Raw genomic sequence first — 72,089 nt, forward strand, 5'->3', positions numbered from 1 at the left:
ATTTATAACAAAGAAAAATGCATTATAAGTATCTTATTAAAGTTTAGGGGGAAATAGATCCTGAAAGAGATAAAATAATAAATTAATTGTAGAGTATTAATTATTACTGATTTAAGGTATGCAAAAATAGCATTGATAAGATGTTTTATTGTTACATTTCACTAAATGTAAAAAATAGATATGAGATTCCTCTTAACTTTACTTGCAGCCTTCATTTCTCTATAATGTCTTATTTTCCTCAAATGGGAATTCTACAATAAGGGGCGGGTGGATGCCGTGATGTCCACCCAGATCCACCCTTGTGAGGCCAAACACTCATTCTCCCAGCTGCTAGGCATATTGGCAGCTGAAGTCTCCCACATGAGTCCTTTCCCAGGTGAAAGCTGCCCTTGGTCAAAGGGAGATGCCTTATCCAAGATCATGTCCCTCCCCAGGACAGCCAGACTCCAGTGCTATTTGATGTCAGTTTACAAAGACCCAGCCCCCAGCTCTGAAGGGCTCCACATGGGGCACAGCTGAAGCCTTTGTTGTGACTGCATCACAGTCAACTTCTCCCTCTGCCACATCCTGGTTCCTTTACTCCTCCGCAGGGGATGACCCTGACAGCACTTCCCCGGCTGCATCTCAGAGTTTGTTTCCCTGGACCAAACCTGCTACAGAGGGCTTCAGAAAAATGTATTTTGTTATTGGAGAGAGACCCCCAAGTCTCCAGAGAGGAAAGAAAGAAGAATTTGGGGAGTGGTGGGTACCCAGCATACTGCAGGGGTCACTGATTATGACTGAAAACTTTGTGAAGAAATTGGAGGTGTGCTGAGAGGAGAGTGGCAGAGGATGGAATGCAGGGTGGTTTGACATGAGTGTGGAAGATCCCAGAATCAAGAAAGGCCCACAAAACATTACAAGTCTACAGGAGAAACACAAACTGAGAGAGAGAAAGTCTACAGAGTCACCTCCACCAGGCATGGCCATAGCGGTGTGATGAAATGCCAACCCAACATAGGTTACCACTACACTAACACCTTTTTTAACAAAAGTTTTCTCTTTAGAAGTTTGTCCTCAATTCAGTAGAAATCAAAGAGAAGATGAAATTTATCTGGTTCAAGTTCTCTTTACAGGCTTTTCTCTCCTGGGCCAAAGCAATTCCATAAGAATACTTAGCCCCCTTCAGCTTTCTCTTTTGGTCAAAGAGGTCAAAGCTGTTTGTTTTGACCTCTATAGCTTGTCAAACTACTTTTTTTATTCTAAACTTTTACATTATAGCAAAGGGTTATAAGGAGTTTATAAACTCTGCAAACTCTGGTTTACAGCTTAAAGGGCATAAATGTACTGTGCCACCAATTCTGTGCTATTTAAAAGGGCAGATCTTATACTTTACTGTAAAAAATACTCACCAGGTGTGCTGTTAACATGAGTGTTTGAGGGTTTCCTGGCTGGGCCTTCACAATTTTTGGTTTATTGAGCATTTTATTATTTCTAGCTAATAGTGGGGTTGTGTTTCTGGTTGTGCTTAGAGGGAGGGGTGAGTTTGAAAAAACCAGGTTACCTCCCCCAGAAGCTGATGATCAGGTCTCACCTGGCAGTTCTACAGCTCCGTCCATGAATGGTTTGACTGAAGGCTTTTGTTGCCCCTGTGCAGGAGGTGGAACGTGCATTCTTCCTTCTCCTCACCCCATCATAAGGACTTTCAAGTTATTAAGAAATCATCAATGTGTGCATTATTCAATAGCTGTGACAGATCATTCTCCCATCAATTAACACCACTAGAGTGAATATTGGAAACAACTGGGAGTAGGAAAGGGCAAAAAAGGAGTCTGCTTGGAACCACTGTTGTCTGCGTCTGAGAGGTGGAAGATCAGAGCCACAACACAGGCCACCTCCCCTTCCTCCCTCCATTGTCAATGGCAGAGCAGCCAGGGGTCTACCTCAGTCCAGAAGCCCGGAGACGGGTTCAGTTGGCTGGTGCTCCATCTTGGGCACTTGTGGCCTGGACCTGGTCTCTACCTGTTCCTTGTACCAGCCTTGTACCAGCCATACTCGAGGAAGAGAGTAGAAGATATAGGCGGTTATCTAGGAGCAAGTCCTCACCCGCTGAAATAAGGGAGAGCATGTATATTACATTGCTAGAGCTACTGTAATAAAGTACCACAAACTGGGTGGCTTAGAACAACAGAAATTTATTATCTCACAGTTCTGGAGGCCAGAAGTCTGAAATTAAGAAATTGGCAGGGCCATGATCTCTCCGAAGTTGCTAAGGAAGGATGTGTTCCAGGCTTGTCTCTTTGTAGATGGCTTATATAGCTTTGGCTTGTACATGGCTGTCTCTTCACATTGTCTTCCCTGTGTCTGTGTCCAAATTCACCCTTTTAATAAGAACACCAGTCATATTAGATTAGGAACCACACTAATGATCTCCTTTTAACTTGATTACCCCTGAAAACACTCTATTTCTAAGTAAGGTCACATTCTGAGGTATTGAGGTTTAGGACTTCAACATATCTTTTTTGGAGGTGGGGGGCACAATTCAACCCGTTCCAGCAAGGAAATGTTCTGGTTCCGATAATTGGGTTGTTGGCTTTCCATGGAGAAAATCCTTTCAATATTGAGATAAATCCAAGAAAATCGCCAAAGATTGCCTAGCAGAGTGATTAGTTAAGAGTCAAGATTACAGCCCTTGGAATCAGACGAAATTGCCTGCAAATCTCAGCTTTGCCAGTTCCTGGTGAGGTCGCCTCTCTCAGCCTTGGCTTTCCCACCTGCAAACTGGGGTGAATTATAGTTTACGTTTTCATAGGACTGTAGATGAAGTGAGAAAATATAGGTAAAGCATTGGGTATTAAGGTCTGGACACATGTTCTAGGTTCAATAAGCATGTTTGCTATTTTCAAATGTCAAGGTTTCTCTTTCACTGTGGAAAGAAAGAACTTCTAGGAGCATAGTCTACAGGTATTAGTTAAAGCACTGTCTAAAGCCCAAAAGAGCTATCAAGGCTTATGGGCCAGCTCCCTACAGAGGCACTGCAAACAACGCCAAGCAAATTGGGTAGATTTGGATCTTACCTTCCAGTCGATCTAGAAACCTATTGTTTTCAAGTTCTTCCAGGTTTCTATTTTCCAAAGAGAGACAAGTCTTTTTCTCTTCCTTTAAAATAACGTCACTCTCTGAGACAACAGATCCCATGGGTCATGGAAGCAAATTACAAAGGCTAATGCAATGGATTTGAGAAATTGTTAATGTAATCAGATTTTGAACAAGTTTTGGAAATGGTTGCCATTTCAAAGCACCGACAGTATTTTTCTAAACCACTCATTGCTTTCAACAAGCCCATTATGAAACCAACTAAAAGTGAGAAAAGCAAATTCAGCAGCAACCTATCTTGTCTGGATAAAGAGACCTTCCTCACCAGAAAGCTGTTTTCAGAGAAATATTCAATAGTGAACAATCCTATTTGAATTTTTCCACTCATAGAAGAAATCTTAGAAAGAGGGACCTGTGGAAGAAATTGCAGTGGGAGAGGGATGGAGAGGGAGGGAGAAACAGAAAGCCTTCATTGCTTTCTACCTGGATAAACAGAAAGGATTTCTGGACCTTTCATTGTAGGAAATGAAAACTATGAGATCTCATACCTCTGACTTTTAATATAATATTTGGACCTCATACTAAAATATCACTGAAGACTTTACCTGTTCAAGCAGCAAAAGACATACTAAAGTATGGAAGTCCCTAACGCCTTGCCTGACACACAGTAAATACACAATTAATGTAAACTTTTTAGCATTTCATATGTAAGGTGATCCATATGTCCTAGTTGCCCTGGAAAGTCCCAGTTTACACCTGTTTTCTCAACAAAAGTATTTTAATGTCTGCTTTCACTCTCAAAAGTGACCCAGTTTAGACAATAAATTATATGGTCCACTCTATTGATAAGCAACCTTGGGAAAGTCTGCGAATATCACACCACTTCTGTTTCCTCTTATTTGGGGAAAGGACATTTAAAATTGCATTTAGAATTTTATTTCTTTGGGGACTTATTTTCTTTGATATTAAACATAAGAATTTTTCCTTATGTAATGTTAGACATACGTGTTTAGAAGGTTTTTTTTATACAAATTAACTTTTTCTGAGCAGTTCTACCAATCTACAAATATTTATTGAGTGTCTACTATGTATAAAACAGCTTTATATCCAGTACCAGTCAATATTTGGAATCATACTTGAAAGCTCTCATTTGATTGAAAAAGATATTCTTCTTATGCTCACTAAGTTACTTTTATAAGCCTTTTAAATTTGGAAATATATAAAGACTTGAAAGCGGTGTGAAAATGAGGCAGTCATCCAGACTCGAAAAGACACGAGGCTGGGCATTTGGAGACTTGGGTTCTCTGCCCAGCTGCTAATTAGCCGTGGAATGCAGGAAGACATCTTCCCCTCACTGGGTCCCAGGGTCCTCATCCATAAAATGAGAGAGTCAGATGAGATAATCTCTGAGGCTCCTTTCAGCTCTAAAATTCTATGATCTGATGAACCATCTCTTTTCAATTGATTAAAATGAGTGTTAAGAGATTTCCTAAAGTAAACAAGCCAGGCATGATTCCAATTTGTTCTGTTTTCTCATTTCTCTTTTCACTCCATTTTTTATCTCAGAGCGTTTGAGGGGATGCAACGCAAATATTTCTGAACTGTCATTTAGAAACAACACCTGAAATCTTCTGCATTTAGAATGCCTAACATGTTGCCATTTTTAAGTCATTTAGACAGAAAATTTAAAAGGAAATAGAGTGTACAAACGTTGAGTTATTTTTGGCCGTGTAGAGATTCAAATACCTTTTAGTTTGTTATCTTACAACTTGTAACTTGGAAGGATAAAAAAGCAAAAGGGCATTGATGGAAGAATTACTATTCCCACCAACAACTAAGTGATAGGTCAACCCACACCAGCTTAATATTCCTGGTGAACCAGCCCCTTTGTGGATGTTCACAGTCTCTCAGTATCAAATGACCTCATTTCTTGGCTGAGTGGTTTAAAAACTATTTCCCATGGTTGTGTTTCAGTATTCTCTAATCCATAGGGATTATTGTGGCAGAATATTTCAACCCAGTGTGGCTTTCTGGCACACGGAATTTTCATCAGAGCAAAACTCAAAGTCAACTTATGACAAACAAAGAAACTAAAATCTTAAAGTTTTGTAGAAGCCAAAATCAAACCATCTCAGTGAATTAGTTTTCTTTTAAAAAAAAATTTACATTTTTTGAAAGTATTTTAACACCACAAAAGAAATGCAACTTAAAATTTGATGGAATTAAAAAGGAATTTGCATTTTTAATTTTACTTACAGCTGGTAACCAATGTGTTTATCTTGGTAGGTAGAGGGGGCAATTGGGGGATAAAAACAGTAGTTAAGATAAAAGACTGATATCAGTATGGAATTTTTCAATAAATGAGAGAAATGGATGGCAGAATTGAAAATGTATATACTCCACAGGAAGCAGGTATGGGAATGGAAGAAGGAACAACAGCTCATTTTCAATGGAAAAGCAAAGTGAAGACATCATCAAAGCCCAATAGTCATTAGAGGTGGGCCCTCAGCTTCCCTTCCAATCTCAGGTTTAGAATGTAGGGCTCTTTGGGGAGCACCATTACGTGCCTATTATGTGTCAGGCAGAACTGGCTACATAATTTAAGGGTACCAGAGCAAAATAAAAATATGAGACCCCTTGTTCAGTAATTATGAAGAATTTCAAGATGGCAACAGCAGAGCATTAAACCAAGAACAGGACCATGTGCAACTGCACAGGTCACACATTCATAAAGTTTTCCTGGTGCCAGCTATATCCATACCCACATCAGCTCCCATGCTTTCACTGAATTGCACAACAACCCAGGAGGTGTGTACCATTATTCCAGCTTTACAGATGAGGCCATTTGAAGCTGAGAGAGGTGTTTTACTCAAGGTCAATCAGCTTATTAGAGCTCAGATCTCCTTCCAACAGGCCTAGTTCTTTCCACCATCCAATCCACAGTTAGCCTCTCCATAATACACAAAGGTCAGTAAAACATTCAAAGTTATACCTGAACTTCTAGTTCTCTGAAGAAGATGTGGACTTCAATCAGTAAAGTCCCCTAAGCAGACTCCACCTGATCTAGTCGCGCTTTGCTCACAGTTTTTGCCAGTTAAGCATTAGCTAAATGAATAAGTAGATAAACATGGCATTCATTACAACACTATTCTTTGGTAAATTGTTTAAAAATTTTTTGAAAGCATTGTCACATATTTTATTTTTTTCTAGGGGTTTTTATTGCAGCGTGTTTTAAGTTATTTTATAACCTATACATCCCCATCAACCTGAGTCTGATATAAGACAAGAGAAATGTCTATCCAAATTCATTCAAAACTATTTGCTAAGGACAGTGCTAGTCACTGGAAATAAATACACACAAATGTGATTCTTTCACTTAAAGGCCTTACTACCTAGTAGGACTGACAGGAAAACTAGAGAAAAACACAGTAGTGTGATAAGTGCAAGAACCAGGTATGGACAGGCTCAGCACAGAAACAAAAATAAATCAGGGTGGGGACTTGGGAAAGGTTTCCAAAGAACAAGATACTTTTCAAAGGAGAGTAAAGGGTATTTAGATGAAAAACTGTAGGAGAAAATTTAAGAGGTAGGAACAACATTGTCAAAGGCCCATGAATTATTAAATGGCAACGCATGGAGAAAGGATGCATGTGTGGAGTGGTGGGAGATGGCAGACCATCTAAGGAGCTTGAGTGCAAAGCCCAGGATACTGGCTTTCTCATAAAAGCTTTGAGGAATCATTCTAGGAGCCAAAAGGTATTCCCACGACAAAAGACATGGCCCCCAATCAGGAAACACTTAGAAACGGAAATCGTAGGCTTCACAGCTAAAACCTGGCCCCCAATCTTCCCAGTCCCATTCATCCTCAGTTCTCCATATTAGTTATGCCACAAAGGCCCCAGTGTTCCTGAGAATGAGAAAGACCGGACTTAGCGGAGTTCTTACAAGAATTGATTTCATACCTGAACCACCTCTGGTTTGTTAATGCCAGCCCCACCAGCCTTGCCATACAGCTATACGCATACGATCAGCCTCGCATGGTGGAGGATCTTCAGGCTTTGAATGGAGGATCCAGTCTTTTTGAAGCCAGAGTACTTTCTGTGGCAATCCTATAGGCTAAATGAACCTCTGTGTCTACGTGCTTAATCACTCTAAGTCCTTCCAATTTAACCTATTAGCTGTTTCTCAACCCTAACCCCTCACTTTCTCGCTATCACTGCCCTAGTTCAGAGCTTTGTCCTGGATAACTGAACCAGATTCCAGTCTGACCTCCAGCTTTAGTTTTCCTGTGCTTGAATTCACCCTGTGACCAGCTGCCTGAATGATATACATAAAGCACAAATCTGACCAGTTCCATTCCCTTCTTAAGAGCCTCTTCATCCTGTGCTTAATGAAGTCCAAGTGCACCACCCCTCATGTAAGACCACTCATAACTGGCCCATACCTACCACCTGGCCTGCTTACTCCCCCCACACACTTCCCTGTCTGCATTCCTATGTGACATGGAACTGCTCATGATTTCTGCATACATTACGTGTTTCACCTTCCTAGGCTTTTCTCATCAGTTCTCTCTGCCTAAAATCCCCTCTTAACAGTCTTTTCTTGGCCAATTCGAACTCAAAGAGTTTATTCAGTTGCTGTCTCCTCCATGAAACCATCCTAACTCCCCAGCCTCGGCGATAGTTGTCCCTCCTCTACGCTCCCATAAACACTCTTCACACGTATCTTCCTAAATTGCATCATCACCATCATTTATGTATCTATCTCCCCTTTGGACTATGAATTCTTCTGGGAGTCTAACCATGTCTTATTTATCCCAAGAGTTAACAGAGTGCCTATACCCACTGGTGTGCATGTGTGTGAATATCATGGCTTTCTAAGTTTGAGTCCCAAGATGGAAAGGAGGAAACTAGGTAGGATAGGTAAAAATAAGTGTTAAATGGTCATAAGAGACCATAGGAGAAATAACTTCCTTTTATTTTTTCCCTTGCTGCTTAGGTCTAGAATACCTCTTAGCTGATAAATACAACCCACACACACTTACAGGGAAGAAAAAGGAGGTGATCCTCGCACGACCTCAGATTCCCCACAGAACAGTGTTTCAGAATAATCATCACCCCTTCGTGAAAGTCTGAAGCATTAGGAGTTCTCCTTTTCCCCTGGACAAGACCACAGACCACATGAGGCAACTTTATTAAGACAAAATGGACAAGGTATAGGCAGCCATAATGCTTTCTCCTTTCTGTCCCCAACTGAATTGTTAAAAGCCAACCATCCATTCTGAAATGGTAAGAAAGTCCCACTCGAGGTAGCACAACAGCCAGGGAAGTAAAGCCTGTTTTATTTTTTTATCTTTCTCAAGTATAGCTCAGGACTAATTTGAGGACAAGAAATGATTCCCATGCCTTGTAAATTGCGATCCACATTGCAACTCCTAGCAGCCACAGTTCAGCACAGCTAGAAGTCAATTAAGGGAGGCTCAGGATTAAGACATCATGGAGACTGAATTATCTCACTCCAGCAGGAAAGAGTCATTTCTTCAGTTCAGGTTCATGGTCTTTGGAGCAGAAATGGTTTCAAAGAGGAAAGAAAATACAGGCAACTGTGGTCTTTTACTTTCTGCAAGACAAGGAAATAGAGAAGATTCCAACCCAAATATATAGCCAGCTCTTCAATATTTCTTAACTGATGAATTTAATTTTTTAATACGCTTCAAGTACAAATTTCAGTCCTTTAGCTTCATTTGGAACAGCTAAAAATACCAACACATGGAATAAACTACAATATCCTGCAGTTCCCTCCGTATGTTTTATTTTCTTCCTCTGTTTATGGGATAAAATAGGTGAAATAAAAGTAAAAGTTTAATTACAAGAAATAAAATGTCAGCAGTGAAGTTCACAGCCAATTTCTGTACTTGGAGTCAGGTAGCATGTTTCTATGTAGGTTTTAGATTGTGTAATAAAATAATTCCAACAATAAGAGACATTAGTATGCAGGTGTTCTATAGTTTTCTCAGGAAGTTTGCAGGAGCTGGCATGCATTTGATAAATGCACTCCCAAACCCCAAGCTTCCATGCGGAGACATGTGGCTTCACACGAAAAAGGCTTTTGCACACCTGCAGTAATCAAGCAAAAACATAATGGGAGGAAGGGGATTGAAGGACACACAGCCTTTTCTCTTTGGATGAATGTTGAAGTATTAATGAGGCCTCATACACGGAAAAGCAGTATTGTCATTTGCTGACTGCCCACCACCACGTTTAGTAACTTTCACTTTAGAGATTTATGTATGACTCTTCAAATAAGCATAAAGGGACAAAATCACTTTCTGGCTTTATTGTAAAATTGAAATTCATAACAGGGCCTTTAAAGTAACTCTATTGTTATTATAGTAAGGAGACATTCAGTCAGTCAATCAACAAGCATTTACTGAGCAAGTTTCTTATTATTAACTCTTGTACTAGGCTTAAAAAATGAAGAGGATGTGAACTCATATCTAAACCTTACACTGGATTCTCCAGGCCAGTGGAATCCTTTTACAGAGTCCTTTTACGCATCATCCACATTTAAAGCTGAATGAAGCAGAGCTGCCTGATGGACGAGGGAGCAGGAGCCCTCAGCACAGCGCTGCAGACACTCATAACTCTAAGATGTGCATGGCCTGGGAACCACCTCTCTCTCAACTCCAGCAAGAGAAAATACACTGTATATGTTACACAATAATTTCAGGAGGGAAGTTTTACATCTCTAGTTTTTAAATGTCAGCAGAATATTTTACTTCTTTCCCTATGTCTGGTTAGCCAGACGTGACTTGAGCCAACCACCTCCAAGTCCCAACAGCACGGGAAACGCAGCAGTGGACATGGAGTCACTCCCCGTGGGGCCCTCGCCACCTCTCAGCTCGCACTCTTGCAGCGCCTCTCAGGGGTCTCCTCACAGAATAATCAAGACTGTCCTGGAGGGGACGTCCCTTCCTTCAGAGTTTGAATAGTGCTTGGGAAGGAGAGTTACAAAGTGAATTTAAGAAAACCTCCTCTTCTGGTTACATGCCATTCCGGCTTCAAGAATTTTCCCAATAGGTGATTTCCCTGGGGTCCTAAGTAAACAAGGCGGTGCCCTGTCAGAGCCCACAGGTGTGAACAGGGCCTTCCCTGCCACTCCCTGTTCTATCTCATTTCCTCTTCACACCACCAGCACAGCCCATCATTTTGTCTATGAAAACAGTTGGCAGTCCGAGTTCCTCTTTGCTGGAGGAAATCCAGAACAGGTGGTCTGTCCACCAGGAGCTAAAATTAGGTCAAGGTATCCTATCTAAGGTAACTCTGAATGGAAAGATCCAAAGGGTGGGTCTAAGCCAGCATCTGTACAAATTGCTAAGGGCCCAAGCCAGGAAAATTTAATAGCAATGTCAAGTTCAAAGGTAAGAGCAGGCTGAAAGGGGAAACCAGACATCAGGATCCAGGAGAAAACAGAAACAGAGCAGAATGAGATCAGGAAAGAAGCAAGATGACTCCAGGCAACTGTTCTGACTCTCACTGGCCTGCTTTTGACTCATCTCCTTTGGTCATTAGGCCCGGTGACGGACATGGGCATCAGCTGAAAGGTTCAGGTTGGGGCGAATACTCTCTTCTTCCAAAAACTTTTGGTTATTTTCCTTAACTATTTATTTTTTAAATTACCTCCTTAAGTAATAGATACTTCTTCACTACCTATTGAGAATCTAACAATGAAATAGGTAAACCAGCATCTGGTTCCGTCTAATGCTGAAGACCAGTGGTTAAAGACCAAACCTTTTCCCTTTGTTTGGAAAAAAAAAAAAAGGCGAGGCAAGAAGCGAGCAGTAGACTCTACAACATGACTAAACTAGCCTAAAGATTTCCTTCTGATATCCTTTTACTTTCAAACTTTGTATTTCCAAACAGAGGAATAAGCGTTTCACGTAAATAAGAAGCATTCAAACAGCATCAATCTGTACCCAGCCCTGTAGTAGTCACAAAAGTTGCAAAACAAAATCACTGCCCTTAAGGTTTCTACAATCTCAGTAGAAAAACAGAAGACTTATATATATGAAGTTTCAAACGTGCGTGTGTTTCAACTGGATTTTGCTAGGTAACAAACATCCCAAAACTTCCTGGCTTACTATAATCACTTATTTGCTCACAATTCTATGAATTGGCAATTTGGGTTGGGCTCAGCTGAGACATCATATCTCTGCCCGACATAGTGTCTGATGAGCTCACTCCTGTATCTAGGGCCTCAGCTGGGCCAGATGGCAAGTCTGGGGTGGCTAGACCTTTCTTTCCACAGGAGAAAGCGGGCAGGCTTGATCCCAGAGTAGACAAGTTCCAACAGGGCAAGTACAGAGGCTGCAAGTCCTCTAGAGGCTTAGATTCACATCTCATCCTTCTACCACATTCTGTTGGCCAAATCAAGTCGTGAGCCAGCCACAATTCAAGAGGTAGAGAAACCAACTCCATCTCTTTATGGGGCTAGCTGCAAAGAATTTGTGGCCATATTTAATCTATCACGGTTACCGATTGACAATCCTATTTGTATTCCTCCCACATGTCGAATGAATTTGCCTTCTTCCAAAATGGCCAAAAAGTCTCATCTAATGCGGTCATCAAAGTCAGAGTCCTTTATCTCAGGAACTGCATCTGGTCCAGCTGTGGATGAGGTCCGTTGGGTGCAGCTTCTTGCATGTGGCTTTTTTAAATCCAGAAATCTGTGCGCTAAACAGTCAAGCTCATTTGCTCCCTCCCCAGATATACCCAACAACAATGGTGAGATGGCAACAAGATAATCATATAGATATTTCCATTCAAAAGGAAAAGGGAAGCACATAGGCATCTTTGGTCCACAGCAATTCAGGAATCCAGTTGTGCACATATTACCATAAGAAATAGCCCTTATTTAGAGATAAATAGCTTTTCTAATTCTGCTTCCTGCTCAAAGAAATTTGGGGCCCCAAAGTCATCTTTTCACTTTGAACTGTATTGGTCCCTTTTAGGGGTTAAGTGCAAGCTTAACCCCTTTTAAAACTTTGTGGGTTTTCTTTGTATCAGGCTATAGGCATTTAACTAAACAAAGGAGACACAATTCTTTTGGATGCAGTCTCCTTTCCTCTTTGGGCAGCAAATCAGGATGCTATGGGTTAATGCCCTTAAGGAATTATCTTGTCCAATTGAGAGAATCTTCTAGGAACCACCACAAATCTTTCTGAGGTCTTCTCAGAAAGTCCTTAAAGTCCTTAAAGTCACCCCCTTGATTAGATTTTACAAGGGTCTTTTGCAAACTAAAGAGAGTGGGAATGAAAAACAATTTTATTTGCTAATCTAGAAAATCCTGAGTTTTCCATATTTCCTCTACTTTCTGCTTCCAAACTGAATAGTTCTTTCTTTAGTTCATCTCTTTCTTCCCATATATTATCAACATTCTGCCTGAAAATTTCCCTAACCAGATCCACAATTTATTAGTTGTATTTTCTAACTTCTAATTTACCACATGCAATCCTTTTGCCAATTGTTTTGATCCAAAACCAGTGCCACTTGTTTTGTGTTTTTGTGATAGCAGCACTCCCTTTCTAGGTACCAATTTCTATTTAAGTTAGCTTTTGTCCCACAACAGATCACCGCAAAAATTAGCAGCTTAAAACACTTATTTCTCATACTTCTGTGGGTCACCAATTTGTGTTGGGCCAAACAGCATGCTGATCTGGCTACAGTCATTGCTGAATATGCAACCTGTCGACAGCAGAGACCAACACAGAGCACCTGATATGGCACCATATGCCAGCCCTCTAATGGCAAGTTGATTACATTGGACCACTTTCATGTGGTCTTCTATGAAATGCCATATTTTGTTCTCATGGAATAGACGCTTACTCTAGGTACGAATTTTCCTTCCCTTCCTACAATGCTTATGTCAAAACCACCATCCATGGACTTACAGAACACCTTATTTGCTATCATAGTACTCCTCGTGGTATTACTCTTGATCAGGGACTCATTTTTCAGTAAATAAAGTGGGTCATGGGTTTCTGTTCATGGGATTCACTGGATTTACCACAGTCCTCATCTTTCTGAAGCGGCTGGCTTGACAGAATGATGGGAAGGCCTTTGAAGACTCAGTCATGATGCCAGTTGAGTGCCAATCCTTTGCAGGCATGGTGTGATACTTTCCAGGATGCAGTACCTGCTCCAGATTAGTGACTAATATTGTACTCTTTCTCCCAGAGATAAGACTCAGGAGACTGAGAATCAAGGATGGAAACAAAAGGGACTCCTCTCATGTTACCCCTAACCATCCAATGGTGAAATTTTTGCTCCCTATCCTCACAATTTTGGGCTCTGCTGGTTTAGAAGTTCTTTTTGCTAAAGCAGAATGCTTCCAGACACCGAAAAAAATGGTTTCTTTAAACTGGAAGCTGAGAGGACACCCTTGTCACTTGGGCTCTTCATGTTTGTAAACCAGTGGTCAAAGAAGAGGATGACTTTGTTGGTTGGGGTGATTGTTCTATCAAGGGGAAATTGGCTTGCTACTGGAGAGGTTTTTTTCTTTCCACCAACCAATTTAATTCCAACACTAACTATCTGAATTAGCCCTTTAAACTCCACAGGTTTAAGGCCTTTGTCCCACAAGACTGCTCTCATTTCAGATGTCAGTTCCAAGTATTGGATCCTTAGATTATCCATACTTCTGTCCGAGTTGGCTGCAAAGTCAAGGATTTCCATAACTGCCCTCTTCAGATTAAATAATTTACTAAAAAAAAAATCACAGAACTTAAGACAATGCTATACTTACTGTTATAGCTTATCACAAAGGAAACAAACGAACAGCCGAATAAAAGGTACATGGGGCAATATCCAGAAGGGTCCTGAATGGAGGAACCTCTGTCCCCATGGAGTTGGGGTACGCCACACTCCTGGCACATGTGTGTGTTTGCCAACTCAGAAGATCCCCAAACTCCATCATTTAGGGGTTTTTAATGGAGATTTCATTACATAGGCTTTATTGATTAAGTTGTTGGTTATTGCTAATTAACTCATACTCCAGCCTCACCCTCCTCCTCAGATTTTGGGGAGTGGGGCTGAAAGTTCCAACCCTCTAATCACATGGCTGGTTCCTCTGGTGACCAGCCCCCATCCTGAAGCTGTCCAGGGGCCCACCAAGAGTCCCCTCATTAGAACAAAAGACGCTCCTCAGGAAGTTCTAAGGGTTTTAGGAGATCTGTACCAAGAACCAGGGACAGAGACCAAACATTTTTCTTATTGTACCACAGTACTACACAATGGGAGCAGAGGCTTTTAATACTCCCAATTCTCTGCAATGAAGTAAATAGAAAACTGCAATGACCCATTGTAGGTGGGACTGCTAATAGCACAGACCCTTCAGAAGTGAAGGTTTTGGTCCCCTTCCCAGAATCAAACAAGAACCATCATGAGTTGAGGTACTTGCTTGGGGCAAAAGGAATACGGCATCATTATAAGAAGAAAGAAATTACAAATGCCAGCAATGACTGTGATCAGTTGCAGAAAAGAAAATTGTAGCACTTACCAGTTTGTCTTCCTTAATTTGATATGAATATATATATATATATATATCTTTTTTTCCCCTCTCTGATTCCCCTACTATCTAACATGAGATATGCTCGTAATAGCTAATGTTATACATGTTATACATCAATGTTTAAGTTATAGGGTGAAGTCAAAGGGTGAATACGATTGAGCTAGAAGAGGAATGAACATTTCCCAAGGATGAGTAAATTGACATGAGACTTCATAAATGCTCTTTGGGGGAACTGGTTACAGTATTTTTTGTTGTGTTAAGCAGAAATGATTTATCTCTTGTCTTTATTTTGAAGTTAAATATGGTTAAAAGAGGAGTATATGGACATCAAGTTATCATGGTATTGACTGTGCTGGATTTTTCTGTCATCAACTTGTTTAAGCTGAGAACTACTTTTCCTAGAATCCCTGACCCACTCTGTGATTCCAGGCTAGGTATGGCCAAAGGAGAAGCTGAAAGAGAAGCAGTATCCATTACTCTTGAAGTTTCTCACAGTTAGATGAGGTAACACACTGATAAGAGGTGCTGGGAGGCCCCCACTTGTCCTTGCTCTCCTCCACCTCAGGTCTAGTTCTTCTTGACTTGTGGCATTGCTGACCACAGTAGCCCAGGCCCACCACCAGATGCTTGGTGACAGAACTTCAGAGGAAGTAGCTACTTAGAGGCCACAGCTTCCCAGACTCCTCTCTGTGCTCTCCCCCTTCACAATCCCACCTTGGCAGCAGGATGTTGTTGGCTTCTGAGACTTTCTTCTCAGATTGTCCACCTGCCCTACTGCTTCAGGATGAATGGTTAGTGATTCTCCAATCTTCTGACTCTCCCTTTGGGACTTCACTCCCCCAGTTGATCCCACAATTGTGTAAGATCTCCCTTCTATAATAAATGCCTACCCTCTAATACTCATGATAACTCTGCTTCCCTGACTGAACCCCAACAGAATCAAGGTGTTGAAAATAGGACATTATGTTGAAACATTGAAGAAATGTTTCTAAGTGGGGCTGCTCTTGGGGAATAACACTTCTCTCCACTCCTGAGGATTCTTCTATGTAGAGGAAGCCCCACCAGGGTAACCCTCTTGGCCTCTCTCCACCCCTAGACTCACTTGTCAATCGATGAGTGTGGGATAAGGAAGTGGATCTGCACAGTTCTGTCCTTTCCTCCTTCTCTAAGGAGTGAGCCTGCTGGCTGAGAGCATGTTGTAAATTTGCTGTAAGTTTGACAGGGGTGGATCTCTGCAGTGGGCCTGCTCTGCCCGTGATGAGGTGGGTATGTCCTTACAATTCTGAATTATGAGATCCACCTCCCATGTTCTCCAGCCTTATCAGAATAAAGATCATATTTTGGTCTTCATCTGTCTTATTTCTGTACATTTCTCAACTGGTTCAGAACTCAGGTGGGAAAGAGAAGTGTTCATTCCTGGGCTCCCTTGGACCCCAGAATGGATAACCCTAGGAGAACTGCCTAAGAAAGCTTTCCACCAGCTCTTGAAGGATGAAATGAGAACAGAATAAAAGAGAATGAAGAGTCAGGCAAAGGAAACAGCAGGAGCAAAGAAAGGATGCAGTGGGCAGGAAGATTAGTTTGAGGAATATACTTAAGTTTTTCAAGCAAATGAAAAATAATGAGGAATGGAGTCTGAGGAAGGACAGGACAGTGGGGCAGCTGATGAAGGACCTGGAAGACAAAATTTAAGCTTTTAATAACAGTTACTTTGATTTTGTGCCAATTATTCCACTTCCTCCTGATACTAAATTTTATGATCAGCCCCACTTTCAATTTAATGAAATATGCAATCGGCTGTTTTATAGATCTCTTTTATTGCTAATATATGCATCTTAATATCTAAATCAGAGAAATAACCTACCAGTAGTGATAATGGTCCCATGCTCTTATTTGACTGTCTCTCCCAGCACCATTACTTTATTTGACTTTACTTGGAATACATTTTGCAGTCATACAGCATTAAAATACTTATCAGGAGTAGAACCCCTTTTCTATGTGATAAAAATAAATTCAGGGTGCTTTACCAAGGAAGATAAGGAGAGAGAGAGAAGGGATGATAGAAATGTTTTACCCGGGCTTTGTATCTGTCGGTAATTTAACCAATGAATTGTATCTCAGTGTCTGAATTCATCCGTATGTTATGAACCACACTGTTGGAAAATGTACCAATATTTCCCTTTGGTTCCATTTCCATCCTCCCCCTCCCTCTCGTCATATTTCAAATTCATTTTTGTTTCAGTTCCAGACCTAATTTGACTGTGATCAATGTATCTCAAGCTGACCCTGCCTTCAAGTCTTCAATCATACCTTCTCTGTCTGATCCACTACACTCTCCTCTTTGTCAACTGATGGATTTATTTAGAAAAGAAAACTAAAAATGCAATCACGCCTCAACTCCACAAACAGGCCTCTGGTTTGATTTTCTTCATTTTATGAAATCCAGCCAACCACAGACACTAAGCTGTGCCTTTAGAGAATCTGTCTCTGGGCTGGTAATATTTTCTACTTTTGTAAAGACATTTTAAACTCTGCCTCTTTCTCCTCAAGCCACTTGAGGGTAGTGTGCTTTCCTGAGGCCAAGGTTCTGAGGTTAGATTGTGAAAGCTGTATCCCTAAGCCATTTTTGCATGAGTTAAGTGTCATAGTCCCTCTCTTCTTACAAAACAGGGGCTCCATGCAAGGTCAGCACCTACCAAGGGGATGCAGGGAGAGACCTGGCAGCCCAGACACCCACTGCGCACTGACTGCTGAGCCTGACGACAAACGACAGGGGAGGTAGTGCCATGACTGCAAACCTAAGAAGACCCTTTCAGGCTGCCCGTCCTATTTCTGTAGTTGTGCCAACTTCATGTTCAGTCCTAAGAGGCCTTGATGTTTGCACATTACTTGATGATTTGGACAAATGCTTTCACACATGCTATCCCACTTGTTACTTCCCACCTTCCTGAAGTTCTCTCTCTCTCATTTTTTTTAACTCTCTTTTTGGAGCTGTAGAGCCTAAGCTTCTGACAGTTAAGTTACTCACCTTAGTTAGCATAACAACTAAGTGAGTGACTGGTTCAGGCCAGCTTCATGGTCTTCCTTCTGAGCCAATTCCTTAACCTCCTGACTTCTGCTCTAACCCAGCAACTACACAGTGCACATCTCCATTCAGAGCCCCCGAAATGCCATCTCCACACCAACTGCCTTCGTCTTTTTTTACTTCTACCACTGTGTTCTATCCTCTCTGGGCTACTGAGCCCCTGTTACCTGGAGGCATACTCCAGGTCATGGACACATCTCAGGTTCTGAATACATTTGAGGGAGACGTGTGGACTCTAAACCCCACAAAAGCATGACACAGAAATAACAACTTTCACCCAGGGACCTAGAGTATCCATCATGAAGATGACCCCAAAAACCTTGGGCCATCAACCTTCCCAGGTGATTTTGCTCCAAGTCTACTTCCCAAGGTGGCCTTCAACTCATGGAGAAAAAAATGGAAGTTTCATCTTCCCAATCCCAATGTAAGTGAAATATTCTCCAAAATACAGATTTCAATGAAATTGATATTCCCTCTTTTGTCATTTGTACGCTCACTGCTTTGATAAATAAACATTCCCATTGGGAAAGGGGAAGAATCAAGTAAAGCACAATTAACCTCTGATACCACTTGGGAAATATGGTTATACATGTGAAAATGTTAAGATGGTGATAGGGACACTAAGAAAATCATTTGTGCAGCTAGCACACTGTGTATTTTATCTGCAGATTCCTGGACAAGGTTCATGAAAGAAAATACTCTTGGATCACAAGTCATGCACTTTTTCTTAAGAGTGAAGTGCGTCTTCTATCCAAGAGTACTTTTCAGGAACAAAACATTGGGAGAAATAGCTGTCTTGTAGCTGCCTCAATAATCAGCCAGGAAGACAATCAAAATTTAATGACAAATACTCGACAAGGATCAATGAGGAGAATGAGATTCTTTAGTCTTTAAATAATTGGTATTGCATTGTTTTAATGCAACTTCAATTCAGCAAAGAGAAAAGTTTGGGACTATCTCATCCCATTTTCAAAAATTACCAATAGCACATATAACACAAAAATAATGGTTTATACCATCCTCAATACTTTCATACATTCCTTACTTTTATTTCCTCTACAACCCTGTGAGGCAGTCGAGTAGTACATTATTTTTGCAAGTGAGGAAGCTGAAAACGGGGACCGTCTCTTGCCAAGGTTGACACAGCTGGTTAGTAACAGCATTGGACGGGAACCCAGATTTGTTGAAAACCCACCCAGAACACCCAGCATCACGTGAGCCTATTATACCAGTTCCATACTGATCATGAACTTCCAGGCATTCCTGGAATCCAGGAAAATTATATTTTTGATTGAGACCCGACTGACCAATTGCGTTGCATGTTCAAGCCAAACAATGCCATATTTAGTTTCAGAAAAATGGAGATTTAAACATAAATGCAGCCAACACTTTGTATGAAAGGTGCCTGCCTTGAATTTCTTGCAGCACCTCTCTTTCAAAGAACCAAGCAAAGTTTACAGCGCTTGCTAATCCTCCCTAGATGCCCGTGAAAGGCCCAGTGGGCAGTTTTAATTATGTCTGGTTTACAAATAGAAAAACTGAGACACAGATGGTGAAAAATGAAGCTGAGTAAGGGATTTTCCAAGTACCACCCAGCATATCAGACTGAGGCCACCGTTCACCAGGCCTGCACAATCTCCAGATGACCACATTTTCTGAGTAAGATGCTTCAAATGGCAGACGATCATTAAAGCCTCTGGCGTGTTTCAGTTGCAATACACACATACTTTGAGAGGTGGTAAAATAAAGGGTTCAGAGCATAGAGTTGTTGTGAGGGGTAAATGATATGTATGGAAAGTGCTCCATCCTGAGTAGCTGGCAGGTACAAGAAATGGTAACAGAAAAGTTAGTCTCCTCCTAGAAATAAATAAGGCTGCTGATGTAGATATTCAATAAATATTTATGGAAGAAAGGAAGGAAAAGAGAGAGGGAGAAAACTTTTTAAATGAGAAATTTGGCTCTCTATGCTTTTCCTGTGACTTGTTAGAGTCTTGTAAAATAGTTTTTATTTTCTGTAATGTGGGGGCTTGCTGGTCTAAATATCATATGAAATGGTATATCTTGGCTGTAATATTTCTTAGCACTGCACTTATTATAAGTCAACTCCTACCTCACTGTGTAGGCTTCTTTGCTTGAATTACCAACAGTTACGTCAACCTAACCAATAAATCTTATGCAGACACATTCTATTACAGTTTGTTTCAATTTTAGTGTAAAAGAATTACAAGCCTTTTTAAAGTAACTAAATAGGTTTGACTATATTGCAATAGTTCCTGAGGGGCTCATCATAAATGCAATCCTTTTCTATTTTTTACTCCGTTTCTCGATTATCTCCAAAAGCCAAACTTCTTTCCTATAAGCCATTTTCAGCCAGATACACTGTGATGTAGGTAGGGTGTACCATTAAGATTCTCAGAGCTTTGCTTAGCAAATTGAAGGAGAGATGTTAGAAAAATTCACATAATTCACTGGCTATTTGGCTTTCTTTATGGCTAATTTTAATCTTCTACCCCTCAGTTCTAACACAGAGGCCCTGACCCCTGACAAAGCCTTGAAATGGTTGTCTGTCTTCTGGTTTGTCAGACTCAGTTGCTCTGCTCAATATGATACTATTAACTACACTTACATTAAAAAGCAATGGGCAAATATGTTTTATTGTTTAGAAAGAAGGATTGCTAAATATGGAAAAATTGAATTGCTTTTAACCTTGTCTAGGCAGCGTATATAATTATTCTTTGAATGTTTAATCCTATTATTTAATGTGTGAAAATAAGTAAATAAAAATAGGCTGACAGAACTGGCATTATAATTTCCTTTAATCTGCAGTTTACAGTGCATTTAAAAATAATAACTTCGAAAGGAGCATTTGGAAACATTTGATCTTAAAAATGCGTATTTTGCTTATTCTAGTGTTTGTTGATTTGAAGGCTTTGAGGTCAGCCCAGTAAATATTCAGTTTGCTTGGCACAAACTGTGCAGGAATCTAATAGAAAGCAATATTGTTGAAAATGGATATCAATTGAAAACAGAGAGCAGTGTCAACTCTTCCCCACTGGGAACAGACAACAATAAAACCAGTCAAGCATTACACAGCCGAGCCTGCCAAATGTCATTAGAGTGGAGAAAAAAGGAAAGAAACATGGTAGGGAAAGAAGCACTTTGCTTTATTTTTTCCCTCCAATTTAAAAAGACAAAAAAAAATAAAGAATCTGGTGAGGGGTAGGAGGAAAACATTTGGAGAATAAGGACAATAAAATTGTCCTAAAATTGTCCAAGACAGTGTTACCATTGTCTTAAGGCTGGTGTATTCTCTGTTCCTTCCAAGACTGATTATATTATAAAGATTTTCAAATAATTTTTCTCTCTCTCCAGCTTATCATTTTCCCCCCGATGACTCTTTTAATCAGGTGCATTTATAATCACAAAGTTCCCAATTTTTAAATCAGCATTGCAATGTCATTCATGGCAATCACGTTCCTATCATCATTTAATGAATTGATCTGAATTCAGACTGAAGAGAAAAGGCTTTTGTTGATGTATACTTTTGCATTGTTACCCCCAAGCTTCAGTGGAGAGCCTTTCAGAAGGAATGGACTGCTAGTAGCTCTATCTCTGGGTGAAATGAGATATTTACAGTAGCTCTGAAATCTGTTAAATGATGGGAAGGTAGGAAAATAACTGCTGGGCAACAGGCAGGGGGGCAAATGCATCCCCACCACCATCCCCACCTGAAGGCAGAACTGGGAGGCCGCGACTTAGCCCCAGAGCTTCTGTCCTCTCTGTGGCATTTTCATTGATGATTTGTAAATTTTCAAACAAAGAAAAATTGTCTCGTACAGACAATGGTCAAGCCTCCGAACAGCCAGCCAAGAGCTCCCCCTAGTGAGGTTGCACACACATTAGTGTGAGCTTCTGCCTGTGTGCATCACACACCCACCCTGCCCCCCGCTACACACACAGAATCTTAGACTTGACTCTTTAGTCCAGAATGTTGTCCAGCCCCACATTCTTTTAAAATAACATGAAACAAAGATCCCCCAAACTGTCCTGGATGTTTCTTCCCATTCATTGTTAAACCCCATCCCCAGCAGCAAAGCACCTAATGAGGACTCGCTTAGAAGGCAAAACTGTCATTCTGATCATATCATTTTGAAACAGTAATAATCACATATTGGCTCCAAATCTGCATCTTCAAGTAGATGCTATCAACATAGAAAGTCCTCAGGGGCAGCATATTACCATGTAATTAGCATAATAACTGTTGTGTAAACAAAATAAAAGACAGGCTTGAATATGAGAAATATATCTTAGACATTACTGGCGTCTATAGCTTCTACAGGAAAATCCATTGTCCTTGGCCAATCTTTGTTTTTGTTGCAGCGTTACTGTGATTAAAGACCTACTGATACATGCAAGTGGCTTCTATTTCAGTGCACTGCATTCATATACATGCACTGCATTTGTATGCCTGCGTACACGTTTACGTACATTTTATTGCAGAACAATATACAGAACACTCGTCCTACTCCTATTTAACAGAACTAATTTACTATAACACAAGCATTGCATCTCCCAGATCAACCCTAATTCCTTCAAATACATTTTGGCTTCCTCCAAAAAGATATTTTATTGGTTTTATGAGTCTTGATCATGTTCTGAAGGGAGAATAGACATTCTTTAGAGGAAAGAAGGTAGCAAATGCAGAAAGTAGATGCAGAGATGAAAGAGGTTTAATGTCTTCCTAAAAATTCTTTGAGAGCCATACCAACATTTTTAGGAAAATACAAATGACTGCTGTTTTATAATTAACGGCTGCTTGCGTTAGGCATCCAGTGCTCCCTAGCTACTGTGAATATATTTTTTTCTTAAACTGTAGATCCACAAGACAAGTGATAACAGCTCTACGATGCTAAAGGTGACTCTATTTCCCTGAGAGTTCCAACCCTAAATGCAGTTTGCGAGATGCTATACACTTATATTCAAACCTTGAAACCCTCAGGCATCAAAGTGACACAGGATAGGTTATTTTTTATGGAGTGTTATTTTTAACATCAAGCTCCTTTGAGCAAAAATCATACATGTATGAAAAACTATATTAAAATAAACCCATTGGCTTGTAAATACTACTCCTGACCTCCAGGAAGATGGTGACAATTAATGCTAAAGTCTTTGCAAAGCATTGGTGGAACACACTACCATATAAACATAAACAGTAAAATGTTTGTTTTTATTACAGCATTTTCCAGGGGATATTTTAACAATTGCATTTAATATAGTCAGGTCTTTGTGCTTTCCATGATTCTTACACCTCCACAAAACAAAAAAAGAACAGGTAAGGGGATTGGGGTAGGAGATGGGAAGATAGCATAACTAAACCACTCAATGGAACAATGTGGATGTCACTGATTTTACCACCATTGGCCAAATTGTTAGGTCAGAAATTTCACTTTCATAAAAACCACACCACTGATGAACTCTTCTATAATTCACTGTCGGGCTGTGGGTATGTAACTCAGCCTGCAAAAACTGATTTTCCTCCCTCACAAAAGGGGGAATGATAATGCTCAACGCCTCCCTGAATCAAAAGGAAGCCACTATATAAAGAAATGAAATTAGACCTATTACGTTAATTAAAATTCTGCGGGCATCTCTGAAAGTGTAATTTGGCTCAATGTGTTTAAAAAAAAAACCAAAACATCATGAAAATTAGCTAATGAATATTGTGCAGCCACTTCCCTAACATAAAATAACTCAACCATTTAAATTGCACAAATTCCAAAATGGTCTAATTTACAATATATCATTGTTTGCTTGTTTGTTTTGGAAGTGCTTAACCTAATAACATGGTGAGATTGTATTTTTCTTTTAAATTCCAATGTTTTACGAATTAACAAGAGACTCGTGGCTGAATTTTTGTATGAGTTTAGCTACTATAACGCGAAATACTAAACTCTACAGTATTTGCTCGTGCTTAAATTCATCACTCAGAATTTGGTCCTGTCAGTTTCCACTTGGTGGGGAGTCAGGAGTCTCAGGCTTCTGAACCAGTGCTGACAATGGGCTTTGAGCAGTTACCATGCCCTTAGACACTCAGCTTCTTCATCTGCACATGATGGGGAAAACATCTGCCCTGCTGACCTCCAGGTCACTGAGAGAATTAAGTGAGATAGCACATGTGGTAAGTGCTTTAAATATTAGAAAGTGCTAGTCAACTATACACACTCTTATTTTGAAAAGTAGCATCTTAATCAGTCAATGGTCTGTGTAATCATCTTTTAAGACTTTCTCCCAGTGGTTTCTCTAAATGGCTCTTTTTTTTCTTTTTTTTTTTTTCCCCCTGAAAACCATAAATGTTGTGTACCTGTAGAGCTTTATTTTTTTGAGGAAAATTAGCCCTGAGCTAACATTTGCCGTCAATCCTCCTCTTTTTGCTGAGGAAGACTGGCCCTGAGCTAACATCCGTGCCCATCTTCTTCCCCTTTATACGTGGGATGTCTGCCACAGCATGGCTTGCCAAGCAGTCCATATGTCTGCACCTGGGATCCAAACTGGCGAACCCTGGGCCGCTGAAGCGGAACGTGCAACTTAAATGCTGCACCACCAGGCTGGCCCCTGCAGAGCATCATTTTTCAAAAAATCAATCCCTGGTACCACTGGAACTTTAGTTTGGTATCTGACTCAGTTCCAACTACTCTTCTCTCATCAGAATTGTCCCCTAATGGTATAAGAGCACAGTCCATGTATACAACCATCATGCTGCTTTGGTTTAAAGCCTAACTACTAGGCTAAAAGGGTTTTTCACTAGAGAATTGCAGAGAGGGTCCCATTGCCACCAGATAAAGGCTCTGTCTGCCCTTGACTCCTTCATAACCCAAATGGAAAGACTAGTCACCAGATGTATTCTCATTTAAAAAGTGCAACCCTATGGAATACTATTTGGCAATAAAATGAAATGAACTACTGATACACACAACATAGATGAATCTCAAATACAATTATACTAAATGGAAGAAGCTAGACTCAAAACACTATATATTGTATGATTCCATTTACATAACAGTCTAGAATAGGCAAAAATATAGAACTACGGGACAGAAAACAGATCCGCAGTTGCCAGGGGCTGGGAGTAGAAGGGAGGGAATTGACTACAAAGGGGCTTGAGAAAGTTTTTTCAGGTGAGGGAACTGTGCGGTCTCTTGATTATGGTACTGCTGGTATGACTGCATGTTAGTCAATGTCACACTCAAAAGGGGGAATTTTACTATATGAAAATCATAGCTCAATAAACCTGACCAAAAGAAAATCATGGAAAAGTCGACATGAGTTTGTTACCCTGCTTGGATTGTGATTCCTCCTCTAAAATCAAATTGTATTTCTATGGCACTTCAAACCGTTTTCTGGAAAGATGAAGTCAATATACTAAGCTAATCAGACACTTAATTGAATATGGTTAAACTCTGAAGTAAAATTTTCATTATATACCTACCACATCAGTGAATAATTACCAGAGAGTCCAAATAGTGTAATCATCTTACATCGATCACCTTTTCAATTTTATTGTTATCCAAATGGTAGGAAAAATTTCGTCTTAAGCAAAGTTATACAGATTTTCTCTCTTTTCTGTCTTCAACTAGCCCTTAGGGAATTGTTGATAACCTTTTCCTATAGGTGTTGCCCATAGGAATGGGAATGTGTCCCTTCATGTGGAGCTGTCAGTCAAAATTTTCAGTTGGTTTCAAGAGGACCTCACTTGACTTGAATTCTCAGTAAAATGTGTACCCAGAAATATCTGATCAAGGGCTCAAAGAAGAGAGAATAAAATGAATCAATCAAAAGTAGCCCTTCTAATTCTGCCAAGAATTACAACCCATGTACTGTACAGATATGCTGTAAAATGTTAGGACTAGAAATCTTACTTTCTAAAGATTGGGGTGCAGCTTCCAGCTTCAATGATTTTACTTTCTTATCAATAGAATTATAAATTTATAAAACAGGCAGAGGGGTCAGTTGACAGCTCTTTTCTGGGACATCTATTGCTGTGGGAGCTTACTGGGAGGGGTGCACATTTGGAGTGGGGAGGAGTTGTGAGAAAGGAATACCACCTCTCCAAATCCTCATTCTGCTCCTTCTGTTGTATAACGCTGTATAACACGATGCCCAAACAACCTATTGTTGAAAATACAATTATTTTCAGGTGTCTCAAAGCTATTTAGGCTTATTCACTCTTTTTTTCTCCTCATTGACATTAGTTTAATCTGTGAAAATCAGATCACAATCATGCCAGACTTCTTACCTCATTAGTTTCCTATTTGTCTGTTCTGAGGCACTGAGTACATTTCTACCTCAGGGCAAGACTGGTTCTTATCTGCACTAGGTTTCTATCTCATCCCCCTCTTCATTCTTATAAGTAAGAAACACTTTTAATCCAATAATTTAACTATTTCTATTAACTAAACTATTAACTAAACTATTAACTAAAGCTAACCTGAAAAGATTTCACCGGCAGGTTTTTTTTTAAAACGGGCAACTTTGGGATATAAACATGTCTCTGGTTGTTATCCTAATCGTGCATGAGACATATGTATGAAATGCCCACACCCCCAAGATTTGCCCTCTAGACAAAGTAATTCTCTGTAGAAGGCAAGTTATATTACACATATATAATTCCATTTTTCTTTTGTGTTAAATCATAGAAATACCATTTTCCTGGTGAATTCGTGTCTCTTGTGTATCTTTATCACTATGATAAGAAAAGCATTGCCTAGTGTTATTTTAACTACATTTAGACTGGGTGTAGGGCACCCCCTCTGTATAACCAGATCCACGACATCAAACCAGGGACGCTAGTGAGAGTATGGAGCTATTTTCCGCAAACCCTTGAATTTATATATTTAGATTACAGTGATTTTTATTTCTCTGCATGCTGCTCTATACGCATAGTAGATAAATGTTGAAATTCCTCGTCAACAAATTACACAACAAGAAAAGGTATCTGTTTCATATTTTGGCTACTATGCTGTTTCTGAATGATTTTGATACACATTTGAGGCTCTGAAATCTAATTTTCTGTTTTGGGGCTCAGGGTCAGTTACAACAGACCTCAGAAATTGGGGTCAATAAAGAAAATTGCTAATAGTTCTTTGAGTGACTACTTATTTCAGTGTTGGTTATCCTATTAACTTTTCAAGAAATCTAAATTATATTTACAGAATGTCACAAACTGTTACATTCATTATTTCCTTATTGAACATCAGCAGAGATTATCTGCCATACCAAGAAACATCAGACCTCCCAACCAAACAAGTGTTACTTCCTTTGGGGAAAAAAATAGTAATAATAACCTTTGATTGCATAAGAACATCATAATCCACATTGTCATTCCTGATTCAGCCCATGCCAAGAACACAGGACAATTTCCATATGCTCTAATCAAATATTTGGGGGCTGGGGATTCTCACTACATATCTCTACATCAGGATTATGTGACATGCCTTGGATTCCAGCCAGGTTTGCAGCTCTTCATTTTTGAAACAATAACCACCTGCTAAAAGAAGAAAGAAAGCCATTTCCTTTTGACATTCGTTAGCTTAGGATCAGCAGAATCTTCCTGCTGCTCCGATTGAAATGTAATAGCTGCGGGGCTGAAAACTGAAATCTTGCACTAAGCACTTCATGGCTGCTAGCTTGTAATTTTTTTCTCTTCAAAAATTACATACACAAAGCAGTTTTAGACTCTATAATCAGATATTTTGCCTCATAGTACTGTGTGATTTGGGATGTTTTCTTTTAAAGAACTAGATCTGCACAATCAATGCATTCAGGGTTTATATATATGCGACACAGGGCCCTGGACTCTCATTGCTGCTATATGATATTTGCTGAATTTTATCCAACCTAAATGAGTAAGATGAATTCCAACCAGTTAACACTCATGGGGCCAAAAGCCCTTAACTCACATTGACTTAATTCATTTTTGTTTGCTTGTTGTCCAGCACTTCAGCAGTCAGTAAATGTACGTGTGGCAGGGAAGGAAGTCTCAGCAGGGGAGAGGCAAGGAGCATGCAGGGTCCAAAGGAAGAACAGATTTGATCTTAGCCTGAAAGGTTGCTATATAGTGGGCTCATATTTTGCAGGGTCATGAAATGCACCAGCTTAGCTTAGATATGGTGATTTGTCCAAGTGTCTTCTGGTTATTCTCCATGCTGAGCTGACAATGGCATTATCATTTTATACTCTCCCCAGCCCAAGTACCCATAGCCAGGCAGCACTTCTTAAATTATCAGATTTACAAATTTTAAAAAATTCATAAACAAGCAACAAATAACATTTTGAACAAAAAACATTTGGTGTGTTTTATTTGTAAAATCTTCAATTAAAATGGAAAATATTTGCAGTATTTTATGCACCACCACTTTGGAACTGACACTTTCCCCTCAAAATGTGGTATTATTTATAAATGCACTCAATAGTTAATATCTGTATTTTTTTTATTACTTTGGGATATTATGGCAATACACTTCCATTAATAGAAATTTGAAGTTACAAATCTATCTTTTCAAATTTTTCAAAATGGAACTCTTTAAGTAGCTATTTCCGTATATACTATCATGCGTGTGTATGTCTGTGTACTTTTCAATTTTTTCTTAGATGTCTTCTGATCTCAGACTTAACTTGCCCAAAAACCATCATTCACCCTTTGTTTCTCAACTTTCCACATCATTACTCATCTGTTCACCCAGGATTAAAACTTTGAAATCATTTTGGAATCCTTCCCTCCCTCCATCTATTTGTATAATATCAGAGAATAAAGGAAGCAGGCAATAGAACTGGATCAGGAGGTACTTATGCTTCAACTATTTAACTCAAAATGTATAGAAAGGAACTACACAGTAAGGCAAACTTCAGCTAAGATATGACTATATAAATCCATACTTCTAATAGTCATCTCGATAATTTAAAAAACTTTTTTGGCTGCCTTTTTGTCATATCAGATTGGAGTGTCTCCCATTTTCAATCTTTACTTGCAATAGAGATGAAGAAGCAGTTGTAGTGGGGACATTGAAGCCTGGTACGTGAGGATTACTGCAAATATTCAGTAAGAGCATGGTTACCTTTTGACCTTGTTCCTACCACAGCCACAGATGAAGAGAAGTTAGTAAACACGTAAATCCTAGATAAATAACTTCAATCCCCATTAGATGTATTTGTTGAACCCAAATGCTTACTTTGCAAGCCACACATAATCATAGTCTGCTAACTTTCTGTTTTCTTGTTTAACCAGAAGGGTGACTCAGTGGTCACAAGGATATACGAGCTTGTTTTGCAGAAGAAAAAGAATGCCTTTAAGGAAGTTATGACCATGAGATGACCCAACCCCAGCTGCCTCTGGCACCCAGACGTCTAGTTGCTCAAGGTCTTATCCGAAGTGAAAGAGACACAGACTTCCCCTTTGTTTTCCCAAATCTCCACCTCCCAAGCCCCTTAGCCCTATAACGACCCCTGCTTTCTTCTTTTCTTAAAGTGCATCTGAGAGAATCTGCTCTCCTACTTTCTCACTCTGGCCAACTTGAATAAACTTTCTCTACCTCCAAGCATTGATGTCTCAGTGACTGGCTGCTGCCGCACATTGGGCAAGCACCTGAGATTAAGAGGTTCAGTATCAACATGAAAAATACCTGCTGTGTCATTTTCCTTTTTGGGTGGGATAGCATTCACTGCAACCCATGGATTCTTTGCAAAGATCATCTGAAACCATTTATCCATGGTATCAGGGTTGATTTAGCTAAAATTAGACAATATTATCAGGTAATTGCAAAGCACCTGAATACACTATAAGCCAATGAATGTGAAAAGACATTCACTGGTAAGCCCTTTGCTTTGTGGAACACCCCTTCTTGTCCATGAACCTTCAGGCCTTAGCCATGAAATGTAACCAACTGCTATATGGATCCAGGGAAGGTGCTGGTGTCAGTCTGCATATTGAAATTTAGTGAAGCAGAATTTTTTTTCCCTCAGATTTTAAAAAAAGAAGCCTATAGATAGAAGTTCTAATATTTTCTTGCAGCATCCCAATGGAGCATCTCGAACCTCCCCTGGTGCATAAAAGCCTCGCATTTTACATACCCCATCTGAGGGATCTTTACTGTGTTAGATTCTCCAGAGAAACAGAACACGCAGATATGGATCCAGATCTACAGATATATAGAGATAGATCTAAATCTAGCTCTAGTTCTGTGTATCCGTCTAGGTGTCTATGTATGAATCTATCTCTCTGTATGTACATATATAGAGAGAGAGAAAGGGGGGAGAGGAAGAAACTGATTTTAAGGAATTGGCTTATGTGATTGTTGGTGCTGGCAAGTACAAAATCTGTACTTGGCAAGCCAGCAGGCTGGTGGAAGGCAAGAGTTCAGGTAAGAGCTGATGCTGCAATCTTGAGCTTAAAGGCTGGAAACTCAAGCAAAATTTCTATGTTGCAGTCAAGAGGTAGAATTTCTTCTTTGGGAAACCTCAGTTTTTTCATTTAAGGCCTTCAACTGGTTGGATGAGGCCCACCTGCATTATGGAGACCAATCTGCTTTACTTAAAGTCAACTGATTGTAAATGTTAATCACTTCTTAAAAGTACCTTTACAGCAACATCCAGACTAGTATCTGATCAAACAACTGCTCAACAAAGTCGAGCCAAGTTGACCCATTAAATTAGCCAAAACAATCTATTACTGTCCACTGTGCTGTGATGATGACACATAGATAGGGAAGAGGAACCTCACAAACAGTCAGAAAAAATGACAGGTTGTTTTCCTTTTTTTTCTTCCTATCCCAACTCCAAAGGGCTTGGTGCAGATAAGAGGGAAGGGAGAGCAAAGAGAATCGCCCACTCTGCTCTAGATTCATTCTGGTAATTCTTCCCTGTCTTGAAAGAAAAGAGCTTTGAATCAAATCAAAGACTAGAACTTAGAAATCAGCATGACTGAATCTTAATTACTAAATTGAAACTGCATTAATCACTGAAGGGGACTAGAAACTTGGGGAACTGGAGATGTCATTGAAGCAAGTGCAAAGTGGGAATAGGGAGATCAACACAACACAGTGGTAACCACACTGGAAAACACAAAAGCATAGGGAAATATCATATGTTGAGGCTTCAGAGGCACCCAGTTGTGTGCATGTGCAAGGAGCAGAGCATGAAGAGACCACAGACAAAACTGGGTTGGGCTAACAGAGGGAGGCATGGAAATGATGTCACTATGCATGTAACACAGACCTTCCAGATGGATCGTGTGAACAGGCTTGCCAAGAGCCATGGCCAACCTGGCATAGGTGAGCGATGAGGGTCATCAAACATCCAGAACACAAACTTGAAAATCTGGTACATATTGGTTTGGATCTGGACTCTGACACTTTGAGCACGTTGCTTAACATCTTTAGGCCTTATTTTCCCTGACTGCAAAATGGGAATGACAATAGTATTTGTTTTAAAGGGCTGCTGTTAGGAGTAAATAATGGCACATAGTGAGTGTTCCAAAAAAATGGTACCTAGAGTCATCATCACCATCATCCTCTTCAACCTCAGAAGAGAAGTTTCTTCTGCCTCTAAAAGTAAAGCATCTGGTAAACTCTTGATTTCCTGCTGAAAGTTTTATACCTTAAAAGAGGATATTGGCTGTCTTTTATAGAACTTCTATATCATAATGGGTACTCTGCTAAAAGCATTTCTCATGTAATTGCCATAATAACCCCACAAGGCAGATGTCTGCATTTTATAGACCAGAAAAACCACTGAGGCTTAGAGAGGTTAACCAAATTGCCCAAGGTCACCAAGCTCTTTAGAGGCAGAACCATTCTGTTTCCACTATACCAGACTGCCTCTCACTGAGTATGGCCCTCATTCTAGAAAACTTATCGATAGTATGGAAGTGTTGATAATGCTGAAAGAAAGTGGCTGTGTTGAGGGTAAGTCTGAATTACAGTCAAAAGAACCAAAGGCATAGTCATAAATGTATCCTTGATTTTAGGTGAGCAGATTTCAAAATGTTTGGGGGGTGGATAATAGATATATTACCATGGACATTAGACTCTATAGATGGACAGCTATATAATCAAACAAATTTCTGACAGTCAAGTTAAATACAGTCAAAGGAGGGGAAACAGGAGACAAAGGCATCAAAGAAGCAGGTGTGGCTACAAAAGGATTTCTCTGACTAAAGTGGATTTTAAAAGATCTTGATCAAAATGTGTAAGTCATCAAATTACAAAGGTACAGCACAAATGAGGAGGATGTGTTCACTTGACTAAATCTGGAATGAGCTGAGACTTGGGGAACATGCCAAAGACAACAGAAATGTTCTTAAACTTTTATGGGAGCAAGAAGTATAGAGAAAGGGATTGACCCATGTCTTAGAGTAGGTGATATAATGTTGAAAGGATGATAGAGAAAAGGCAGAATGACTCAACTCCAGTTTTGCTTATTTTTTCCCTCCAAGAAAAATAGCTTTCAAACTACAAAATGTTGTGGAGCTTCTGGTAAATAAAGATAATTTATAGCTGCTTTAGAGCAGAGTCTCCACTCCCAGATACGTTTCGCCCCCAATAACTTGCCGATGGGATTGCAGAATCATTGCAAATAATCCAGCAAAAATCAAAATTCAAGGAAAAAAAATCAAGCATTTGTTTTCCCAAAATTCCAAAAAAGTGAACCAAGATATATCCTGCCTCACCAGAAGTATCAAATGCAGCAGACTGAGCTACCTAAAGGAAGAAAGGATGGGAGTGTCAGAAATTATTGAGAAAAATTTGTTGGTTAATATATCAATATTTATCCTTTCAAGGATAAATAAAATATGTAGTTTTTAGAGTCTTAGGATCAAGAATGAGTAGATCTTGACATCTATCTCCAATAAGATAATATGCACCCCCTTTTCAACTTCACGGAGCACCAGTTACTAGAAACTGAGTCTTAACATTGAACCAAAGCCAATATTTCCACAGTGCTCTCTCTCTATCTACAGACTTGTGTCTGCCTTCTAGGATAGAGTGCTGTGTGTTCATGCACTGAATTCAGCCTGGAGTCCTGTTTTGCTATATTTTGGGTCATTTGTTTGTTTGTTCACTTTCTAATGCTTTGAAATAGGTCATCCACTCCTCACAATCGCCAGAACTCCCTACTCTCTTGCACTCCACTATCCAATCATGTAGACTACCTGCCCACTGGCCGTGGATATTGCTTGAGTTTGCAACATTTCTCTGGAGCCACATAAGACAAATCTAATCCTTCTCCTTTTGCATCCCTTCACACCCCTAAAGCCTGATGATGTTTTGAACAAGATTACACCAAAGACTGAACCCTTCATCAGGTCACTAAAGAGGCCTTCTGTCACTGACTCTCAAACATTTTTATTCCAGCCTCCATCTCAGGGCCAAAGATCCCGTGACCCACATCACCAACCCTTCCCACTGTCCAGAACGTAGCAATAAAAAGCAATTACAAAGGATCAAAATTTAAAAGTTGCAATAAACTTATTGCTAGCAGCATAATTTAATGGCTCATTGTTTATTCCTTAGAGAAAAATATATCCTACGTATAAAATTTTCATTCTACCTCTGTCTCTACAGACATTTTTGAAAAATGGGAATACCTATTTTTCAGAATAGCTGTGAGCACTAAGTAATGTTAAGTGTATTTTAAATGCCCTATAAATTAAAAATAGCCTGGTTATCTTCTTATGCTTATTAGTTAACTTTTATTTTAAGTGTTTAAAGTAGCACAAATTTAGAGGCAGCATATTTTCAATGAAGTGTTACTATGCAAGCAAGTTTTTGATGGAGTATGCATACATCTTCTTTAAGAAAAATATACAGATTATTTGCATTTGAGCCATAACACAATTATACCTTAAAGTCAAGTTATTAGAAAATTATAGGCCAAATGTACTGTTGAAATAAATATGCATCCTACACACTCCATGGTTAAATAAGCTTCAACCAATTAAACTGATATGAAGAAACCAAGTTAACAATAATTGACTAATAAAAACTGAAAGCAACAACCAATGCAACCATACTGACAATAAGGGCTACTTTCTGAAGTTGAAGTATCTGAACTAACTGGATATGCACTTGCGCAGAGGGAGCTCTGTAGCGTCCCAAGCAGCCAAACCACTCCATGGAGTAGTGAATTGCCATTTCCCACCTCAGAGAGGCGTTCATATTACTTTATGTAGACTGAATCTGGTACTCTTTTATAATTTACCTAGTCATATAAGTGAAAGGTAGTGAACTGAACCTGCCTGTCATTTGTCCATCAGAGCCAAGAAGCCTGACCGATAGAGCAGCCATTATCTGGAACATTGTGGCAGAAAGAAAAGAGTGCTCTGAAGAGTCTTGTACCCTTGATTAAAAGCTTGGTCCAGTGACACATATCACCTCTGCTCACAACTCGTTGGCCTTGGCTGGTCACAGAGCCCTACCAGACCCAGGAGGCCAAGAGATATCATTCTATCATGTGCCCAGAGGCAGAGGTCTGGATATATTCGGTAAAGAGAATTAATTTTCACCTCACCAAAAAGACCCTTTTAGTGGTCATTTGCAGTTTGCTTTTAGGCCAACAGCTGACTTGGAGTTTTCATCTGCCTGATACTGGCCTTGTGTATTGGCCTTTCTTTGGCTGCCATTATGGGTGATGATGACTTTTGTCATCCTTTTACTTCTGTGGAAGATAAAACACCTAACAATTAAGGAACACTCGCAATGTGCCAGTCATTGTGCTGAGCTTTTTACAGTCGCTATCTCAGTTTATCCCAACAGCAACCTTAAATTGCAGTTATTTTTATTGTTGCTATTTACGATTATTTCCATTGCAGCTAGAAATGTGACCTAAATGTATCAAGAGTTGGAAAGCTGGAGTTTTGAGAATCAAATGCATATCGCTGGTAGCCAGAGCCTGGCGGAGGGATAAACTTGTTCAGGGAAAGTTTTTCACTGGGAGATAAAGAGAGATAAAAGCAGAGGGCCAAGTGTGCTTCTTGAGGCACAGCAACTTGGGGAGATGAGCTGGAGAAGTACTGAAAGAGACCGGGAAAAACAACAAAGAGATAGGAAGAAAACTAGGGAGAGAAAAATGCAAGAAGGGAGGGATAAAGTGACAGACAATTTTAAATATTGTTGAGACAAAGATTTAAGGATGAAATAGTGTGAAGATTTAAAAAGAATTTTGGATTTAGAAGTGAGAGGGTCATTGATGACCTTGGCCAGAGAAGTTTCCAGGGAGTGATAGAGGTGGAAGCTGGGTTGCAGAGGGATGGGGATTGCAGAGGCCAAGAAGAAACAGGCAATGAGTTTGGGCTTTCAAAAACTGAGGTAGCAAAAGAAAAGAGAAAAATTAATAGCTTTCAGGGAAACAGAATCAAAACCTGCTGCTTTGGGAGGGTAAAGACTTGAGGAGAAGGAGGCAGTGGAGCAGGAGAGAGTAGAAACGCAAAGATGACAGGCCATGGGCGGAAAATCCCCAGAGAAACAGAGGGGATGGGACTCTGGGCAAAGTGGGCTTGTCAGCTGTGGTCATCTCATGTATGTATGGGCCATACGGGTTTTTTCGTATGAGAAATGCTGGCTCATGCTTTTAACCACTCGTTGTTGAGCTATTTGTCCTTTCCTATTGATTGTAGCTATATTAACTCAAAAGGCCTAAGCCACCTTTTCCTTGAGGAAGAAGAAATAAAAATGGAAAAAGAAATAGAAAAACCCTGGAGCAGAAGGGCAGGAATCAGGAAATTCTCTGTTTCAGTGAAGTAGAAGGCAAGGATCAAGAGAACAGATAGCTTACTGAGAATACTGAGATTTTTTAACTGCTATAAGGGATTGAAAATTTGAGCCACTCAGAAATGATTAAAAGATTTGCTAAGCATCAAATCCCAAATTTGAAAACTACTGGAAGAATTGCATCATTTTCTCCACGGACCTCAGTCAAGTGAAGCAGAGCAATGACCAACTCCAGACAGATAGTAGGTGTTCAAAAGATGCTTATTGAATGAATGAATGAATGAATGAATGAATGATTCTGAAGACTCATGACAAGTGTGTACATGCTCTGCTACTCCATGTGTTTTCTGTCTCCAGACCAATGCTAAGAGTTTTTCCTCAATTAAGTCGGCCAACTTCTCAGCCTCTTTCCATATTGCAGCAGCTCCAAAATAGGGAGACAGCTGATCGTTTTATTCCACCAAGTGGTGCTAACTTAAGACCGTGACCGGGCAATAACAGCAAACCAACTTAAATGAAGACTTGAGAATAATATGCAGGAATTGCAATTTGGAAAAGACTAAGTTAGAACTGGCTCTCAGATTATCACTGAAGACCCCCTCTATGCCCCTCATGGGCACTTCTCAGCTGGTTCTCTGTTTTCATATCTGGCTTACCGAGGTGTTACTGAGAGCTCAGAATATTTCCCCTCTCCCATCTCCTCACCCAGGCCCATGTGGCTGTCTTCCCCTGCCACATGGAGGAAACGAGTAAACACACAAATACACAAACAAAAAGGTAACATCATAACAATCTCTTGTCTCCAAGAAGATAGTCATACTGTTTTATAAAAAGCAGCTTAGCTTCTGATTGCTCCAACTCCCCCCTCAAGAATATGCCTGGCCTTTGAATAATCAAAAGACCATTAAGTTTTGTACCCCCCCAAGAGAAGCATCATCTTCTCCAAGCTGAATTCAGTTGCCAACCTTAGAATATGAAGAGCAAACAGCAACTTATTTTTATCCCTCCCAGAAGTACTATTGAGGACAAGGAATAACGAGTTTGCCAGACAGAGAAAGAATAGAAGGGCATTACAAGGCATGAAAGGGCTCAGTGTGTTCTGGAGGGTGAGAAGTTTAGTTTGCCTGGACGTGGGAGTGAGGTACTGGGACATGAGATGGAAGGACAAGGCAAGGCCAGCATTTAAAAGGCCTTCTATGTAACACTAAGAATCCAGCTTTACTCAACAGCAGAGTTTTGCGATTGGAAAGACATGTGTTCCAATTTGTTTTTAGGTACTTTACTCCAACAACAGTAAGGAGGATAAACTGGAAGGAGACTGGTGAGAAATGATGTAGACAAGGGCAGTAGGGAAGAAACACAGACAGCAAAACTGGTGTGGCTTCAACCTGCAAACTTTTCCTACTTTGAATGCATTCCCTTTCACCTGCATCTGTGTTTCTCTAATTTAGTTTAGAAAGTTTCCTGTGGAGCTTGTTAAAAATGTATTTTCCTAGGGCCCGTCCTCCAGACTCTCCCTCAGTAAGGGTAGGGAGAGAGTTTCAGGAATCAGCATTTTTAACAAGCACCCCTGGGGAGTGGCTTTCATGCAAGTGACAATTTAAGGCATACTAGTCCACATTACTCAGATCCTAACCTCCTTCCAAGAACCTCTCTTGTTCTCTAAAAGCCTTTCCCCACAGCTCCAGTCTACACCAACCTCTCCCAGAGGTAGCTTTCCTTGGTGCTCACCGTTTATATGAGAATTTCTTAAACTTGAATGTGCAGATCTTGTTAAAATGCAGATTGCATTTCTAGCAAATTCCCAGGTGATGCTGATACTGCTGGTCCATATTTCCTACCTGGAGAGCCGAGGTTGCTATATCATATGTGTTGGCACCACATTACAATGATGATGTCTTGGTTGTTTAACATAAGTGAGTCTTGCCTCCCAACCTTACTGTAAATTTGCAAATAGAGGCAGAGTTTTGAATGCCTTTGGGAACTCCTCACATCACCCAGGACTGGATATACAGCTGGTGCTTTATAAACACAAGTCAAATTGAATAATTCACTGTAAAATAGCAATAAACGTCTAGATTTTAGGTTGGGAATAAAGAATAAATGGAGAACCCTAGCTTTAAGTTTTAATTATTATTGTTCCTAACAGGCACTTTCATAAAGCCACGTAGAACAGACATAAAAAGAGCATGCTCGCTGGGGCATTCAAGACCAATAATCTTCGACATCTACATTAGAAATGCAATATGAAAAAAGTGCCGCTTCAATAACTTAGAAGGGAGATGTGCTTTTCTAAAAATTGCTGGAGCATTTCTCAAAAGGTTTATCAGTTGTATAATTGCAGTCTACAGTTCCTAGGCCCACTATAATGTAGACAAATTATTGGCTTCAGTGACATGTAAATCAGGCCCCAGGCTCAGAAAAAGTTGGGTTTTTTTCCTTTTAGAGTCAAGGAATTATATGGGCTCAAATGGGAATCCCAGATTTTCATGTGTGGCCATGCACTAATTAAGTGATACACTTGCCTGAACCTGCTTTATGCTGCTGAGTTTTTAATATTTTTATTCAGACACAAGTATAAAATTGAATAGTAGCCTCAATGTTAAGTAAATTAGGTAAAGCCTGCTAGAGCCAAAGCAACAAATATCCAGAAGGACTTTATAAACAAGAAAGTATGGGAGACAGCTTCTTGATCAGAAGGAAGATGTATAGACAAGACAGAAGAAACACATCTTCACCACCCATGACTGCTCTGGCATCCAATCCAAACCCCAGAACTTGATCTATTGTCCCAAATTATGTCCTAAAACCAGAGAGTTTAGAGCATCAGCCAAGGCCATTTCGAGTACTCTGCTTCCTACCAAACTATTCCCTTCCTTGGGTCTCCTAAGAAGACATTGTAGACACCACGGGAGAAAGTTGAGTATAATAACATGCTCTACCCTCTGAAGACCACATATGTTAAAATTCTAAGTACAAAGAGAAGAACTGGATTTTATTGTAAAAAAATATTTTCATTGCACTTATACACAAAAGGAAACAATTTAAGTCTCTGGGAAACTATACTGGGTATTATATATTCTAATATAGCAGAATATGTTTGGGCAAGATATTTTAAACTATCATCACTAGTGAAAGGATGATTTACCGTTAGCAACTGTTTATAGGACGTTGTGAGAAAATTAATCCGTTGTTATATTATAAAACACTTTGTTTCATAATATCAATTTTACTACTAGGATTTGAAAACAGAGTTTTCCTAGGGATATGCATTTTTACATAACATTAAGGTCATTTGTATATATTATAATATAACCATAACTGTGATAATTAGCCTTTTGTGCAAAAATTTCCAGTAATCCTTCCAGCGGAACATTAGAAGATTATAATGTATGTGTGTGATTATGTGTGAGTGCGTGTGAGCGAGACTAATTCACTAACGATGCTAAGCCCATTAGGTTAGCTTGAGAATCTCTAGAGTTAGTGATTTGTCATGAAAGGGCCATGTCAAGCACAGTGGGTATGGGTGGGGAGTGGGGGGCAAAAAGAAACTGGAAGGAGCTAGAATCTTTTTCCTGCTTTTTATGTTAGAAGTCTGAATCAACATGCATCTATCACTCCAAGAAAGTGGCTTTGTTTGGAATACCCAGTTATGTGTATCATTTGCAGTTTTCCAGATATCTGGCTGTATTTCCATTGGTGTCACATGCAAAAAGAGAGCATGATAGAGAATGGAGGGATGATCAACTAACAAGTCTCTTGTCACAACCCCATGCTCATGCTCTGCTGATGGGATGGGAAGCTGATGGCACACAATGTCTTTTCATTGATATTGTTAGCAAATTCTAATCTATTCACAGCAACAGAGGCAAAGTCACATATCTAAAGTTGACATTGTTTTCCATCTAATCTAGAAAACTTGAAATTTTAATAGAACCAACATTTTTTTTTAAATGGATAAAAATGGTAACTACAGGAGACATTTGGGATGGGGAGTGGTTAGAGAAAGAGGACTTTCTTGGAAGATCTATTTATATTTCTCTAATTGGTTGAGTAGATTTAGTTACATACATTGAAAAACAGGAGCCAATCTTGTATATGGCACTTAAGATGAGTATGGTTTGCCCTGGATTGAATGTTTTTAGGGCATTCAAAGGCTCCCGTCCATCCTAATCAACTTTGTGTAGACATGATTCAACATCCAGTGTTGGCTCCGATCAGCACAAGTGTCAGTCACTGAGCAGATTCTTGCCCACAGCCCTCTGTCCTCATTTCCTCGTGGCAGAATATATGTGGTTCTTTCAGGACAATTCCCTTTTGCCTGCATTCCAAGTAAGCCTACCCCTGGCAGGCTTGCCAGGCTGTGGCATTGACCATATGGCTAGGCTCAACTCCACCCTCTCTCTCAATAATTCCATTCCTCTTACTGTCCAAACCATACTATTTTCATGGAGAGCATTTATTTATAGACTCTCCCTCAAACTCCCCATTCTCACAAATGTGTCCATGATTCCAGTTATGAGAGGTCCTTTTGGCATTCGCACACTCACTGGTATGTATCCTGCAGACGATGGCTTATGTAGTTTAATTCTGGAGGAAATTAATTTAAAATTTATGTAAATATGATTGCCTTATATTGTGGCATGTACTTGCTTTGCACTCCTAATTGTTTAATGCTATTGGTCTTATTCTGGTATATGTTAAAATAAATTTGGTCTTTTCTCAATATCTTATTTTAAAGGCATTTTAAATATCATTTTTAAACTTTTCCTCTTACTCGATATTTACCCCAACAGAAATATAAACATTTATTACAATATTTTAGGAAATCCAAGACTCCAAAGTCTCCAGAAAGTCCTGAAATAAAGTAATTTTTGGCATTGTTTACCTCCCACACCTCAAGATTTCCCAAATTTAGTTTTTTTAGTAGACCTTTTTTCATCCAATATCTATTGTCTTAATCTGGTCGGACTGCTATAACAAAATACCACAGACTTGGTAGCTTATAAACAACAGAAATTTATTTTTCACAATTCTAGAGGTTGAGAAGTCCAAGAACAAGGTGCCAGTATGGCTGAGTGGTAGTGAAGGCCCTCTTCCTAGTTCATAGCCAGTGCCTTCTTGCTGGGTCCTCACATGGTGGAAGGGGCTAGCAAGCTCTCTGGGGCCTCTTTTATAAGGGTACTAATCCCATTCATGAGGGCTCCACCCTCATGACCTAATCAGTTCCCAAAGGCCCCACCTCCTACTACCATCACATCAGGCATTAAGATTTCACATGTGAATCTGGGGGGACACAAACATTCAGATTAAAACATCTATTAAGAAATGCACTGATCCAACAAGAAAAAGCACAAAGAAACTCTTTTCAAATCCCCTGCTAGTGAGAGAAAAACTTCTCCTACTCTGCTGGGCTCTTAACTCACTGCTTCCGGGATGATCTGGTCCAATTCCAGTGATAATATGTGCAGCTGGGATAAAATAAGTACCAGCAGAAGAAACTGAACCCCATGAGCCACTCCTTCACTCTCTGGACCTCCATTCTGGATAGGCAAAGCTTGCCTGAATGGTAGCATAAGTGACACATGGAGGACATGTTAACATATAGTGCCATGAGAAGAGAAAGATGGCCAATCCCCCTTGCATCTCTTTAGCGTGATCTGTTTCCGGCATGTTCTCCCTGGAAATTCAAGTATTTTGATAAGATTATAACTATTCTTTTAGATTCAGCTCAATATATTACTGAAGTAATAAGAAAATGAGTTGTTTGAGAACAGATTCTTCCTTTGGTCACTTGATCCTACGCAACGGCTTTTTTTCAGGTCTAAACTATGCCAACCTCTTTCTCATCCAACAGACTTCAGATATGCTGTTCCCTCAGCCTAGAACACCCTTCTCATAATGCTTCTCATTGCATTTCTTCCCGCTTAGATGTCAGACCCACTGAGAGTCTTTCCTTGATCATCCTATGCTCTCCTATTATTCCCTGTGTCCTGCCCTTTTCCTTCATGGCGCTAATTCAAATTTATAATTCTACGTCAATTTATCTTCTTGTTTACTGCCTGTTTCACCCTTTAGGCTCCAAGCTGCACAAGGCAAGGGCCACATGTCTCTGTTATCCACCCGTCTGTACCCAGCCTAGCACAATACCTCGCCCAAAGGAGGCACTTTAAAAAATAGCAGTTGAGGGGCTGGCCCCGTGGCCGAGTGGTTAAGTTCGCGCACTCTGCTGCAGGCGGCCCAGTGTTTCGTTGGTTCGGATCCTGGGCGCGGACATGGCACTGCTCATCAAACCACGCTGAGGCAGCGTCCCACATGCCACAACTAGAAGGACCCACAACGAAGAATATACAACTATGTACCAGGGGAGTTTTGGGGAGAAAAAGGGAAAAAATAAAAAAAATAAAATAAAATAAAATAAAATAACAGTTGAACAAATGAATGCAAAGTCTGACTCTTTGAGATGAGCAGTGCTATTTCTTGTTCTTGCTTTGGCCTCAGAGCCTCTATAGCCTCATTGGTACATCAGAGGATCCCCTCTTCTCTTGATCTCAGCTAGAGACACAGTCTCTAGACCACTTCCCATTGGGTAGTATAGTTAATCTGGGGGCTTTGCAGCCAATTTATCACATTGGAGTTCCTTACACAATGAATGCTGCCTAGTACACAGGCCGAGGGTTCTCAGTGGTCCAAATGTTTTTAAATTCAGAAATATTCCATGTCATCTCATGCCACTTCCTTCATGTACAAGTCACTTAGCTCTAATTCATGTAGCACAGTCTGTTGTATGAAAACACGAAGAAGCAGACAAGAGTACATGGAGCTCCTTTTCTGTAGAAGGAATTAGGCCAGGTTACTTGTCTATGTTGTCTCATTTAATTCTCACAACAACCCTATGAGATGGGTCATATGCACTTTACGGATGGGAAATCCGAGGCTCATCGAGAGAAAGTATCCATAAAGAGGAAGAGCGCGTGTTCTCTCTGCTACACCACAGCTTGTGAAATGGAGTAGACAAGGGCACATTAAAGCCTCTGTGACAGAAAAGACAAGGTCTTCAGTAAGGCTCAATTCCTTTGGATATTATTTTAGAAGAATAATAAAGTGAAGTATTTTTGTTCTGGTCAATCTCAGACTTAATATATCATATTTATGTGATTCTAAGATCAAAATTTTTTCGTAGTTCACACCTGAAATCAAAACGTGTTCTACAAGTGGTTCGATGTGTTGGTATTTCTTTTTCTCCCCAGAATTTATGAATTTGATGATGTTACAATAAATGGTGACTTGGAATCAAAGAAGTGTGGTTTAACAGCTCCTCTGATGGTGTAAGAGACCCACAAATTTTTTCCATCTGCTCCTAATCATATTTAAAATAAAATTACCACTAATAAAGTATTTCCTATATACCCAAATATTATATTGAGTAATTTTTAAAAATCACCTTATTTAATCATCACCAAAATAATACTATAGAGTGGGAACTTACATTAGTCCTTATTTTATAAATTATAAAACTGACACTCAGAGAGGTTAATTAAAAGCCCCAAATTGCACAGCTGTTAAATGTCGAAGGTGGGATTCAAACACAGGTCCACCTAATGCCTGAGATCATGTTCTTAACCACAATAACACACTGGTTCCTGGTCTAGCAACACAGTGTTTGAGGCCTTCGACATTCACAGCAGCACACAGGGCAATGGTGGCTGAGTTTCTGTCTAACAAGCTATCCATTAGCGTGATCAGCACTATAGCACAAAGTGAAGCCTAGAGAGGCAGCACACCCTCTCCTGGAGCACAAGTGCTCTCTGATCAGCAAGGCCAGGGCTGCTGCCAGCACCAACATTACCAGCAAATCTCATGGCTGGGGTAGCCAAACTGTCACTCCATAAAACACCAACGGCTACCAGGGAACACGGTATTACAGTCCCACAAGGACCCAGGCTTCCACTGCTTCAGTTTTCCCCATTGTCTAACTATAGATAGCTATGCGGAAAGCCCCTGGAAACTCAGCTGGTATCTCTGTTATTGCCATAATCTAATTTACCAGGGTAGGCAATGTGCTGATATTTTTCACCTTTAACATAGGATCCTCTACTAGATATTATATTTGATACTCATCCCACTTTTCACAAATTCCCCACCTGAAGAGATTGCCTGAAGTGCCATAGAGCCACTATTAATCCCTCCTTGCAGGCAGACGGGAGGGCAGGGAAGGTGGTGATTAAGAAAGTGGGCTCTTGAGTCAGCCTGCTGGCTTGGAATCCCTGGTTCTGCTACTTTTCAGCTGGGTGATGTGGGCAACCATTAATGCCATCAGTTCCTCAGTTTCCCTGTCTATAAAATGTTGGTTAGTATTGGGTCCCACCCAATATTAATATTATTGGTTATCACAATATTATCACACGGCTATTGTGAGGAAGTAATGAGATAATGGATGTGATGTGCTGAGTACACTACTAGACACAGAGCAATGTTAGGTATTATGGACAGATAAATACTCACAGGAACTATCTAGCCATTCCTATTTCACGTATTCTCCACTCATATATGCACTTGTCCATATAAAGTCCTAAATTAAAAGAACCCTTTCAGGTGTTCAGGAGAGATAACTGAACTACATAGACCCAAACGGCATTTAAAGTCACTTCTCTGGTATCCAGATTGGGTAGACCAAGTAAGTAACCCTCCTCATAGAATGAATCTTCTTCCTGGTTCGATATACCAATTCTAAACTTCCAAATGATATGTATTTGATATTCATCTAGAACAGAGATCACAAATTAAGAAGCCCACAGTAATGCAAATAAGTCAAGTACGAGAAAAATAATATAGTATAAGAAAAACAATAAAGTGAGTGCAAATGCACTAATCCTGGGAGCCGGGAGACAAGAGAAAGTGTCCTATCCTGGACTGGGTGGAACCGTGGAGGCCGGCCTCTGTCTAAGGGACTAGCTGTTACTCATTCCCAACTAATCATTCTCCATGGAAATGCAGGCCCACTGTCACCAGAATTTCCTATTTTTCCAGCAAAAGCAGAAATCTAGATTTTCATATGAAATCTCCCAATTTATAAATATCAGCAAACAAAATAAGACCAAGTAATATCTATATTCCTCTGGTTTGCATGTCCCACACATGACCCAAGCAAGTTCTCATCTGGCAGCAATTTTTTATTAACTCTGACTGTTGACCTTTTTGTTTAGAAAGACTCTACTTTAGGCACTCTTTACTTATACTATTCCTTCATTCTCTTTTGGTTTGCACATGCCTTCTGCAGCCCAGAACAATCTAGAAAGGAAAGAGATTTTGAATTCTGGAGTTCCTCATTTTTCTACGACAAAACTGAGGTCAAGAGCAACTTGCCCAAAGGAGCCTCCTGATGTGGGATCATGCCACAAAATTGGAGGGTGATGAATCAAAGAAAGCTTGCCAGGGTGGGAGAATTCTGGGGTCGAGTTTGAGAAGCTAGAGGACAGAGAGCAGTCTCATGTGATGAGAATGACAGTGCACCTACTATGGCTGAAAATAAGGAAATAAAGGCTGACCTTGGGTGCTCCCACTGCCATCTCTATACTGTCTATTCCCTGACATCAGGTAGCCAAAGGTTTGGATGTCCCTAGGAATAAGCAGACAATTTGGAAGGTGTCCCAGGAGCACTGCATCTTTCTTACTCCCCAAGCATGTCTTTTTTTTCCTTATGAATTAGTTTCCCCAGTGAGGGCACAGGCTCTGCTGTTTCTTCCACACCCAAACTGAAAACCAATTCCTGGCACGGGGGGCATAAAGTCCCTCAAATACGTGCTAATACTTGAAACATTGGCACATTTCTTACGTGAGGGGGGATTCCCTAGTTGAAGGGGAAATAAAGAATCATTGTTAACAGTTATTTGTGAAAGTCACGGAAAGAGAACATAGGAAGTGGTCCCAGATCCTGTTCTTTTTTTAAAAAAAGGAAAAAGAAGACTAAGTATATCATTGTGCTTTGAACACCCTGATTTACCTCTTCTAACTTAACACTTGAGTTAAGCAGGAGGCTGCAGGAGACCATGTCATTACTAAATTATGCTTTTATTTTCCTTTGCTGTGCCTGATGCAGCTTGCTTGCACACATTGGAGTATTTAGTAAATGAACCCTGGGCCCTGGTTATTTATTTATTTACAGATTTCCCTGGTATTATCACAAGCAAGGAGCAGCCGTGATTTCCCCAGTTCAAGCATGCAGCTGAATGTTGACAAGGTCTGCCTTTGCCCAGGTTCCTACATACTGTAGAATTATATTCACTAATGCACGAAAACTGAAGAAAGGCTGTCAGAGCCAACCTGGGCTTCCAGCCGTACGAAGGGATGTTCTCTGAAACCTTTGGTCTTGTAATAGACTGCTTACCAATATGCAATTGGAAGAGGCAGCTGATCACAGCTCCTTGGAGCCTTGGACCCATGACTGTCTCTTCAGTAAGTCAGAGGGAAGAACAGAAAGGGATACTCACCTCCTCGCTCTCTCCCAAGCTCTGTGCCTTCTGATTCAGATGACACCAGCTGAAATGAGCCTCTTGACTGGCCCAGGGCTGATATCCAGGAGGGAGGTACTAATATGTGTAGGATGATGGTTAAAATATGGACATACTCATCCCAATTGATACTTAACTCCTCCCCAGAGCCCCACAAGCACCTGTATGTTGCCCCACCCCTTCTCCCAGAACCACCTGGGGTCCTCCACAGTTCAGCAGTTAAAGATCACCATGACCTGGGTGCCACAGCATGCCTCCAGCACCTGCTCAGCTACTTTCTGATTGGTTGGTGTCTGTGCCAACCAGATTTGTTAAATATTTTTATCAGTATCTCTTCATTGGTCTTATTTAGCATGCTTAAAGGATTCCACGACAAATCTACCTTCAAATTCCTCTCCATAGCAAGCAGAATTATAGAAAGCTTCCTGTGTGTTTAAGTTTTCCACGTTGTATTAGTTATCTATGGTTGTACAACAAAATGCCACAAAATTTAATGGCTTGACATAATAACACTTATTATCTTGCAGTTTCTGTGAGTCAGGAATCTAGGTATGGCTTAGCGGCACGCTCTGGCTCAGGGTCTTGCACAAGGCTGCAATCATGGCTCCAGTTGGGGTGCCATCATCTCAAAGCTCAACTGGAAAAGGGTCTGTTTCCAAGCTCACATTGTTGGCAGGATTCACAGTTTCCTACAGGCTTTTGGTCAGAGGGCCTCAGCTCTTCCCTGGCTGTTGGCCAGAGGCCACCCTCAGTTCCTTGCCACATGGGCATCTCCATAGGATAGCTCACAATATGACAACTGGCTTCATCAGAGAGAGAGGGAAAGGGCAAGGAGGAAGGGGGAGGGAGGGGGTGAGGGAAAGGGTCATTTAGTTCATCCCCTGCTACTGCTCCAGTAGGAAACAAGTGATTTATTGTCCACATGACGCTAAATAGTGTCTCCAATAGATTATATCCGACTTGAGAATGAATCAGATCCTAGAAACAATAGCAAAAAAAGCTTTTTAATTCCATTAACTTATCCTGAAAATTGTCACTTTCCCACCAGGCCAGGGACATGAGAGTACTGGGACTTTTTAACTTAGAGCAGACAAGAAGCTGCCATCAGAGCAGGTAATGGGAAACAACGGACCGCTTTTAGGAACACGTGCTTCTGCTGCAAAGAGCTTATCATGGAACTTTCTTCTCCCCCGTATCCCACCCCCACGCTTTCTTCCTCGCTAGCGGAACCCAAGCACACATTATCCCCAATTCATCCACTGCCCCCTGCCATCCCAGGGAACAAGAAATTGGAAGTGAAACACACTATATGCAGATTGGTTTTAATCACCCGGAACAGATGGTGCAGAACATAGCAGGTAAGTGCAATTTTGAATTTCCTTTGGATGTTTCTTAAAATGCAGAAATAACAAAGAAATTAAGTGGACTGTCAAATGTCAATGTCAGTTCTGGTGTTGAACAGCCAGGCTTCATTATGTCTATACATAACCCTAATACTATCTAAATCTATTTCTCCACTTCTCTGTTAATTAACTAACATTTGATGAGCTAAATGCAAGAAGATATACATAGAAACAAAGCAGACACATTTTACTCCTTGACTGTGGGAGAATGGAAGGGAGCCCAGTAAATGCCTGTGAGCCCATCTCACCTGAGCTCTGCACTATAACAGGTAATTGCAATAAATCATCCTTTGCCCCGTGATCCCAGCCTAGTGAAGATTAATGGCAGTAGACACTGAAGCTGCCAACTTGGAGATTTCTGTGGTGGTGGAGAGGAGGCTATGCGTAAGGAATGTGTGATAAAATGCTACTCTGGGACCAAAATAAACGGGCTGGAAGGGAGCCGAGGTCCTCCTCTGTAATGCGGAGACATTAAGACCTGTCTGATTGTGATGACAGACAGGTATTTGACTGAGCACACTGGCAGCTATAAAAAAAATAGCTAAAAGCTAATGTCAAGATGCGATGTAGACCTGCCACCTGCCATCAGGAGTAATTATGGCTCTGACCACTTGCTCATAGGGAGGGCAGAGGAAACAATATTGTATCTGACTGCAAGGAATTGGCTACATTTGATTTGTGACCCTGATGGCATGACTGGCCCTAGTGTCACCCTTCATGCTGAAGCAACAGAGCCAGACACTGTTAACTGTCCTCGTTGGAGGGGATTTGAGGGCTGACTTTCACTCACTCCAGTTAGGAGGAAGCCAGCGAATGGAGGAAAAGATGGTCTGGAGAGATTAACTGAATACTTTATACTCAAAGAAAAGACCAGTTTAGACACATAACCAGAGATGTAGACATGAGTCCAGTCACAAATATGGGTTCCAAGAAAGCAAAGAGACCTGCGAGACACAAGCCAAACACATTTCGGAAAGCTGTGTGCTTTGGATGCAGAAATACACCTTCCCACATGGATGGCAAGGCGCTCTCAGGCATAGAAAGAGTGATTGTCACCACCTAGGCTTTGACTCTTTGAACACCGGTGGAGAGCCCAGAAAAGGAGTTGAGAGCTGTGTTGGAAGGGGTCCTCTACTGGTTTGCTAGGGCTGCCAGAACAAAGTACCACAAACTGGGAGGCTTACATAACAGAAATGTATTGACTCATAGTTCTGGAGGCTGGAAGTCTGAAATCGAGGTGTTCACAGGATTGGTCCTTCTAAAAGCTGTGAGACAAGGATCTGTTCCAGGCCTCTCTCCTCAGCTTGTAGATGACCATGTTCATGTGCACATGGCATTCTCCACGTATGTGAATCTATCTCCAAATTTCCCCCTTTTTTGAGGACACCAGTCACATGGCACTAGAGCCCACCCTAAGAACCGCGTTCTAACTTCATTATCTCTACAAAGACCCTACCTCCAAATAAGGTCACATTCTAAGGCACTGGGGACTTGAACATATTAATTTGGGGGAACATAATGTGACCCATAGTATGTGCCTAAAGGAATTTACCTAACCAAGTGTATATGGAAAGAAAAAGTTCTCACTAGTCAGAGGGGAAATGATCGGGTGTTGCTGCAATGGAGGGAGGTTAGGTCAGAAAGATCTGGCGTGAGGCAGACCGCCAGTCTTTGAGGCAGGTGTAGGTATGAGGTCACAGGCATAATGAAGACCAGGCATGAGGGGCACAAACTGCTGGCAGAGCTGAAGTAAAAGCAGGCAACAGAATGAAGGGCCACCAACTGAGAAGACAGACTTTGGGGTCCCAGACAACATCAGTGGACAGCGTGGAGCTAGGCTCTGAAGTGACACAGAAAGACATGGGAATCTTTTTTGATGGAAATCAGAGCATTTTAATACCCTTTGGTTTACCCGGCTCAGATCTCCATTAGTCAACCCCTTAAAGGACAGGGTTGGTCATACGTGCCCTGACCCTGCATGGGAGCAGCAGTCCCTACCCACCCAGAGTCTTCAGGGTTAGTGCCTCTGCAGGTTAGGCATTTTACCAGGAGGATCTGATTTTCCATAAACTGGGTAGGAAGCTCCTTCAAATCCTCAAGATTAGACTCCTGGAGGTACTTCTCTGGAAAGCCTCTGGCTTTCCTGGGCAGAAGGCAAAAGACTGGGACATGGATCCTTGGACGAGATTTTGACAGTACCATTACAAATTAGGGGTGATATCGTCGTAGAAATATTTGACACTCTTACTCTGGAGATAATTTAGAAACCCTGAATTATGGGAGAGAGGAGGAGGAAGATGGGGAAAAACAGAACAAGGAAAGGAAGGAAAATGCAATCACCTCCTAGGGTTTGTCCCCTTCCATCCCTAATAATTAAATTTGAATAAAATAGTATATTTTCAGTTATTTTTTCTGAAATATTGTCTTGATAACTCACTAGGAAAATAGAGATATAACACATATCTCACCTTCAAACTAGAGACTTCTCAACAACTGTTTTCTAGATAAGGAAAATATGCCAAAGGAGTTTTTTTTTTTTTTTCCAGAAAATGAATGATCCTGTTTTCATTAACTTGTAACTTTTTTAAACGTCCTTTAGGACTTAAAAGTGCTTATTGTTGTCTCTTCCCAAAGGTGTTTTGGGAGTTTGAAGTTGAGATTTGAGCTTAAATCATTTCAGCTGTTAAATGTTAAAAGAAATATAATTCCTGCTTTTGGTATAAAGCATTTTTTTTAGTAGCTCAAGTAACTAAAGCATCTAAATTTGAGAACCTGGAACCTTGCTTGTCTATGGTACTTCATGAAAAAGAAATTCTACTCAAGTTTGAAGGTATCGGAGTGGACATTTTTATGATTGAAATATTATAAGGTGAATGACTGAGCATGTGAGTCAAGCATTTCTCTAAGCTTTACGTATTTTTTACTCTGGGATAGATTCAGGGCACACATGTGGCCTGCAACCAAGCTCTTATTTCTTTGAACAGGAAATTAATAGAACGGGAAATACATTAATTGGAAAAGAAAAATCGTGGGCAAAATTACGATTATTTGGCAAAATGATTCATCCCACCGGAAAAAAAAAACTCTAGATATAAATCCACAAATAAATTCTCATTTATGTATTAATTCAACTTACTGCTGCTACATTTTAATATCGTTATTATTAGGCACCTAATGTGGGCTTAATAAGCTTGGTAAGCATACTGATAAACTTGATAAACACTGTCACATAACATTATTCCAAATTTTCTTTACAACCACCCTACAAGGTAGATAGTATCATTCCCAATTTGAAGATATGATTGAGGCCCAAAGGGGCTCTGTGGCATGACCAGGAGTGTCTCACAGGTATGCAACCTGCACAGTCACGCTGGGCCCTGCACTGAAAAGAACCCTGTGCTTGGTTCAGTGATCTGATGCTACCATCTTAAAATTTCTACTAAATTTTGAAAAATAGCTCATTTTGCACTGGGCCCCACAAATTATACAGCTGGCCTTAACCAAGGTCCCACAAGTCTTAGGGGAGTGAAATCAGGATTCAAAACCAAGTCGGCATGACACCAGAGTACTCCAGCATTCTGCTTTTATCTTGCTGTGTTAGATCTTCTTACCATTATCATTTTTCCAGGCAGGACTTAGTGATAGAGTGATTTGCTGGAAATGAATAAAGGTTTCATTCATATGTATAAAACAATTTGAATGCCAAGTTATAAGTGTTATGACAAATTGTATTTTCCACAGATGCCCACAACAATATTTCTCGTTCCACATATTCTTCTGCAGTGTGACCTTGCCACTCCCTTATCATGGAGTGCAATCTAATTTTCCTCCCCTTAAATTTAGGTTGGCCTTACTGACTTGTCTTTGACCAATAAAATGCAGCAAAAGTGACATCCTGGGACTGAAGTGAGGTGAGGTCAGGAGGAGATTTGCAGCTACAATCCTTGAAATGCTAGCTCTTGGGGTGCTTCTTTCGGGAGCCCAACTTCCACGGCTGTGAGAAACTCAAACCACATGGAGAGGCCACTAGAACATGTGTGGGTGCTCCACTTGACAAATCCAAGCTTGTAGCCGAGGGACACCATCAACTGCCAACCACATGAGTGAGTCAACCTGGTCATGCCTTTAGATGAGAAAAACTCAAGAGCAGACCATTCAACTGAGCCCAGTCAACCCACAGAACCGTGAGAGAGAATAATAAATTATCTTGGGGATGGTTGGTACATAACATCAGACAACCAGAACAAGTATTAGGACTCAAACAAATGATGTGATTCGTGATTTGTTATTCGTGTTTTTATTGACTGGACTTTTTTCCACTGACTCATGAGTAGTCAGTCTGTGGATAGCAAGTCAGTTTATTGAGCAATAAAAGGAGTTATTTTAACTCATCCAGGCCATTAAGTTTCCATTTAGATGCTATTAACTTAGTACTAGATAAACGTGTTCACTGCTAACCACTCATCTGAAAGAGCTAACATATTTCTAAAGGTTCCTAACATAGTCTTCAAGTAACACAATCTGGGAAGAGATATTCCACCAGTAAACCCAGTTAAGTTCTAGTTCTCAAAATTTGACTTAACAACATCACCCATCTAAGAGTTGTCTCTCACAATTTCATTTCTTTAGACTCATTCTAAGAATTAAGACATCTCTTCAAACTCTTTGTAGTCCTCAGAGAAGCACAGACGTATTTGTCGCACAACTATATGCATGTATCTGCCCACTTGAGAAGTTGTTTCCACAGAGAAATTAACAGCAAAAAAGCTGATGAAAGGATGGTAATGCACACAATCGATTACTAGGCATTAGTATTATTTTTCCTGTGTTCTTTTTGAATCCTTACTTAGCAAACAAGCAGCAAATCCACATAAGATATTAAAATAGCCAGTTCCCATCTATCCACCTAACTCCACAAATTACCATCTGTGCCACACACACATGTACAAACTCATATACATGAAAGTAGTGTGTACATGGTATCTGGGATAAAGTCAGGCTCTACAAAATATGTATTGAACAGATAAAGAACAAAAAGTCATTGATGCTTCCAAAAGGAAAAAAATCCTTAGAAAATAATCTGATCATAAACCAAAAATGTTCATCTGATGTTCTATAACACAAAATAAACAAAACCAATCTGTAAATTCTGGTAAATTTTATCAACTCTCCTATATCTTATGTTTGCCCACCCTGTTTCTCTCAATTATCAAAAGGTATACGTTGGTCTTTTGGTAGAGCATGCTATGTTTTGGTAGAATTTCCTGTGAGGTTCAGTTATGTTCTGTGTTAGGAAAATCATTAGAGCTCATTTTTCTAAGCTACCTTCCTTCCAACATAGCTGTCTTTTTCCCTGCTTTTTTTTTTCTCCCCAAATCCCCCAAGTACATAGTTGTATATTTTAGTTGTGGGTCCCTCTAGTTGTGACATGAGGGATGCCGCCTCAACATGGCCTAATGAGCGGTGCCATGTCTGCTCCCAGGATCGGAAGCCTGGGCGGCCGAAGCGGAGCACGCGAACTCAACCACTCGGCCATGGGGCCAGCCCCCCAACATAACCATCTTTATAAAATATTCCATTTAGAGGTTATCCAGATTCTACTAACCTCGATTATTTTTACATCACATACACTCTCCTTCTCTCTGTCTCTATCATATGCACACACACACATATTTCACAAATAACCTTTCAATGCATTTTCTTTACATTTCTGGTTTCTTACTGTCTATGGGAATTTGTGTCTGGTATTAGGACCATTCACCATGAACTCACAAACAGCTTACAAGTTCCCCAAGTCAGCAACTATGAGATTTGTTGCAGAAATCCTACCAGACATGATTTTTCTGGAGGACAGCCAAGAGGGCTGAGAATCTGTTGTTAGTTAGCCAGACTGTTTCCACTGAGCACATCTGACTCTGCTAACATTTAAGATCATGTATCTCCCTAACCCAGAGCTTGTGACATGCCAGCAGGCATAAATAGGACAGCACAGGCCCTGAGCCTGGGCCCAAGGGTTATGGTTTCTGAACAAAATCAAATCATGGACTTGGCCTTTCCTTCCTCCTAAGGGATAAAAATGATTCAGACCAAAGGAGCTGAGACATATGGAAATCACTGGCAGTCTACACTGTACGCAACAACCAAAGTATTAAGAACTCTTAGTAAACAAAATGACAAGCATTTCTGATCCCCCAAGGTCCCCGAACTGAGAAACATGGCTGAGAGGACACTTAGCCATCCCCCGATCCTGTTCCCTCCTTCTGTAGGTCAGGAGGAGAGTACTCCAGCGACCCACCACAAACGAGATCCGGATCTCCTCCGCCCTTGCCCAGCGATGTCTCCACCACTAAATGCTCGTTCCTCTCTTCCAACTGCTTCCCAAAGCACCACTTCTGACCTTTTGTTCCCTGTTGTCTTGGATTCTACCCACAGCATAATACCAGAGATAAGGATGACCATGTGTTAAATTGGGCGAGAGGAGAACTACTGTTTTCTTACTGCCTTTTCTTCTTTTCTGACTGCTTTGCTTCATAAAGCCATTTTAACATTAATATGGGCTGCTATATCCATACTAGCCTTCCAATTAATTGATTAATATGGAAAAGAGGATTTATCAGTCCACTGATCTCTAGAGATCATCTGCTCTTCTCCATGGGGGCTACTACCCCTCCCCAAAAGCTGACCATCAGACATGAATAGGAACATTTCATTGGTTGCCACAATGATTAGGGCACACTACCAGCATTTTGTGGGTGAGACCATGAGTGCCAGACACTTTGCAATGCTCAGGACAGTTCCCCGCAGCAAGTCATCCCACCTAAAACGTCAATAACACACCACTGAGAAACACTGACACTGCTGGCTAGCTAAGTACAAAGCTCTTTTCCCTCTCTGCTGAATGCCTTGGTCAGACTGGGGAGGCAGATGGAAGGGAAAAAGCATGAGAGTCTGGGTAGAGGGCAAAGGTTCCCAACACAGCTCCCCCAGAGACAAATGGACTTGGACAAATCATAACATTTCTGAGTCTGTTTTTTCATCATAAAATGAGGACAGAACATCAAATTCATAGAGTGATTGTAAGGATTAAATGACAATGTACATAAAACTGTTAAGCCCCTATTAGTGTAGAAATGTACAAGATTTTATTCCCAGATTTCCAAAGAAAGAAAAACAGAGGAGAATGATGCCACTTCATGGGGAAGCTGCAAGAAGAAGGTATCCCAGTGGGGGTTCACTCTTGGACTTTTAGAAGACGTCCTGAGTGTGTGTGATGTTAGGTGTCTGGGGCTAGGGAGCAGTGGAAGGGGAAAGTGAGTTTGAGGGCCAACTGCTAACAAGATACTAGCAAAATATTGTTAATGGTGCAATGTGACCCCCAAACCTTCAGGATGAGTACTAGAAAAACATGCTATTGTGAGGTTAGATATCTTGTAGAAACTTGCAGGGGGTAAATTTTGCATCAAGTCAGCTCAGAAACAGAATCTTCATGGAGGCAGGATATGAAAACTTGGGGTGGGAAAAGATATTAACCAGGTTGTAGAGCTGGTAATTCCAAACTCGTTGATCCGGATTTCAAAGATATAGAGAAGTGGAAAGTCACAGTTGGATCCAGCAGGTACTGAAAATATATATATACATTTTGTGTGTGTGAGGGAGATTGGCCCTGACCTAACATTTGTTGCCAATCTTCCTCCTTTTGCTTGAGGAAGATAGTTGCTTAGTTGATACCTGTGCCAACCTTCCTCTATTTTACACGGGATGTCACCACAGTGTGGCCTGATGGGTGAGCAGTGCTAGGTCTGGGCCTGTGAACCCCCAGCTGCCAAAGCAGAGCATACCAACTAAACTACTACGCCACCAGGCTGGCCCAAAAGCTATTTTTAAATCTGAATTAAAGCGCAACTGTCCCATTCCCCACCCCACTCTGCCACAGAGCCTCAAACTTATAATTGACCAGTACATGTTTATTGAAAACTTAACCATAGACAAAACATTGCAGGGACTATAAACAAGTAAAAAATGGAGTCATGCCCTCAGGTATAGTGGTTTAAAGAATGTGCTCTGTGGTCAAATACACCTGCATGCAATCTAGTTCTGTCATTTCCTTGCAGCCTCAGCTTGGGCATGTCATTTTCACTCGTGACTCCCATTATCCTCATCTGTAAAATGGCAACAAATATAGTACCTACCTCAGAGGAATGTAATGAGAAGGACAGAAGATAATCAGTGCAAATGTACACTGTTGTTAACGGTACTTCATGGAGCATGTGACTAAATGTGTCCACTAAAGTAAAAGGAATAAAAGTGAGTCAAAACTTTCATGTGTTTGTCCCTTTGGAGCAATTGCAGTTGCATACAGCAGTCACCTATGACGTAGTTAGGTCAGAGTAGATCGTGAGACACGAAAGCCTGGTTTTGTAAGCTCATCACTTCCTTGATTTTTTTACTGAAATCCCAACATAACATTTTTTGGAAATGAGAAACAGGATCCCATTAAAAGAATTTTTTGTGATCATGTAAATTCACAGAACCATACTACTCTCAAGCTACCGAAAACAGTCTCCTCCTGGGGAATCAAGCAGGATCAATGCTTCCAAAATCCTGCCAGTATCTGAAGTAACATGGGTGCCGCATGAATGTTTGCAGAAGGAGCACTTTAAATGGCTACTCGAGCTATTGAGATACTCGATGCTGATGAGTCTGCTTCCCGGTGTTTATATGCTGAGATGCATCCGTTCTATTTTGAAGCAGGTATGACAGAAAAGTCCAGATAAAATGAGCTGACAGTTTGTGGGACTGAAATATGTGATAATATGACCTTAAAGACTCCTCCTTCCTCTAATGGATGGAATTGTGTCATCAAACATGAATCCAGCCATTAAATTACTTAACATGAACATAGAAAATTCCCTTTGCATGATGAGAATAGAAAAGTAAAGAGAAGCTTCGGCACCTAAAAAACAAATGTTCTCTCAACCCATTTATCCATCCCTGTAGGCTTCATCAACAGTGGTCTCTTAGTGAGAAAAACGATTTTGTGGAGATGACCACTATCCTATAAACAGGGCACTAAAACATCCCCCATTCTTAGTCATCGGGCAACTTGCTTAGACTGTCAACTCCATGAGGGTCGCTGTAGATGGTATCTCTTTTGTCCATTATTGTATCCTCAATGGCCAGCACAGTGTCTGGAAAGTAGGAGGTATGCAATAAGTATTTTTAGAATAACTAGTTCCAGAACTCCGGCGTAATTAGTTTGAAAAGCACCTAAGCAGACAATTTAGGTGGGGACATAGCCTCCTCACCAGGGTTTTCAGGCAGTTGCCACCTAATGTCACTGTCAAGGTGTTTAGCACTTTGGCTTTTGGGAAAGGAAGAGCAATGACTATTTTCAAACCCCACCCTCAAGAAGCCTTGATATGTTTGAAAGATGAAAAGGAAGATGCCAAGCAGTAAAAAGCAGTAATAATGCCAGGCAGTCACTTTTATTTCTGAGCAGGGATCTTCATTTAATTTACATCAGTGAAGGCTGAGTAATTTGTGCAGAGGAACTCCATTCAGACTTTCAGCTGCATTTCAGACTGAAAGGGTGCTGCAGGGTCATGAAGACCCTAACGTGGACAGTTGCGAGAGAATAGTCAACATGTTTTGTGCTCTTTATTGCTAGAGCATTGCCCCATGAATACCAATAATAATAGTATGATACAATAATGACAATGAACACACAGAGCACTCCGCTACTTTTTTCACACGTACTGTTCCACTTAATACTCACTAAGAACTACTATCCCCATTTTTTCAATTGCAAAAATCTCACCATTCAGAGAGCATAATGGCTCCAGGAAGGTCTCACATGTGCTAAGAGATAGAGTCAGGATTGACATCCAGCCTGCCTGATTCCAAAAGGTCTTGTCCACTAGATGAATTTCTAGTTAAGTAATATCTCAGGATTTGTCTCCATCTTCTTTCTACAAACTTAGATGAAGACTTAGAAAATGATAAGAGCAATGTGGATTTTGCTGTGTCTGTTTTTCTTTATTCATTTCTACCATAAGTGTTAGCATAATCTAGACCATGAGAAGTTCCAGCTGCAGTGATGTCCCAGGACCCATCTCACACCACATCTCAGGGTGGGCAGACCAGAGTGGAATAGCCGTGTTCAAAAAGTAAAAGCTTTCCTGGGCCGGCCCGGTGGCACAGCGGTTAATTCCAACGTTCCACTTCTCGGCGGCCGGGGGTTCACCAGTTCAGATCCCGGGTGTGGACATGGCACCGCTTGGCAAAAGCCATGCTGTGGTAGGCATCCCATATATAAAGTAGAGGAAGATGGGCATGGATGTTAGCTCAGGGCCAGTCTTCCTCAGCAAAAAGAAGAGGATTGGTAGCAGTTAGCTCAGGGCTAATCTTCCTCAAAAAAAAAAAAAAAAAAAGGTAAGCAGTTTCCTTCATCTGCCAGCTGACAAACTGTTAAGCTGTTAATTCATTTGCTATTAGAAGACTTAGGAAAGTTATTCCCCTCTCTCAGCCTCCTTCAGGGGAAAGAGCACAAGCTTTGGATTCACACAGACAGATGGAAGGACTCCTGGGAATCCACCAGAAACAGAGCCAGTAAGCTATAATTCTTTGACCATTCCGTCTACTACAATGGAGTCATCAGGTGTTCCTATATTCATTCGTGTTGTGCAGAGAAGGTCTAGATCTTTGCCTTCCAATGCAAAAGCCACTAATCACATGCGGCTATTTAAATTTAAATTAAAAGTAAATAAAAGTAAAAATTCAGTTCCCCAGTTGCACCAGCCGCTTTATAAGTGCTCAGTAGTACATATGGCTAATGGCTACTGTATTAGAAGTGCAGACCTTGACCTTTCTTGAACATCCCAATCATCACAGAAGGTACTATTGGACAGCACTAGTCTAGATAAAACAAAAAAGAGAGCAAACCCTGGCTGGTCAAATGATTGTTGTTTAAAGGGAGAGGGACTATGTGCTTTGATTTTAGCGTTAGTTTGATGGGTTTTTTTTTTTTTTTCTTGTGGGTTGTATTAGTCAGGACTCATTCAGTTACAAGGGGAAAAATCCAACACAAAAATAGCTTGAGCAAAAATAGAGAATTTCTTTGTTCTTATACCTAAAAGATCGAGGAATAAAGGTCAGCTGGATCCAGGAGTTCAAATCTCTCGTTAAACCTGTGTCTCCGCATCTCTCAGCCCTGCTCTCTTCTATGTTGGCTGTCTTCTTAGGCTGGCTGGACTCATATGGGGCAAAGGTGGGCCCAGGCGGATTCAGGCTCATATAATTCTTAGTATGTACAATCTCAAATTTGACCTTCCGTATCAGTCTCTGATTGGCTTGACCCTGATCTATCCCTAAGGCCAATGGTATGGCATATCCGACTTGGCAAAGACTTGGTACCAGGGTTAGGGTAAGGGGGCAAGGGGAAGGTCACACTAACCCCAATCACATAGACTAAGAGTGGAAATAGGGTGGTTCCTCCAAAGATATCTGAAGCAAGCAAGCAAACAGACAGATACACCCCACTTACCTACTACAGCTACCTAATCATTTGGAGTTCCTATCATTCCTAACAATAATAGTGGTATTAGGTGGTAGTATTAAGGTGGAAGTGCCTCCAGAGTAGTTTTTGGTGAAACATAGGAATGTTTATTAGGGACTACTATTCATCACAGAGAGTTTACTGACTACTGTCCCATCATAATAGGAGAAGAGACGTTATCTTTACATACATACATACGTAAGTGTCCAAACACACCTGGTTCCAGTCCAGATTCTGACTCATGAGCTGTATGACCTTGGGCAAACACTAACCCTAATTTCTCTATGCCTTAATTTTCTCATCATAAAACGGGGATAATAATGTCAAACTTATGAGGTCCATTTTGAGGATAAATGGGACAATCCATATACATTCATACACCTCATAACGACGTTTCAGTCAGTGATGGACTGCGTACACCATGGTGGTCCCATAAGATTAGTACCATATAGGCTAGGTGTGTAGTAGGCTATACCATCTAAGTTTGTGTAAGTGTACCCTATGATGTTTACACAACAACGAAATCGCCTAATGATGCATTTCTCAGAATATATCCCTGTTGTTAAGTGATGCAGGACTGTAAAGTGCTGAGCACAGTGTGAAACAAATAATCACACTAGACATGCTAGCTATTGTTATCACTGTTATTAACCATCCAGGGCAGTATAGGATAAATGTCCAATGAATAGTGAAAACACCTCGTGTTCCAGGAATTAGGAAAGCAAGCAATCCCTGTGAGCTGGTGTGTCCCAGGAGGGTGTCACAGAGAGTATGGGACATGACTGAGTTTTTAAGTATGGGCAGACAGGCAGAGGGAAGGATGTAGAGCATTTCTCATTGCAGCGCCCAAAAAACTCATGCCTATGTCTCTGAAGTTGTTTATCACTAGGATAGGGTGCAGGTAGGAGTTTTTCTTTAACCATCATCTGCAGACAAAATTGAAACGCAGCATGATTTTTTTAACATTAATAAAAAGAGTACAGCAGAACTGAATCAGAGAAGCCCGACGTGTCCCCTGTGCCATTATTGTACTGAGCTCTCCATGCTGCAATGGCTGATGGTGATAAGGTCTTCCCAGAAGGACAAGCCTGAGCAGACTGTCTGGTAGGGCTTGGTGCATCTTCTGAATGCCTCTGTCTATCCAGAGGGGTGGAGGCTTCCAAACAGCTGCTGCACTGCTTTGTAAACAAGTGGGGGACATACTTCTTTAACCTGGAGTGCTGCAGCTGAAAAATATGTTTATCTCTCCAAGGATTTGGTTGGAAATGCTTCAAAGATTTCTGCTCATCCCAGAAAGCTGGAGCTCAGTATAAAGTGATGAGCTTCATCTCTGAGAACAGTGCTTTCCTTGGGTGAGAAGAATGGTATTTTCCAGTTTGACAGTAAATAACTTTCTGACTTGGGCAAGAGCACAGGACCAGATTGCCTCAGAGGTAGACGAATGAAGTTTAGCTCATGTGCAAAGTAACTGTGAAGAAAAAGTTCCCATCAGAGGTGGGGCCAGCACTGCGCAGGAGAAAGCCACATGGGGAGACATTTCCAGGGCATGCTGTGAGGACTGGATCATTTCCAGAGACCAATGCCAAGGCAGGCCTCTGGGCAGCTGCAGCTTTAGTACAGCTTTATCATTCCCCTCGCCCTCTCCCCCAACCCCACAGCCTTGTATGAGTATGCTTATGTGTGTGTGTGTGTGTGTGTGTGTGTGTGCAAGCAGGCACCAGCCAAAAACTGTGCTTTTGTGTATTACACCTTAAAAGCCATCAGGGCAGCTGTTGTCTAGAAGCCAGGGAACTAAATTCAAGTCACAGCTCTGTCATTTGGCCAGACTACCTCTGCCAGTTCACCTCACCCCTCTGAGCTTCAATTTCTTCATTTGTAAATGCAGATGATACTATCTGAACCAATTAACTCAGGGTTTTGATGAAGAGCCAAACTGAAACAAGATGAGGCATAGGAAATTCTTCTGCAAGGTCTAAAGACCTGCTTTTCCAGTTCTAGAGCACAGAAGAGCAGCACTGACTTCACCTGGGAGCTTGTTAGAAATGCAGCTTCACGGGCTCCACCTCAAACCTGCTGAATCAGAACCTGCATTTTAACACGATCCTCAAGGTAATTAATATGCGCATTCAAATTTGAGAAACACTGCTCTAAAACACTATAAAAATGGATATACAGCATAGTTGCAAAATTGATTGAAACCCATCCCATTCTTGGCTACCAAAATTCAGCCACACAACTGACTTCCTGAGTCAGCCCTGCTTCCTCGGTGGATCACACATTCCCAGAGAGCAGCAACACTGTCATTTATCAATTCTCAGAGATACCCTGTGCAATGTGAATAAGGCTTCCCTCGTAATAGCATGACAAACAGCATTCTTATACAAGATTTATGACTGTATATCTTACATATTGAAAAAAAAAAACTTACCCTGTCTTGAAAAGCCCTACGGAATCATCTGGCCTCCATTACTGACTGCATCTACTACCCCCGCCCCCACAGCTTGCTCCTTTCACTGCCACCATAGCGGCCTCGCTGCTAGTCTTCAACCATGCCTTTGCACTGCTATTCCCTCTGCCTGGAATGCTCTTCCCGTTGATAGCCACAGAGCTCAGACCCTAGTCTCCTAGAAGTCTTTGCTCAAATGTCACCTCCTTGATGATGCCTTCCCCAACCCTTCTGTTTGAAATTGCAACACCTCCTTTTACCTGGATTTATTTTTCTCCATTGCATTTATCACTTCCTAGCACACTATATAAATTACTTACTTATTATGTTTTATTATCTTACCCTTTCCCATCCCAAAATAGAATATAAGTTCACGAAGCAGGGATTTTTGTCCGTTTTATTCACTGCTATATCCCCAGCTCCTGGAATACTCCTGGCACACAACTGCTTGACACTTCTTGAGTGGATGAATGAACATGTAGGACAATGACCTTGAACACGGGCTCTTTACAGATTGACCTGGGCTTGAATTTCAGTCTGTCACCATTAGCTGTCTGATGCTAAGCAAATAGTGCATGTTAACAGTCCTGGTACTGTATCCAGCATATATGGAAAAGGTCTATATGTATTAACTATCATAATTAAAACATAACTATGTTTATTATCTTTGAATATAAGCCTACTTCTCCCAAGAGAATGATTAAAAATTATCATTTATTTTAACAAATATCAAACTTTCGAAGAATATATCACATCAACCAAACAGAGCTAAGGACTGGAACTCATTTCTCAGCTGTCAATTCTTCTTGCATCAATAAAAAAATAAAAATTTGCCTGGATGAACACACATCGCTTAAAAAATAAAGCTCCCTATCTTCTTTTGAGGGGCAGGTCAGGAAATATTGGTTTCTATTATGCAGTCATGCAGCCACATAACAACATTTTGTCATCGACAGTGGTCCCATAGGATTACTACTATATAGCCCAGGTGTATAGCAGGCCACACCATCTAGGCTTGTGTAAGTACACTCTATGATGTTCACACAACCACAGAATCACCTAACGATGTGCTTCTCAGAATGTATCCCTGTCGTTAACAATGCGTGGCTGCATTTCCAAAAGAAATACAACATCTGACATTGGACAAGTGAAAATTTGGGCTGACTTTCAAGGAACCATTTTACAGTGTCATTAGACCGTGAAACTGAGCAGATGAGGAGGTTTCTCTCCCAACTGATGAACCCCTTAAGCATACAAGAAAAGGAACTGAAAACTTTTTCCTACATTCTACATCTTTTTCCTACATCCTACAATATTTTATAAATATTGCAAATATTTATAAAGTAAATGGCAAGTTCCTCATAATAGTTATTCCAAGTATTTCTCTTAGAGGTAAGAATTAAATATAAATAGATTATAGTTAATTCCATTGGTTCATCCTCTGGCCTTGAATAGCATTCATTTATTTACCTATAGTAAGGCAACTATTTGTGTGGGTAAATCATCTCACCTCTTGAAACCTCAGTTCCGTTTTCTCTAAAATGGGGAGTTGAACCAGGTAGCATCTAAGGTTCCTTCTGGCTCTAACAGAGACTCAATGACTTACAGCATCTCATTTTCCTACATCCCTCACCCCAGCTCCATCCAACCCACCACTAAGTCCTACGATCTGGCTCTAAAATATACTTTAAATCTATTCACCTCTACAGGGACCGCCCTGATATTTTCTCACCTGGACTAACTTGAGACTTTCCTAATTGGTCCTTCACTCTTCTAGCTCTCCAACCTGTTGCTCCCACAGAATAGCTAGAGTGATCCTTTTAAGATAAAAATTTGATTCTATTTATTCCTCTGCTTAAAATCCTTTAATAGTTTCGCTTTTCACTTAAAATAACATCTCAAATCCCTAACGTAGACAATAAGATGATGTACCACCCGGCAGGGACCCTCCCTGGCTCCTTCCTCTGCTAATTTTGCAACACTCTCCCCTCTCACTACCATCAAGCCGCCCCCTCTGCTTTGCAGGTTCTCAGCGGCATTCTAGTCATTCACATGTGTTGATTCATCAGCCTAACTCACACGCTTCAATACCGCAACAAATGTCTCTTTCTCAAAGAGGCCTCCTTGGATTCCTCATTGTAAACTGTGTCCCTCTCAATACTTTTGCTTCATAACACTTAGCATAATCTGCAGGTATGCATCCCTTTATGTGTATCTTGGCTTTATGTCTGCATCTTGTTTTAAACTCTAAGTTCCTGGAGGAAAAAGACTGTTCGATTTGTTCATACAATATGCTCAGCACCCAGCGGAGCTCCTGTCATACAGCTGTCAATCAACAAATATTTGTGGAATAAATGAATGGATGAATGAAGCGTATTATCAACTCCATCCATGAAGGGAAAGACAAGAATATCAGTGTTCTTTTCCTTACCATCTTACGAAGTAACTTAAAATCATACATACAAAGCAATTTGAATCCATAAGGAAATAATTTTCAAAATTCAAGGCATTATTTTTTGCCATTATATTCTTAAGATAATTGTTGATAGATTTACTCATTGGTAGGGTCTTACTTGGGAAAAATACCTTAAGTTATACTTAAATTTTTACACAACAATAGATTTATAGACCAAATAAAAACTTAGTATCAAAAATATGGATTCATGTTCTAACAACTCACATACTATGATCACAATATTATCGAACTTGTGACTTTAACCAAATCACTTAATAAATAACTATGTGTTTAATATCCATCTTGTGTAATTTCATAAACAGTGATTGAGAATATATTTAAAACATGTATATTTCCTGTTTTATTGGAGTTAGCAGCCAACAGAAGAGAGTAGGTTGGGCTGTCTGAAATGAACACAATACCAAAAGGGAAACTTGCAATTGCAGTAGCTTTAAATATCTGTTATGGGAAAAGAGTTAACTAGCATTATGATTATTATCAGGAAACTGACCTAAAATTCAGTTTTTATAGTTTTTTACCTTTTTTATTCCATTTTGGTTAGGTTCTCTGAATTCCTGGGGCAATGAGTTATACAATGAATAAGTTACAAAATTTTCTTATATAAGATTGGGAATGTGACGTGACTAGTAGAAGGGAAGAAAACTAAGCAAAGGCTTGGAGACTGAAGAAACTGAGGAAGGAGTAGGAATCCACTTAGACATGAAGATGCAGCCATAGGGTGTGGCATGACAAAGAGGATAAACAGGTAGGCACATTTCCATGCCCAGGTAGCTGAAAAATAGAGATAATGATCTTTTGGCCCTAGCAGCCAATGAGGAATATTGTGAGAATAAATTAGATACAGGTTTCCTTTGGAGGAAAAGCACTATATAATTTATGATATTGTTATTATAATCATTAGTCATCTTTGTCTAGATTTATGGGATGACTCATCCTAAATTAAGCCTTTGGAACAATGAGAAGAGGGAAATTTATGAGACCTACAATGATTTTCTAGTCTCATAAAAGATTGTAGTACTTTATTCTTGAGATGTTGAAATATCTCTGCCTCTTAACATGAGGCTACAGGGACCATCCTTTGATTCATTATTTGATAAGTCTTTCAGGTTTCCATCCTCTTGCTCCTCGGGGACTAATAATTCAGCAAGCATTTTAACAGTCACCTTGGCTGTCAATAAATTATTTTAACTTACCTTTAGAGTGTCTGTTATTTCTATCCCCTTCCTGTGAGAATAATAATTGTTACTTTATTTCCCATAATTTCTCTGTATATTCATTTAATATTTTTGAGCACCTATAACATCCAAAACAATGAGCTAGATGTAAAGACATAAGGGAAATAAGATGCAGTCCATCCCTCAAAGAGTTTGTAATCTTGTAGGGGAATATACCCAAGAGGAGCAGATCTGAGGGCTAAATTAAGGAAGAATGATCAGGTCACAGGGATTGGACACAGTGTGAAAAAGAGGGGAGAGGACAGAAAAGGCCAAGTTTTCTCTGTTGGAAGACTGGGTGGAAAATGATGCCACTAACCAACTAGGGAGCAGATTTTGGAAGAGACTATCAGCTTTGTTTTAGACACATTGAGGTGAGGATGAGTAAGATATCCAGCTAGAAGCTTGACCCATGGATCTGGAGCTTGAGAAAGAGGCCAAGACCAGAGACTCAGGTTTGGATTTCACTCAAAGACAAATACTGAGAATGAGGGAGATACTCAGTGAGAGAATATGAAACCAAGGAACACAAGGGAGTTTGCCAGATAAAAATGAAAGAAGGAAAGAGATGACTAAGCAATTTTTTGGAAGAGATAAACAGGATCAGAAGGGCTAATGAAAAGAAAATAAAAGAGAGGAAAAGATAGAAAACGGCAGAGAGAAGAGGGAGGAAGAGGAGTTGCAATGAGGAGCACAGATTGGAAGAGTGATCCTTGAAAAGGAGGCTCCTTCTCTGTCTAAGCAGGAGTCAGTGAAAAGTGGAGAAATGCAGACATATTTTGAGATAGGATATAGTAGACTCCAAAGAGGGAGAAACTGTTGATTGAAAAATCAAAGGCTGAATTAAAAAAGGTTGTGATGCTGAGAGAAAAATGACAACATAGAGAGAAAAGAGCATTGACTTTGGAATCAACCAGACCTGGATTCAAATCCCAGCTCTTACATTTACTATAATGAGACTTTGTGCCTCAGTTTTGTGTTCTGTGGAAAGGGCAAGTAACAAAGAAATATTCCATAAGGTTGTTTTGAGGATTAAGAAGGAGAACGTGTGTGAAAGCATCTAGCTCTGGCCTGGGCTTCAGGGCAAAATGAATGGTGGGGATAATCTGGACCAAAAGACAGAGCAGGAGTACTCACACTTGAATGTGCATCAGAATCGGCTGGAGGGCTCATCCAAACACAGATTTCTAGGCCTCGTGCAGTTTCTGATTTAGTAGGTCTGGGATGGGGCTTGAAAAACGTGCATTTCTAATAAGTTCCCAGGTAAGGCTGATGCTGCTGGTGCAGGAACCGCACTTCAAAGACCCCTGAGGTACAGAAAACATCGATGGAGTGGGAGACTTTGTTGGCACCAGAGCACAGGTTCCAGAAGAAGATGACTACATCTCTTTTTAGAGTTTATTTTCCATTAATGCACTTCATCATTTTGTCTCCAGAACCTTGGCCATCCTATCTTAAGTAGGCACTTTCTTTCACCTCAGATTCCCAAGAGCTGGGCACAGTACCTGAAGTTAACAGGAACTCATCCATCTGTGTGGCTGGAGTGGTGGATGCAGAGAGAAAGGGTAACTCTAGGTTGCCTAAAGAGAGAGGTAAAGGAACAGCTGGCGACTCTCATGTTTCCTCCAAGGGCTTCGATCAAGGGCCACAGGGAAGGTGGCAGTAGTTTGGGAGCTAGTCTGAGGCAACATAGCTTTTAAAAGAAGTGGAAACTGTCAAAGTTTATATATTATTTTAATTTTGCTCTGTCTTTTCAATATTACATGGCCCAAGTGTTTAATATTTCACGTTTCTCTTTTTCCCTCTTAAAGTACTTTTTATTTTTCTTATTCTTTTCCCAGGCCCCAAAGTACCTTTATTGCTAAAAATGGTAGTTTATAACCCTTTGCCATGGATCAGATTATCTCTGAGCACTTTCTTTTCCCTTTATTTGCTCCTAATTTCTTCTCATTGTATTATTCAGTTATTCCATTCTATTGCATCCATTATTCACTACTTTTTTTTGCAAAAATTGATTCTGCAGAAATCGAACACCCTCATTTTTCATTTCTTGGTTGGAGTTACTTTGTAGAAACTCAACTAGATTATGGCTCCTAATGCACTTACGCTCTGCTGAGCGCACGTTGCCTGGCATTTTTATAAGTTCCGAATACAAAGTCAAGTCAACCCTATTCCTTTTCAAGATTCTTCTTTCATATATCATTTAAGAAAATTGTTCAACCATCTAGCTCGCTTCTACTTAGTCCCTGACTCATTTCCTCACTGCTGAATGCCCCATCATCTTTCCTACATTTATATTTTCTGTCAAGGAAAGAGCAAAGTTAACCTGACATTTAGTTGCAGAGTGTCACTTAAGCTGTGTTCTGCAGCTGGGGTCTGGGAATAGCAGGGCCATGAGGACAATGCTGGTCAGGACATTAGTCAGGTGTCTTTCTGATCCTTTTCTCCTCTCTTCATCCACTGTCACACTACCTCAGCTGTAGATCTCTTTCATCAACAAATTTTTGAAATTATTCTCAGCTTCCTTAAACATATAGTGCTTAATCTCTTGCTTTGTGCATGGTAAACACTCTAACCCTGAATGGATGAATGATTGAATTACAAATGAATGAAACACAGACCCAACACAGCCTGGTCCTGTCTACTTGTTTAGCTACTATCTTATCATTATCTGCCTTTTCTGGAGATATGCTATTCTGAACTCCTTGCGGTTCCCTAAATGTTCCATGCTTGCTCGCATCTCGAAATCATTGCATGGGTCACTCCCTTCCCACCCTGCTTTCTCTGACTAGCTTGGCATCCCTTCCTTCTCCAGAAAATCACCCCAAACCTCTGCCTGCATTGGTAGGCCTACCTATGTGTGCTGAAAATGTCTTGGCTTCTTTGCTCTAAAATGGTACTTACATGGTCAGCTTGCTTGTCCTGCTCCATAACTAGACTAAGGCCAACTTAAAAGCAGGGACTGTGTCTCATGCATAGTTGCAATCCCAGCTCCTCCCTTAATGCTCAAATGGTGGTGTTTGGAATGAAGGAGGATATGCTGACGTCCAGGAGAAAGGCAGGGGGATTTCAGTATGGACAGTTGTCATGGGCATGGAGAGGAGTAGAAACGTATGAGAACAACTCATGAGATGCAAGGCAATGGGAAGGGAAAAGCAAAACATGGCAGCTGAGAGACTGGGAGGGTATGTTCCCATCTGCCACAAAGGATTTCAGTTGCCCCTAACTGTAACAGAGGCCTAAAAATTTAAATTTCCTTAACCAGACAATGGTAGCTCTACACCATACAGCCTATTTACTAGTGTTTTTAATAGGGAAGTGTATTATTTACTGGAACAAGACAAGAAAGTAGCTAAGTTAACTTTTAAAAATTCTAAATACTACAAAGCAATTTATGGGTAGTTTAAAAATAGTGTTCTCGAACCAAAGAGGGAGGACCAGTGATGCCATTCACAATAACGTTATATCCTCATTTTCTCTTTTCTTTACCTTCTTTCTTTCAAGCTGTAGTCCAGTACAGGTACTCCTTTTCCAGGCTTCTTTCCAGCTGTTAAGCAGGTGAATTTACACCTATTAAACACTGTTGTAACATTTTCTTAAGCCTTCTAAGAGCAACTCAAAGTCCCAAGACTTATTTTCTCCTTTTTGGAGTAATTAGCACTCCCCACATCCTCATCGATCTGTCTCATTCTCTCCCTCCTCTCCCTCTCTCATTTCATATTTGTTCCTACCATCTGAGATGTCTTCACATGGATGGAAATATATTATATAGTAACACCTCCTAGTTCTCATCCCTTCCTATTCTGTTTGGTGAAAGATACCCTGTGACTTAGTACTGGTTCCTAACTGCAACAGCATACGATAGGGGCTGGAAGATTTTGAACTCTTTGCCTGTCTCGTGATTCTTCCTTCTCTGAATCAATGTAAATCATACCTTTCCTTCCAGTTCTGGCATCTAATTCATGTCACTCAGCTAAGGAATCCTCCCCTTAATTCTTAGTGCACATATTTTCCATAACCATAAAAAATAAGTGTTTGTCTCCTACATCTTCCATGGATGGTTCCTTGGAGCTAGCGCTGGCTTTCCCCTGGCAGTGTCCGGGATGAGATAGCGCTCAGTAGACTCAATAACTACTTGTTGCAGTTAAAAGACTGCCTCTGTGTTTCAAGCAACAACTTCACTCTAGTTTGGAATAAATATTTGGCAATGTTTCTGAGAACATTCCACAAGAAATAGAAGTTAGTCCCCGTACAAGAAAGGTGCTTCCTACCGTATAGTTTTGACTTGGATTCTGGTCCTACCTAGCTAGAGAGCTAAGTGGTCTGTGTTTTCTCATCTTGCTGTGTAAGATAGCCCGTTACTCTTCATATAAGAAGACGTCATGCACTCCCAGGAGCCCAGTATATTAGAAGGCAACAACACAATGATAAGCAAAGACTCAGTTTCCTGCCCTTTTCTCCCGAGTCCCTCACAGAACACTCTCATGTGGGAAGTAAGCAGCCTAGCCTGCTGCTGAGCTATGTAAGCGGCCCAAGCTAGCGGTGAGCTGGGAGGAGCTAGAGCCGAGGGTTAGTGCCCGCTGCCTCTGCCGCTCCACGCACTGCCGCGGGGGAGCCAAGTGCAGGTGCTGGAGGACTGGCGCCTGCGAGGGTGATTACCTTCATCATGGAACCTGCCAGGCAACTTCAGCACATTCTATGGCCCATAAACTGCCAAGAAAGAACACTGCCGGCAGTGTCATTTCTAGCGAGGGGGAAACAATGTATGAAGCAGAATAAAAAGACAGAAACCCAGCCACCCAGGCTGTACCCTAAACATCCTGGAAGAAGTCTGTGCCTTTTCTCCCCTCCTCACTCCTTGTGGCAGCAAGACGTCCCAGAGGGGCCCTGATATTAGCACAGATTGACATTGGAGGCCAAGGATTAGAAAAAGTAGAAACCACATAATTGTCAAACCCTGGAAAGCTAGATAGATATAGCTACTCAACTCCATCTACTTCCTGACTGCCATTATTTTTTGTCCATAATTTTCATATAAATATATGAAAATTTATATAGAGATTATATATAATTTATATTAATATACATACAAAATTTATCCCGAGAGTATCAGGTACCACATTCAGTTATTTTTTTTTTCTTTTTTGGTTTGTTTGTTTTAATTCACCTATTTTATGATCAAAAACATCTTGGCAAAAGGAATTTTATAGCCTTTGCAAATATTTTGAGATAGTGGAAACTTAATTTTTTAAATAAAGTTGGTAAAGTAGTAAGGACATGGCAACACATACTGGTTATATGTGGTTATATGTGTGGTTATAATATATATATTGGCAACATATATATTGGCACACATATATTGCAACGTATATTGGAATGTGGCATGTGGCAAATAATAAAGCAAAATGCATTCTATGGTGTAGCTGCTCCCTCTGGAAGCCCTACCCGTGGTAACAAACACCCTTCTCTCCTAAACTTCCTCACTGAACACCCCTCTGCCTGCCCATCTTCATTGAAATCCGGCTTTCACATGTGGCCACCCCATCCCCTGGTGCCTTTTCAGACGAGTGTGTTCATTCTCCTACATTCCACACGCTTTAGAGGATTCAGGAAGTGGGCTTCATATCCTCCCTGTCCCCCAACTGTCCCTCACTCTCTGTCAGCAAAACTGCCCCATGTTAATAGCACTTCTGGAACAAGACATGTTTTCTGCTTATGTTTCTGCTTATGTTGGGGTGGAATGGGAAACCTTCCTCTCCTCCATAATTCTCATTCTTTAACAATTCTCAATTATTCCAGTTCTTGGATTTATGAACTTTGTCTTTCTTCCCTAAACGTATTAGTCTGTTTTTAATCTTATAGTACTGTTATGTTTATTCTAGTAACCGAAGCAAGCCCCCCTTTAAAAAAATGACACATTCATTGTCTATGCAAAGGCATGCAAGTTTCTTGTATGCAGCTTTCAGATTGCTATTTGAATATGGTCAAAAAGAAATGGGATTTTCTGTGTATGCCTGATTTCCTTGCATGCATACTTTTGTCAAAATTTTTTTTTTTTTTAAGATTTTATTTTACTTTTTCCTTTTTCTCCCCAAAGCCTCCCAGCACATAGTTGTATATTCTTCGTTGCGGGTCCTTCTAGTTGTGGCATGTGGGATGCTGCCTCAGCGAGGTTTGATGAGCAGTGCCATGTCCACGCCCAGGATTCGAACCAACGAAACACTGGGCCACCTGCTGCGGAGCGCGCGAACTTCACCACTCAGCCACGGGGCCAGCCCCTGTCAAAATTTTGACACAGTAAATACAGACTTCCTCCATATGAACCCCAATTGATTAATTGAAAGGGAGATTCTTTGCAAAATTGCCAGCAGCTGTCGGCTGGAACAGAGGCTGGGGAGTCACACACCAAAAAGGCTAGCAATGGAACAGGACCATTTCTAGAGGATGTGTCAGAATTTTGTGGAAAGTGAGTTCTACTTCCCAATCGGAGCCTTATTTTATTCCAAGGACTATTTACAATATTTAATTTATTTTCCATTTAAAAACAAGCAATTCACATTAAACTTTTTCCCCTATTTTCTTTATTTCTTTTTTTTAGACCAAGGATAAGGAAATGCATGGCAAGATACATCGTTCAATACCACGACTTTTCATCAGCATTGAAAGGTACGTGCAAGAAGTGCAATTCACTCAGTACAAGACCTTGGTCAAGTCTACAGAGGGAAAGAAAGCTAAGACAACCCATTTGCAAGCTCTCTGAGCCATGCAATCGCATACTCGGAGTTCTGCCATTGTGGGGGACTGGAATTGGCCACCCCAAGATATGTCTCTTGGCATGAGGATTATTTTTGGCTGGTTACCTTTAAAAACCACAGACAGGGGCCGGCCCTGTGGCGCAGCAGTTAAGTTCGCACATTCGGCTTCTCCGCGGCCCAGGGTTCGCTGGTTCGGATCCCAGGTGTGGACATGGCACCACTTGGCAAAAGCTATGCTGTGGT

The sequence above is a fragment of the Equus asinus genome, chromosome 12 (assembly GCF_041296235.1).
Source record: "Equus asinus isolate D_3611 breed Donkey chromosome 12, EquAss-T2T_v2, whole genome shotgun sequence".
NCBI classification, from domain to species: Eukaryota; Metazoa; Chordata; class Mammalia; order Perissodactyla; family Equidae; genus Equus; species Equus asinus.